The sequence below is a fragment of the Ochotona curzoniae genome, unplaced genomic scaffold (assembly GCF_017591425.1).
Source record: "Ochotona curzoniae isolate NIBS_2020 unplaced genomic scaffold, NIBS_Ocur_1.0 contig_3819, whole genome shotgun sequence".
Taxonomy (NCBI): domain Eukaryota; kingdom Metazoa; phylum Chordata; class Mammalia; order Lagomorpha; family Ochotonidae; genus Ochotona; species Ochotona curzoniae.
The window spans coordinates 33,113,071-33,185,159 of record NW_024466004.1 but is presented as its reverse complement, the minus strand read 5'-3'; the positions used below and the strand labels follow the sequence as shown (position 1 = coordinate 33,185,159).

Here is a 72,089-nt window from a genome sequence, read left to right as displayed (position 1 = left end):
TCTTTATTTCTTCCTTCAGCTAATTAAAAAAAATTCAGTTAAATTCAATTTTAAATTATTTTTAAAGAAATGCTTGTTTGCATTTATTTCTATTTTGAGAGAGAAAGAGAACTTGCATCCACTGAGTCATTTCCACAAATGTCCACAACAGCCAGATCTGGGGCAGGCTGATGCCAAAAGTGAAGAATTCAATCCAGGTCCAGCGTGTGGGTGGTAGGGGTTCATGTACTTGAATCATTGTCTACTGCATCCCAGGATGCATTGCTATAGAAGTGGAGAAGCCAGGACTTGAACAGGCATTCCAATATCGAATGCAGGTATTTCAAGCTGTGGTTCAACCTGATGTACCAGAAAAGCAGCCCCTATTTTATATTCTTGCTTTGCATGAATACTATTTTACAACAAATACTTGTGATATTTACTTAATACACTTTTTTTACAGGAAGCAATTCTTTTTTTAAAAAGATTTATTTATTCTTATTGGAAAGTCAGATATACAGAGAGGAGGAGAGACAGAGAGCAAGACCCTCTGTTCGATGATTCACTTCCCAAGCGGCCGCAACAGCCAGAGCTGAGCCAATCTGAAGACAGGAGCCTCTTCTGAGTTTCCCATGTGGATATAGGGTCCCAAGGCTATGGGCCATCCTTGACTGCCTTTCCAGGCCACAAGCAGGGAGCTAGATGGGATGCAGGACCTCCGGGACATGAACCAACACCCTTTGGGATACCAGTGCTTGCAAGGTGAGGACTTTAGCTGCTAGGCTACTGCATTGGGCCCCACTTAATATACTTTTTATACTACAGGCATAGTGAAAATAGAACATGAAAAACTGTAGAAAAAATTTTATTCATAATTCCTACAAATCCAAATAATCATTAGTAACATTTTAGTGTATCTCCCTAAATTTTCTCTTACTAAATCTATTGATGCATTATAGTAAAACACAGGAAGCCTTTTAAATTATAGAAATGTGTCTTAGTAAGACTCCCCCTTTATCTCCTATCCCATCTCACCCCTTAGAGATGTACATTTTTATCAATAACATGTTGAATTCATATAAGATTCTTATTTGTTTGTGGTGGTTACTGTTTAGCCCAAAACAATATATTAGACTTTCACTTACTCACTAATTTTAAACCATATTTGTCACCTAATTTTTATAAATAATGAAACAGCTAGGTAGGATGTTTACAGAAATTCTCCATTGTGTTCCTTCCTAATTTTACTACATTATTTTGTGTTTTGAGATTTATACTAGTAGTATTGTGTTGGGTCATAGCCATCTGAAACACTTCTGTACTGTGTGTATAGGTGAGTTGGGGAATACAAGCCCAGAGGGTAGAGAAATGTACGAAGGGTCCCACTGGCTCAGCCCTTGTGTAATAAAATGCATGGCTGGTAGCCCCATCCCCAAATGATTTTTGCACCTGTTGCCTCTGGGGTTGGACTTCCTGTGCGTCTCTTCTGGAGACAGGTTCCTCTTGCTTACAGAATTTTGTGTTGTTCATCCCTTGTTCCTCCTTTGTGTGATCCTAGCTATCCTGTATTTACCAAACTTTCCTGGGACTTTAGAATAACTGCCGTCTTCATCGCATGCTCTTCACCCTTACTGCTCTGTTTTTAATCTTTAAAAAGGTGTTTCATGTTGCTAATGGATTTCTAACATTCCAGTGGGACTTTGGGAGGCAGACGGGTTACATGGGCCGCAGCAGCAAAGATTTCTTCCATATGCTCACTGCCTGGTTCCAGCCATCTTGTTAAGTCAGGTATCTGACTAATTGAATCAGTTGATTTAGATCTGAATAAGAATACAGCCATGGATCACATTAATATTTGTTCAGATGGTGGGAACCTAAAATTTCCTCTTGACCTTCAACTCTGTCATTTGCTTCTAGATCCTGCCCCTTTGATTGTTTCTCAGATCAAATACATATTTGCCCCATAATCTACTTTGCCATAGCCACTTTGCAAAAATAAGTAATGGGAGTTGAGAAGTAAAGATGCCTCACTCTGCTTAAAATAACATCCATTTGTTTACTTTGACAAGCATTGACTCAGTGTTTACCCTATGCCGGGCACTGTTGTGGGAGGTAGAGATACAGCAGAGAATGAGTGAGAAAACTGTCCTCGTGCAGGGACATGCTATTTCCTCTTGCAGCCATAAGCTGCACATGGACTGGAAAGCTATGGAAGCATAAAATGTGTGATGCTGCTAGCCTAGTAAGCTAATCATTAAAGCTCTCGGCTTATCAATATTTCAGTTTTCTAAGGTAATGCTAAACAGAATCTCTGTTCAAATATCAGTGACATGTGAAACTGACAGTAATGATACTTGAAGAAATAAATGTAATTTATATCTTTTTGGAAGATGTATTTATTTTTATGAGAAAGGCAGATTTACAGAGAGATCTTCCTTCCTTTCCTTCATTCCCCAAATGACTACAATGGCCAGAGCTGATCTGATCCAAAGCCAAGAGTCAAAGAGTTTCTAGGGTCTCTCACATGGTGCACTGACCCACGGCTTTGGGCTGTCCTCTACTGCTTTCCCAGGCCACAAGCAGGGAGCTATATGGGAAGTGGAGCAGGCAAGACACAAACTGGTGCCTATATGGGATTCCCGGTATGTACAAGGTAAGGATTTAGCCACTGGGCCATTGTGCTGGACTCATTTTTTTGGTTTTTTTAATGGCATATCTATAAAATGGACATATGATACACTGTTATTTATAAAGACTCTTTAAGCTGATGAGGAAGTTGTATAATTACTAATGAAAAATCAGAATTATGCTTATAATTTAATTCTTAATTGAGCAGTCTCAGCTTAGAGGGGTTATTAACATTTTCCCCCAATTACTCCTTACCACTAACTTTTGCTGAATTTCAGATTTCCATTATTATAATAATTTGGACAGAGTTAACAATATTCTGGTTTCTTTCGGTTTTTGTAGTCTAGTTGGAACACTAAGGTGTCATTTATGATTCAATTCTTTTCTTTTAAAAAAAAAGATGTATTTTTTAAATGGAAAGTCAGATATAAAAAGAGGAGGAGAGACAGAATGGAAGATCTTTCATCTGATGATTCACTCCCCAAGTAGCTGCAATGGCCAGAGCTGAACTAATCTGAAGCCAGGAGCCAGGAGCTTCTTCTGGGCCTCCCATGATGGTACAGGGTCCAAGGTCTTGGGCCGTCCTCTACAGCTTTCCCAGGCCGCAGTCAGGGAGCTGGATGGGAAGTGGGGCCACCGGGATTAGAACCGGTGCCCATATGGGATTCAGGCGCGTGCGCAAGGCAAGGACTTTAGCCACTAGGCTATCATGGTGGGCCCTCAATTCCTTTTCTTAATCCTATTTAGTAGAGGCTAGAATCATGAAGATGACCTAAGCTGGGAGCAATAAGTGGCTGTGCAGCTAGCTTTGGTGGAGAGGGCAAAAGTATCTTCTTAAATGAATATCCAGAGGCTAGGGTTGAGGAGCTGGCATTGGCCTAGCTGTGGTTCAGTGTCTCAGCTCTGCAGCCGGTGCCTCCAAGGCTACAGTGGTCTCCAGGCAGATCAACTGTGCCTCCCCTGGCAGTGCTCGGTTTTGCTTAGGTACACTCTGTCACTGAAAAAGTGGCACTTTTCCCTTAGGCCTCCTAGCACCATATCTCTGTAGCTTCCTCCTGGTGGCAAATTTGAGACATAAATTGTAACCCCTTAGAGAACGTCAGTTTTGTGCAGTATCCACAATATCAAGACAGTGGGAAAACTCCTACTCAACATTCTTCCAACAAAAGTAGCAAGAGGAAGACTGGAGACACTTTTCAAGCTTATTATTTTTTAAAGAAGTATATATGTATCTGTAAGGGTGTGAGGGAGAAAAAAGAGAATGAGAAAGGGGGAGAGAGAGACACCTTCTACCTGGTGGTTCATTCCCCAGATGGCCACAAAGGCAAAGGCTGGGTCAGGCTGAACCCAGGCACCAGGATCCTCACCAGGGTTTCCACATGGGGACAGGGGACCCTACACTTGGATCATTCTTTGTTTTTCTCAGGGCATCAGCAGGGAGCAGCTGAATGGGGAATGGAGCAACCTGGATACAAGCTGGTTCCCATAAGAATGTCTGGCTCACTGGCTGTGGCTTAAGCTCTTAAGCCACAACCCCAGCCCTCAAATTGAGTTTTATCCCAAAAACTGTATTGCTAAATTTGTATTATCTGGGAAAGGAAAGGTTTTTAATTCACCCAACTATCATGGTTTCAACAAGAATTTTGAGTAATGTCATAACCACATGGAATTAATGTTTTCTGGACTCTGTCCCCAGTAGTTAATTTGGGTGTTAAGAGTAGAAGGCATACGACACTGTTACCCTGTTCTTCTCACCTTCCTAGCTGGTACAAATGCCTTGACTTCAGTGTCATTGGCTTGTCTTGTATTGTTGATTATATATTTTTTAAATATCAGGAATTTTTACTTCTCTGAAATGCCATTGCTATAAATAGAAGGAGATAATGAAAATTCACAGGGTAAAACAATTTTAGCTGGAAATGATAGTTTTAAAACTCTGTGAGCAAAAGTCCACCCCCTTGTTTTTTCAAAAACAGTGGTTAGCAGGTGTTAGCAAAGTGCTAATGACTACCAAGCTGTGGTATTCGCTTCCTGAAGGTGGAAAGATTTGAAGTTAGAGTATTTAATACTAGATTTAAATACTAATGTAATTAATACAGATCACTAAAATAATTTCAAGTATTACTGGTGTTAAGAGATCCAACTTTTGGGTATCTATTTCACATGTGTTTTATAATTTTTGTCATTTTCTATTGTATTATGTAGGCTATCCATGTTTTACATGGCCTAATGCCATTTCTTATGCTTATTTAGTAAAAGGGATCTTAAAATAATATTTTTTACATTTCTATTTTCTTTTGGACTTCTATTTCCTAAATTATTTTGCTATTCCTCATCCAAACAAATTTTTCAGGTGCTGAGATCAAAGAGCATTTGAATTTTTCATGGCATAAGAACATTTTCATTTTACAAAAACTAAAAGAGAGAAGAGGGAATAGGACAGGGAAAAAGTGAATATGTTAATTACTTTAGTAATCTAAGATTTCAGTCATTTTAAACGACTGAGGGCGGGGATCACCTGAGAAATAAGACACGCATCATTTAAACGGATTAAAGTTCAGATCACTGCAAAGCAGCTTGTTTTTCATCCATCACCATGGATACAAAGGGATGGCTGAAGTGCAGACATCTGACATCACAAGCAAGCCCAAACAGGTCTAGAGCAAAGCCACAACAACCGCCTGCAGCCTCACAAAGGACTCACAGGGAAGCTGTGAAGAAAGGGGAGGAAGGAGAAAAGGGTTGTTAAGATGAGTCAGAAGTCCATCCGCGAGGATTAAATGCTGGGGAGACTGAGAAGCTGGGGACTTCAGCAGCAGTTGGCCCTGACCTTTCAGTAACCTTCTTAGCCAGAAATAGAACCAGAGGGAGACAGATAGAAGGTCTATCAAATCCTCTGCTAGTGAGGCGGCAGTTCCATAGACTTCCCTGGCTTCTACTACTTTATACTCAAGCTTTCATTCTAAGCATTTCTAAAACATTGTTAATATTAAACATATAAAAATAATGTCCTGGGGCTCTTATGTGCTTGTGTTGCCTAACCTTAAAAATCATCCCACAAAGAAGCTGAATACTCTAAAGCAATCAAAGGAATAGCTGTATGCTCAAAGTGACAGCGACTGATCCATGGGCTCTAAGACAGATGGCCGTTTTTGGTGTTTTGTTCCAATTTGTGGATAGTTACAAATTCTACTTTTAATTTTCAACTTTTTATTAACTCAGAGATTTGCATCTACTCTCAGATTACTCTGTGGAATAAAAAGAGACACATAACTAACCCAAGATTCCGAGGTGTACTCAGATTAACAACAGGTTCTTTGGGGAAAGCTTTGATGTACAGTACAGTTTGTGGTGTCGATATTTTTACCATAGCCGACTTCAAGTTATCAGCCTATCAGTGTGATGTCCTTGGCTTGCAGAATCTCTGAGAAGGTGTCAGCCAGCTAGCCAGCGGTAACTCCTTCACATCAGTGACTGTGCCCTGGCTACTGGGTAGCCAAGACACTAACACTGGGTTGGATGTGGAGCATGTCACCTGGCCTCGGGTCCCTCATATGATGATGGGGTTAGAACTGGGCTTCATGCTTGGCTGTTAAAACTGTAGCTCATTTGCTCTAGCGTTGGAGAGAAGAGTTTTGGCAGCCACTTATGATCGGGGTTTTGTGGAGATACTGAGTGGGTAGGTTTCTGCCTTCTCATGTCTTCACATTTTCATGATAGTCCTGAATTGATGATCATAATTTACATCAGGTACTATATGAAGAAAAGCATCCATACATACTACTAAGGAAGAAAAACAGCATCAGAAAATCACTTGAGTAATTAAGCTTTGTGGTACAGGAGGTTAAGCTGCCACCTGACAGACCTAGATCTCATTTCAGAGTGCAGGTTCAAGTTCTGGCTGCTCTGCTTCTGATACACAATCTGTTACTGTTCCTCAAGATCCTGGAAAAACAGAAGATGGCATAAGTAACTGGGTCCTTAACAACCACCTGGGAAACCTGAATGAAGTTCCTAGTTCCTGGCTTCTGGGGAGTGAACTAGGAGATAGGAAATCTTTTCCTCTGTGTGTCTTTCTCCTGCCATTCTGCCTTTGAACTAACTAAATCTTCAAATCCCCCACAAACCTCATGATCCTATTAAAGTAGAAATCTGACTCTAAACTATTTACTAATGTCTGGGCAGTAACTGTACTTAGAATGCACCTTTTTTGATTAGTTTTAAGGCCAAATATCTGTTGAAAGAGGGAGCCATGCCTGAGTGAAAATTTACCTCCAAAATTATAAGCTTTTTTTGTTTATTTGGATGCAGAGGGACAGAGATAAATAGAAAGATAGAAATAGATACAGAGAAATCTTGTATGACGCTCTCCCTAAATGCCAACAACAGCTGGGACTGGATTAGACTGAAGCCTAGAGCGAAGAACTTAACTTGCATCTCTCACGTGAGCAATAAGAACTCAGAAAACTTAATCATCTTCTAGACTTGTCAGAAATGGGAAGGATCTTGAAAATGATTTCTTGGAGGGTTCTTAAATATGCTGAGGGGGTCCCTCAGAAGCCTCAGAAGATGTAGGTTAAGTAGACTGCATCAGTTTTCTTTCTAGCTTTCAAGTGTCCATCGGCAGAGAAACAATTCCTACATTTTTTTCATGGTTTTGAAATTTTGTCCACCTGCATTTTTTTCTGTATTTTTATTGCTATTATTTTGCATGATATGGTTTTGCCAGCTCATCTCCTTTGCTCCTTTCTTCACAGGGTTTTTGAGGTTGTTGTTGCTTTTTGTTTGTTTTGTTTCATTTTACATGATGTTGAGTTTCTGAAGTTCTTTGTTATGCCTGGAGATTAGTCTTCTATCAGTTGTGTAGTGTAGAAAGATTTTCTCCCATTCTGTTGGTTACTTCTTTGCTTTGTTGATCGTTTCCTTTGCTAAACCAAAGCTTATTTGATGTGGTTCCAGTTGTTTATTCTGACTATGAGTTCCTGTGCTTTTGGTGATTTTTCAAAGTTTTTATCAACGCCTGTATCTTGCAGAGTGTGTTTTCCTGTATTACTTTGACGGGTTCTGCATGCAGATTTAGGTCCTTGATCCATTTACAGCTGATTTTTGTATAAGGTGCAGGTGGGGGTCTTGTTTCTTACCTCTAAACAGGCTGTTATCCAGTTATCCCAACAGCTAGTGTTGAAGAGATCAACCTTTTCCCTTTGATTATTTTTAGTTTTCTTGTCAAGGATTAGTTGGCTATACATGTGTGGGCTCCCTTATGAGATCTCCTTTCTGTTTCATTAATGTTCTCCTTTGTTCTCGTACCAGTACCACACTGTTTCGATGACCACTGCCACTGTAGTATCTCTTGAGTTCTGGAATTATGATTCCTCCAGCTTGATTTTTATTCCTCAGCATAGCTTTGGCTATTTGTGGTCTCTTGTGTTTCCAGATGAATTTTTATATCATCTTTTCTATTTTTGAGAACAATGTTGTTGGGATTTTCATTGGGATCACATTGAATCTTGATATTACTTTGGTAATATGAACAATTTGATCCAGGAACATGGTAAGTTTCTCCATCTTTTAATGTCTTCTAGTTCTTTTTAAAAAAATGTTTTATAATTTTAATCACAGAGATTCTCCATGTCTTTGGATAGGTTTATTCTAAGGTATGTAAGATTCTTTTTTGCTATTTTAAAATGGGCTATAGTTACATGTCCTTTCTTAACCATGCAGTTTTGTGTATACTAGGGCCATCTGTGTTCATTAATTTGATATCCTGCTACCCTGCCAAACTCTCTGAGTTCCAATAGTCTCTTGGTTGAATCTTTTGGTTCTCCTATGTATAGAAACATGTCATCTGCAAATAGGGATAATTTTAATTCCTCCTAATTTCCAATTTGAATTCCTTTAATATTCTTTTCTTGCCTAATAGTCTAGCAAGGACTTTCAGTACTATACTGAATAGTAATGGTGAGAATGGACATCCTTGTCTAGTTCCAGATCTTAATGGAGAAGATTCTATTCTCTCTCCATTTAGCATGACACTGGCTTCTGCACTTTTTGTTTGTTTGTTTTGGTTGTGCTGTAGAATGCTCCTTCTGTTTAGAGTTTTCAGCATGAACTGGTGTTGGATTTTATCAAATGCTTTCTCTGCATCTATTTAGATGATGATATGGGTGTTTTTAAAGATTTATTTATTTTTATTGCAAAGTCAGATATACATAAAAGAGGAGAGACAGAGAGAAAGATCTTATTTCTGATGATTCACTCCCCAAATGACCACAATGGCTGGAGCTGAACTGATCCGAAGCCAGGAGTCTGGAACCTCCGCCAGGTCTCCCACGTGGATGTAGAGTTCCAAGGCTTTGGGGCCATCCTCCACTGATTTCCCAGGCCACAAGCAGGGAGCTGGATGGGAAGTGGGGCCGCCAGGATTAGAAATGTATATTTAATTTAAGAAACTACCATCAATATTTTTATTTGCCACTCTCATATGCTTATCTCAAACATGGTCACCTAACCATATATTATTGTGCTTTACTTCATTTTGCACTTCTTTGTTTTTTTTCTTCTTCTTAAGATTTGCTTTTTTAAAAGATTTATTTATTTTGCAAAGTCAGATATACAGAGAGGAATACCTTTCATTCATTGATTTACTCCCCAAGTGGCTGCCAATGGTTACAGGTGCACTGGTACTATGCCAGGAGCCAGGAACCTGGAGCCTGGAGCCCGGAGTCTCCTCTGAGTCTCCCACATGGGCACAGGGTCCCAAGGCTTTGGGCCATCCTTGACTGCTTTCCCACGTCACAAGCAGGGAGCTGGATGGGAAGTAGGGCCACTGGGATTAGAACTAGCATCCATATGGGATTCTGTCACATACAAGGCAAGGACTTTAGCCACTAGGCTACTGTGCTAGTCCCCATCTTGTACTTCTATATTCACTGTTTGGTAAAGAGTGCCACATGACAGAGACAGAATTCACAGTAAATCAAGACTCCCTCTTCTATCATCACCCTCTCATGTACAAGTCACCTTTTCTTGTAACACAGGTGGTGTGTATCTACTATAGCTCTCTTCTCAATTCAACTGCAGTATAGTGCAGTGGGGTCATTTTCAAATGTTTTACTTTGACCCATACTTTTAAAAACACATATTATGTGTGTATAAAAATAGCTGAAAAAGAAGTTTCATAAATGTTATAAATAGTATACTGATATTATCTATTTTACTCTGCAGATGTTCAAAAAATGTGGTCATAAACCATAAACTGGCCTTATTATTTATCAGCAAATTCCAACCTCAGTTTCAAAAGCCAAGTGCTTGGGATGGATTTTTTTTTTAAAAAAATATTTTATTATTTGTTTTTATCTGAGTGGCAGATTTACAGACAGAGAAGGAGAAACTGAGATAGAGAGATACCTTTTACCTGCTGGTCCAGTCCCCAAATGGCTGCAATGGCTGGAGCTGAGCCAACCTGAAGCCAGGAGCCAGGGAGGAGCTTCTTAGTCTCCTTCATGGATGCAGGGGTGCAAAGACTTGAGCCATCTTCCTCTGCTCTCACAGGCCATAAGCAGGGAGCTGGATTGCAAGTAGAGCAGCAGAGACTCAAAACCAGCACCTGTATGGAATGTATCACCAGCCCCTATGGTGGGCTGCTTTAATTTACCATTCACACACTGGTTAAGATGACTCTGTCTCATATTGAAGTGCCAGGGATCCACCTCCAGCTTCCCATCAATGCAGAGCCTTGAGCCAGCAGTGATGGCTCAAGCAATTCAGCTTGTACAGCTACATGGGAGACCTGGATTCAGTTCCTAAGTCCCAGATTTGGCCAATTTGGGGCATCTGGAGAATGAACCAGCAGATTGGAGGTCTATCTGCTGTTTCTTAACAAAAAAAAAAAAAAGAAGAAAAGGAAAGAAAGAAAAAGGGCAGGCAAGGGTTCCTAATTGTAAATTTGAACAAAACACTTAGTTAACATCTTCCATTCTATTTCACTTGTGACTTGGACAAAGATCCTGTATCAAATAAGGATGCAAGGGAATATGTAAGATTCTAATCTCAAGGCCAGGAAGGCCAGAAATGAAGATACTTAATATAAGCTGATCTAGACCTCATTTTCTTGCCTATGTTATTGGTCCCTTTGAAATGTTAAAGGCGTTAGCTGATTTTTTGCTCATAGTTTTGTTTTGCATGATACCACTAAGATACTACTTCTAAAATGAAAACTCAATCATTAATTGATACCTATATCTTTTGTAATTAAATATAAACTTTACAGAAAAGCATTTAGGACATTTAGCCTTGGCTTCCTTTTCAGCCACATATTTGATCACTTGTTGCAGGGTTCCCTCCCTCTGTAGTCCCAGTAGGCCTTCCACCATCATGAATTACTAAATGCTTTGCTCTCCCTTTCAAGTGTCTGAGTGTATACTGATCTGTTTATTTCTACTTTATATATCTTGCCACTTCTGATTAACTGTCAGATAATTTATATAAACTCTAACTCAAGAAGTATATTTTGGGGGATGAATATCTGAAGATGATACAGGCTGAATTAGGGGTCCCTTCCTCAATTCCCCTTGACATCTCATACATGCCTTTGTCTGTTAAATAGCATCTAATTTCTCTGTCTTGTTTATTAGACAATGGTCAGCTGGAGGATCAGACTTCATTTTTCATTTCTGACTTTTCCAAGCATACCAAATAGGTACTAAATATATATTTAGTTAATGAACAAAAATCTCTAAGAGATTTTCCACCCCAAGTCTGATATGCCATTTTCCTGCCTAGACCACAGAAGTGGATACTTCAGCATGGAGTAACAAAGTCATAAGCATTTCTTAGTATATTTATTGAAAACTAAAAATATAGATACAGATCTTAAACAGAATATCCAACAATTAGTTTCAGTAAATATATGATTATTATCAAGAAGATCATTTTGCTATTATGTTTTCCAAAGTAAATGATATGACTACAAATGGAATTTCTATGGTTTTCCTTAATGCTACTCATACCACTTTGGAAACAGAATTTGATCCATAGGCAGATTTACCTTAAGGTAAAATCAGAATAAATTCTGGAATAAAGTCTAAAAAAATACTTAAAACTTTCTTAAATCAACATTTAGTTCTTTTTATAAAAAATAAATGTAGAAGTCTGTCAAATTAAAATAAAATCTGTGAAGTTCACATTTAAAAGATGTACCCCACTAATCATGAAATTGTAAAACTATTACTAAACATCATTGGTTGTATTTGTTCCCAACTAACAAAATAATTTACATGTAATTTCATCAAGTATTCAAAAACTGCATTTTAAAAATATAGTCATAATTAAAGGATGTTAGGTTTTTATACTATAAAGGCAAATAACAGTAAGATTAAACTAGCTTTTATAAGAGCAGTTTATTTTCTAGATGTCCAATTAAACTGTTCTACAAGCCTAAATTAAGTTTTCCTAAGGCATTCATTTCTTTTAAACAACTAATATGTTAGCTACTATTTAGATAATCATTATGTGTTATCAACTTATTATTTATCAGGAACCTACTGACAAAAATTTTCAAGCAATATAGACACCAGGAATTTAGATTAAGACTGCTGGACTGTTATTATATACATATACAAAACATATATAATTATAAAAGGGTTTCCTTTTTTCAAGAATGGCACTAAACAGACAACTGAATTTTGGCTAAGGCTAATCTTGTGTTCTTTCTGAGATATTTATTGCGTGTCCTCCTTTTAAATTTAGTCATGGTAATTTTGGTATTGTCTACAGTTGGAAAAACTGCCTATTACTCCATTAATTTTATGAAAGTTAATCTATCATTCAGGTTTTCCTGACAGAAAAATGTAAAAACTCTTATTTGTAAACATTTTCAGGAATATTTTACTATTATCTATATAATTGCCACATAGCATTTAAACAGGGTAATCAATGTGCTACAGAAAATGAGCATTCGGTTAGCAAGTTAGTAAACCTTTAGCTATTATAATGCTAATGGAAGCCTATGGACATTAAAAATAAAACCCCAGAGCACTTAATGATCACTACTAGAATTAGATCATGAATATTAAATCTAATAGAAATAAGAAGCCTTGTTCCTACTAAATGCTATTTCATGTAACAGGAATACAACAACATAGTTTTGTTTCCTTTTTTTTTCCCTGAAAGGCAGAATCCTATGTAGTATATAGTGAAATGAAGTGGCAAATTGTACATTAGAGAATTCTAGTCCAATTAAAAATTGTTTATATCAAAAAATGTAACATCATTGTAAAAGCTTTTGAAATTGTTATACTTAAGCCTAATCTTAAAATTCAATTCAAGAAATTAGTTTTTATTCTGTGTGTAAGTTCTTTCAATCTTTCTTCAAGGTCTAATAAGGTGACTATTATTTTTGAATACCTGTGAATAAAACTATTATGAAACAATCTTAACGATACATTACACAGTTTTTTTTTCTGAGACTGAATCTTCTAAATATTTTCTTTCTTTATAGTAGAAATAACTTGTAGGTAAGCATGCTCAAGGTTTTACATTCTCAGATGTGAAATCTGGAATTTAGCAGCTCTGATGTTGTATCACGATATTTTCATTTAGTATCCTAGTACAGACTATTTTAACATCTCTGAGTCTGTTGCCTCAAATATAAACAATGGCTAACAATACCTGTCTAGAATCATGAATGAAGACTGAATTAGAGACCCCTTACTGGCACATCCAGGGCTCCGAGTGAGCCCTAACTTATTCATAGCTGTCCTTGAGTGTCATTAATCCCTATTTGATTTGGATGTGAGGCCTTTCTTTGTTCACGGGAATAGAGCATGTTTCTTGCCTCTTCCTAAGAAATCTGTTAAAAAGCCATCAATGGAAATGTTTTTTAAACGACATAGTATTAACTCTGAGTCAATAATAACCAGTATGCTATTTTAACCAAGAGTCTGAGCTGAACTGAAACTGCCGAAAGTATTTCCGTGCAGCTTGAGCATTTCACATTTTATTTTCAGACAACTGCCATTTACCACAGGTTTACTGCACATGCAAAAATTTACATTTAATTACAAAATTGTTTATGTCGGTTAGTCTGCAAAACGAAGTACAATATATTAACAGGATAAAATGAAAGCTTTGAGATGGTGCCAAGTGGAGAGACCAGATCAAGCGGCAAACAGGAGTGGTCCTATCTCCCTCCTTGTTAGGAGACTGGCCAGAACGCATTATCGACTCTGCGAATGGAAGTCAACCAAGCAAGAAATAAACAATGGAGAGGAGAGAGAACGGAAGAGGACAGTGTTAAACTGTTTTGAAAACCAGAAGGCTCAGTGGTTTAAAACCCTTCTGGAAAACAGCATTTAAGAAAAAAGTCTTCTGGAATTCCTGCAACCGTTTAATGTATTGTCCACCCGCCCCCAGCTCCTCCCAAGGAGAAAAATGCTACATAGCGGCCTTACGGCTCGAGATGGGCATACATGTTAGAACGTTTGCTTTTAATAAAGTAATTCATGTGTAAACCTGTTTGACTAGCTTCTCCTCCCCCAAACCCGTTCCGAAATCTGAAAATCACTTTCAGGGCAAACTCACGGCGCGTTCGTGATTCACGAGGGCCAGAGACGTGGAGGCTGGGCACTAAGGCACCAAACCCACATCCTCCTGAAAACGAACAGCACCGAGGAAGACAGGCCACTCGTTTACAATTCCTTTATGAATTATAACCAAGCCATCTCCACAAAGAAGAGTGTTCAGTGTTTTTAATTACGGAGTTCCAAATTTCATAATTCATCTCACAAGGTCCCTTTCCACGCGCAGCCCGCATCCTCTCCCCACCCTGCAGGACTGACGCCACCGCGGCGCGTAGCCGCGCTAAGCCCACCGCCCGGCTCCGGGGAGACTTCCTGATTGGACGGCGCCGCTACAACCGGAGAAGCCGACCAATAGCCGCCCTCGCCCGCGTTCGTTGCCCCGCCTCCCAGTTCCACTGAAGCCAACAGAAAGGGCCATCTGCAGGCCAAAGCCAATGGGAACTCCAGGAGAAGCATGATTGGCTGCGGGCGCCTCGCAATGCAGTCTGGGCCTCCGCCTCCGTTACCCTGGAGTCGAGGTCGCCTCTGCCGTCCCGGAGCCGCGGTCCCCGCCCCTGCCTCATCCCTGTGTTCAAACTTCCCGCATCCCGGCAACTCAGCGGCCGCCCCGCAGCCTCCGCAGGAGCCAGGCACCCGTTCGGGGCGGCCGGACGCCGAGCCCCCGGCGGGGATTTCGGTGCGGGGAGGGAAGGCAAGGAGGCGGGACGCCGCGTCGGCTCTCCTGCGGAGCGGGGGTGGGTTTTAGGGTGGGCGTGGAGACTGCGGGGATGCTGAGGTTGGCTGAGGTTCGCTGGGGTGTGCTGGCCGTGGGGCCTTCGCGGGTGGGAAAGCTGCGAGTTCTGAGAGGGATTAAGGATGGGGAGGATTTGCGCGCGAGGCGGCGTGAGAAAGAAGGTCCTGGAAAATTGGGGAGCTCGGCAGCTGGGAGGGGCTTCGGGGAGGAGGGCAGGTTGATAGGCTGAAAGGAATCTGGGGAGTTAGAGCGAGTTGGCAAAGGGTGTTGCTAACTTGGGACTGGAAAGACAGCCCAGTGCACGGGGATCAGCCCAGTGCACGGGGATCCAAAGGGTTAAGAATAATTCCAAACCAATATGCAACACTGCAGGTCTGGGTGGAAAAGGAGGGTCTCACTCGGCCAAGGTGGGGACGACAGGATTTTTGTAGCTCGGAGGTACTAGGCTTAATTTGTTAGGCTGTATTGTGCTTTACGTGGAAAGACACATTTGGCACATTTCACACATGTCCCAGGTGTGACACAAAGCGGGTAAAGATAGTAAAAAAAGGGGGTGGGGTGGGGAGCATCTTGGCTTGACTGAGTTGCAGTGGATACCCAGATTCTTGATGGTTTCTCATTTGCCCACCTGGGCGGAGTGTTTAATTTCGAGGTAGATTCCTGACCTAGTTCACCGGAGCTGAAGCCCTTCTGTGTCTGTTCGCTTTGTGACCTTGCACAGCTTAATATCAGTAGCACTGGCATCATTTTAAAATAGTGGAACTAGGCATAGATTTGTTGTGAGAATTTTGAGAAGATGTTTGAGTTTGTGCTTAGGTGAATGAAAATGATTGGATGGTTTTAGATAAAGTGTGTTCCTGGTCAGGATTTGGTTTGTGAGAATTCTTCACTGGGTGGTGTACATTGGAGATTTTGTTAATATTTTCTATCATGACCTATCCGCAAAGCCTAAAAAAGGCTTTAGCTCCTTTCCATAGCAAAGCGGACTTGCATATCTGCTCATTTGAATGACTTTTTTCAGGCAGCATGATGGAGGGACTTTCTCCTTGTCCTTGTTTCTCTTTCTTTTCCATGGTTGTTATTTATTTATTTTTTCCCAGCAGTAGTTCTGTATTTGAGTTTTGCTTTACTGTTTTAAGTATTTCACTTTGTGATTTTTTTTTTTTTAGTACGTTGGTTAGTAGGCTTATCCAAACACAATAGAAGTAGTAGTTTAAATTCACTAAGTTGACAGTACATCATTTCAAGTAAAAACATTAACTGATGATGAAGGGTAAGAGACTTCTTTTGTCGAAGTCACTTTATTCTGTGAAAAGCATCATGGGGTTATAACAGAGGCCCATTACAAGAAAGGTACTGTCCCCTTTCCTGGTTCTTGTCCTGTCAGTCTCCTGCTCCTCTGTGGGATCCTTTTCCTCTGCCCAACATTGAATTAGTGTCAATTCTCATATTTTAGTCATGTGAGTTTTCACTCCATATCCTTTTTTTAAAAAATATTCATTTTTTTTTATTGCAAAGTCAGATATACAGAGAGAAGAAGAGACAGAGAGGAAGATCTTCTATCCAATAATTCACTCCCCAAGTGACAGCTTGAGCTGATCTGAACCCAGGAGCCAGGAACTTCCTCTAGGTCTCCCACATGGTGTAGGGTCCCAAGGTTTTGGGCCATCCTTGACTGCTTTCCCAAGTCACAAACAGGGAGCTGGATGGCAAGAGGGGCTGCTGGAATTAGAACCAGCGCCTAGATGGGATCCTTCACCAGGCCCTACCATATTGTTTTACTGGCCGAATATACCTTCACCTTTGACTTCTGCTATCTATTATTAAGATAGTCCCAATTTTTAATCTCTGTTGTAGAATTAACACCAAGATTGTCATTTTTTTAAAATTTGTTAATTTTTGTTGGAAAGTCAGGTATATAGAAAGGAGGAGAGACAGACAGGAAGATTTTCCATCCAGTGATTCACTCCTCAAATGGCCACAATGATTGGCTGAGCTGATCTGAAGCCAAGAGGCAGGAGCTTCTTCCTGGTCTCCCACGTGGGTCACAAAACTTTGGGCCATCCTTGACTGCTTTCCCAGGCCACAAGCAGGGAGCTGGATGGGAAATGGGGCTGCCAGGATTAGAACTGTTGCCCATATGGAATCCCAGTAAATTCAAGGCGAGAACTTTAGCCAGTAGGCTTCCGTGCCGAGCCCCAAGATGGTCATTTTTGGGGTAATTTCATGTAATCTCCCCTACACATCCAAATTAAGTATGTCTGATGTTATTGCCTTTCCCTTTCAAACCTGTCTGAATTAAATGGTACTCTATCAACCAATATTGCAAGCTCCAATATTTAGAAATCAATACATTTTTCTAGCTTTTAGCAGTCTATGTTTAATTTGTTTCCACGTCTGGTTTATCCTACTTAGTGAAGATTGTGGGAATGAGTTCTGTAACTCTGGTTATGTTATCTTAGCTCAAACCACTAGCAGAAGCCGCCAGACCAACTCTTGTTGTTCCTCTAGTTTTATTGTCCTCCAATTCTTATTGTATGTGGATCTCCATGATTGTCCATTCTGATCACCTTAACCTTTTTTTAATGTGACATGAAGATTCTTAATGTGATTGTCCCTTGCATCTGAACCAGTCACACTATTACCTTATCACAAGTCCCCAGCCAATGCAGTCATTGTAAACCAGCATTGTCAGGAGAAATACGTGTGTGCCATGTATGCATTTTTTCCTGTAGCCATATGAGAAAATAGAAACAGATGAAGTAGTCTTAATAATTTGTTTGATTTAACCTATGTATCTAGAATAGTGTTTCAATGTGTATCTAATATAGAATATTATTAAATATAGTTTATTTTTTATGTGCTAAATTTAAAAAATCACACACACATATATATGTATGTATGTATATATATTCTGCAGAAAATCTGTGGAACATACATACTGTAAGAAATTCCATGGGATCCAAACTTTTTGCATTAAAATAAACCTTTTAATTTATTTTTTTTCCCACCGAAATTTCAAAGTCCCCTTGTATTTTACACTGAGAACATAACTCAGTCTGAGGAGTCACATTTCAGGTGCTTGGTGGCCAATGTGCAGGTGGCACCTTGGCAGCTCTTTGCAGTGTGGTGGTGTACCACATGTGTGCTGCTGCTGCTCACTCACATTTGTTCCTTTATCAGCTACTTTCTTTTACAGTCCCATTTACCACTTCTGTGAAACCTACAGGCACACACATACAAACATGTTCCTGCCGAATGGCTGCTAAACTTCCATGCTCAGTTTAGGCATGGTTCTCCCTGGGAACCCTCAGGAACTCCCCAGTGCCCTCTCATCTAGTTCTGCGTTTACTTAGCCTCCTGGATCGTTCTCAGTGCTTCACTGGGTTGTATTCCTTTCTGCTCAGTTGTACCTTAACTTATTTTTGTATGTCCAGCTCCATCCATAGTTCAGAACCTGGTTGTTAGCAGGTATAGAATAATTGTTGAAAGAACGAACAATTGAATGTCATGTTTTCTTCTGACAGGCGAATATACTGTGTTTAAGATGCTTTCACTTGACCCATTCTTTTAAAATGTATTTTTAAAGCTAGTTATGCATTTTTATAATCTGATGGGACTTAAAATCATATTTAATATCCAAAAATGGTTTAAAAAGTTTTATTTTTAACCGCATTAAAATTGACTTATTTAAAAAGCACAGTGGCAGGGAGAGAGAAGGAGAAGCAGCAAGAACTTCATCTTCTTGTTCGTTCCCCAAGTGGCTGAAGTGGCCAGTATTCAAAAGCTCCATCAGGGTCTCCCACGTGGGTAGCAGAATTCTAAATACTTGGGCCGTCCTCCACTGCCCTTGCAAGCACATTAGCAGGAAAGAGGAAGGAGGATTGGAAGCAGAGCACTTGGGCTCTTACAGGTGCCTTGATATGGGATACCACTGTCCCAAGTGAGACTTAAATTACTGCACAAGATGACAGCTCCCTATAGTTTCACTTTGACAGGTACTGAGCAAATACATATAATAAAAGACAAAAGTCTTTATAAGTACTCAGGAGCATTTAAATACAGGAGTGGAAAAATATAGTTTTTGTTTCTTAATCTGACCTTTGCAATAAAGAGGCAGTTGAAGTTTTGCTATATCAATGTAATTTTTTATAATCACATCTATAATATTTGTTTTCCTTTTTGGGGAGAGCAAACTCATTGTTTATGTTTTAGTTTATTTCATTTCAATTGCCTACTTACCTATTGTAGGGCCTCTGTTATTGGTATTTGAGATAATCTGGCAGCTGCTTCTGTATGAAGAAGCTAAGCACAGGGATGTGTGAGGAAGTTGACATGTCTTTTATTTTATGCAGTTTTCCTTTTAACAGACTTCTTTAGAGTCACATCAATCAGATGATGGTTATATTAAGTACAGTGGCCTCTACAGAGTGCACTTGCTGACCCAACTGTAACTGCACATTAAGGCCATATTCTAGCCCCAAAAGGTCTCGGGGTAATCTTTCTTTGTGCTCTCTTATTGGTAACCTATATTGTTTGACACATTGTATTTAAGGAGTTTATTTTTGGAAGAAAAATGACAGTTATTTCCATCTGATAGTTTCTCACATTGCCATAGTAGCATTCTTGGCCATTTGAAGAAAATAAACAATTCTTAGCAGCTGAAATTGGGTAGGACTTAAAATTTTCTTTTTTTGCTTTTATCTTTTTCTCTTTTAAAAATTCTATTATTTAGAAAAGGCAGTGAGAGACAGAGAGAGAAAGAGACAGAGATTGGCAGATCCCATCTGCTGGTTCACTCCCTAAATACTGAGCTGGAGTTGTGCCATGACAAAGCCAGGCACTGGAAACTGATCCCTAGCTGTCCAGATGGGTGGCAAAGACTTAATTACTTGAATCACTGCTGTTGCTGCCTGGTGTGCACATATTAGCAGGGAGGTGGAGTTGGGAGCAGAACCAGGACTCGGATTCACACACTCCAATATGGGAAATAGAATATCCCAAGCACCTGCCTTAACCTTTTCCAGATGCCTACCCCTTGTTATTTTTTGATTATTGTTGAGAGAATGCTAGCAGAATCTATACTCCACCTCGACATACAGATAGGGGAAATAGATGTGCGATTGTTAATGTGTTCATTATTGGTCATAGTGAATCAAATTAATCAAAAATTAATTTAAGCCATTGAATTTATACATGGAATAAAAATTGTGTCTTTCTAAATGTTGGTGTAGCTCAGAGAATGAACAATTGTGTTTACGTAATCTTATGATTAACTTGTATTAGTCAAGTGGAACGCACTTGTATGGCATTAGGTGAAATTTATTTTCTCTGAAGCTTTATTCATTCGATTTATTGTTAGTTCAGGAAAAGTATTCCAATTTTATGATGGCAGTGACTCTGAGTGAAACTTTTTCGCTTGCTGATTTTTCCCTTTTGGAATTTTAGAGATTTAACTGTGCCTCATGCGATTATTTTGAAAAAACAGAGAGGCAAATTTTCATCAGAATAATCATTTATTCCTTGACTCATTCATGAATAATGTGGTAATGTTGCATTAGGTAAACAAGATTTCGATTCTCATGGGTCTTACATTTAGTAGGAATAATAAAACATTAAATATAAGAATGCTTCTGAGGTCCATGAAAATAAAATGTGACCATATAGCGACTGAGCTCATTTTTAAGTATTGTTGGAGCATTTTTGAGATGATGTCTATGTTGAGAGTGGGCAGAAGGGACGGAGTCATCTTTGTGAAGTTCTAGGTAGGGGGGCAGCAAATACAAAAGCTGTACTTTCGGGGACACGGATACCCTAGCTTTCCTGAAGAGTGGCATAAGAATAAGGATAGAGAAGTAGAGTGAAGGGTTAGGTTAGGTCTTGAACACTTCTGCAGGTCATAAGGAATCTGAACACCATTTGTAGTGTGTTATGCAGGGAAGTAATGCTATCTGATCTTTCTTTTGAGTTGTCTTTTTTTATGTCTGGGTGAAGCAAGCAAGAATGAAAGCAGGGTACCCATTAGGAGGCTGTTAGGGATGTCTGAATGAAAACAGGTAGTGGCTTGGCTTAGGGCAGTAGCAATGGAGATGGTGTTAAATGGTTAGATTTAGGATATATTTTGAAGATTAAACTAGTTAGGTTTTACAGATGATTTGACTTTGGGATGTGAAGGAATAAGAAAGTTAGGATCATCCTTAAGTTTGTGACCTGAGACATGTAGCAGATGGAGGCACATTTAATGAAATTAGAAAGATAAGAAGCAATGGCCGTGGATAGGGAACAGCTGATAATTTGGTTTTGGACATGTAAGTCTGAAATGATTTCTAGGTATATGAATGGACTTTGAATAGGGAGGAGGAGGTGGATCTGGAGAGCAGAATATGAGAGGCATGTATCAAATCACCTAAGGAGATAGTGCAGGTCAGGACAGAAAGGACCAGCATCACTTGCCTTCTGTGTCCTGACATGCAGAACCCAGGAAGAGGAAGTAGGTTTCTGAAAGGAGACTGGGACTTGAGAGCCAGGAAGTTAGTAAGAAAACCAAAAAAGCACATAGCTGTGGCAATGAAGAAAGAATGCTTAGGTCTTGAGCACTGCTGTGAGGTCAAACAGGAATGGGATAGGAAATTGATGACCAGATTTAGGAAGATACACATCTTCGGTGATCTTGAAAAAAGCTTTCAGTGGTGTGCTCTGAATGAACAGGTAAAGAGTGCTGGTTCACATGAAAAGGGTGGAACAGATGTGGCAGTAACATTGCAGGTGCCAGATTATTCATTTTTTTTTAAATTGAAAAATCTGTGTAGAGAAATTGTGTTGTGGGTACAGTATGCATGGAATCAAGTGTCAGTCTCATGAGAGACTCTTTATTGAAAGGAATGATCTGGTAGCAAGCGGGGTGACAATTGTAGGAGCACCCTCTCTGACTTACAGAGCAGAGTATGGGAAAGAAAGCAGGGGAAAGGCTTTGCTTTAAAAAGGATTGGAAATGCTTTTTGAGTCTTAGTAAGGCTCCGGTGCAAAGTTATGGAATAGAGACAGGTGTAAGTAATGGCTTGAGACAAGGCAGTTCTCATCTGTTGTTATTGATATAGAATAGGCCACTCAAAGAGTTTGAAGCAGTAATAAGGGTTTAAAGTATTACTAAGGGTCAGAAGTAGAACAGCCAGGGTATGAACCAGTGCAGATATGACATGCCAGCATTGCAATTGAGAGCTTTGACAGTCTGCTAAGCCACAACTCTGGCCCCTAGAACTAGTTTCTTTTTTAAAAAAGGTTTTATTTATTTTTTATTTGAAAGACAGATTTACACAAAGGAGAGACAAAGGAAAAGATCTTGCATCTGCAGTTTAGTCCCCAAATGAATGCAACACAGATTTGAAACCAGGAGTCAGGAGTTTCTTCTGGGTCTCCCACGTGGGTCCAAGGTACCAAGGTTTTGGATCATCATCTGCTGCTGTTTCAGGCTATAAGCAGGGAGCTGGTTTGGGAGTGGAGCAGCTGGGGCAAAAACCAATGCCCTATTGTGATGCCAGTGCTTGTAGGTGGATTAGCCATTCCACTGGCTCCATGCTTAGCAGGGTTTTTCTTTATCACCACTACCACTTGTCCCCTCCCCCCCCCACTCCCTCCAGGGGGGGAAAAAAAACTAAAAAAAAAAACTGACAATTTTGTGACAGTTTTATCATTATTGCTCTGTTAAAATCAGCATTGAGTTTTGCTTTCAGACAGTTAAATAAAAACAATTGCATTTCAGGTAGTTTGCATGTTATCTAGGCTATGTATCTTTTTTTTCTCCATATACCATAAATAATTTATGTGTGAAATAAATTGAGTTTAACCTCTTTCTAATATTGCAAGCTAGCCACAAGCATTTGGCACAGTGGTTAAGATTTTCCTGGGTATAATCTATCAGAGCTGGGTTTAAGTCTTGGATACGATTTTGATTTTAGCTTCCTGCTAAGGCATACCATGGAAGGCCCTGGTCATCATTGTGGGAGACCTTCACTGACTTCGGCTCCTGGCTCAGCCTGGTCCAGCCTCAGCTTTGGAGGCATTTAGGGAGTGATATAGCGGAAGGCGGGTCTCTGTCTCTGTCTCCCTTACTTCCAGAAAAATGAAAGTAAAAAGATAAATCTTTTTTTTTTTTTTTAAAGCTGTGTGTTTTTTTACTCTTGGTATTTTTAATTATAAATGATACAGAGCTAATTCCATACTACATGCTGACTCTCCTTTCCCCTTCTTTAGTTATAAGGAATAAAGCTTGTCTTTTGGTTGTTAGTGGAATTGCAGACTATTAGTATATCCTAGAGACGACTATGAAAATGCCCTTTATTATTTTCAGGAAACTGTGATATGTGAATAGAGACCATTTTTGAAAAGAATGGAGGAAAAAGCAGAAAGTCCTGATACTGATCAAGAAACAAAGGCAGGCAAACCCCATTACTCTTATTATTCATCTGAATTTGGAGCTACACCACAGTCTTCTGGCAGGTCATCATCAGTTAGTGTTTCTTCGCCGGCAAGTATTAGGGAGGAAAGTCTTAAAAAGCAAATTTCGAATAGCCAAGTGCATCAGCAAGGTAAGTGTTCTTTCCACAAGTTCAGTAGACAGAACTGCTTTGAATGTTTAATGAAAAGTGCTTAAATAAAAATACACTGCTTATGATAGTTGCTGCATTCAATCATACAATATATAGAAAAGGCAACAGTTAAGGCTTCATTTTCTTTCTCTTCTTCCTAAATGCTTGCGTTAATGTGTGTAAGGTACTGTAAACGTAAAATTCATGGAAAACATTTGTACTTTTCTGTACCTTTGTTTTTTTAAAACAGTACTAAAAGTCATTGATATAAAGTGCTTTAGGGGAGTTTTTAAAAATACATTAAGTAAAATTATTTATCCTAGGTAAGAAAATGCACACAGCAAAGTTAGGATTGAACGCAGCAATGGAAATTATTGCTTGGAACCACCACTCCAATTTGTTTTTATTAAAGATTTGTTGCAGCAATTAAACTGGGTTAATCATTAGAAATACTTCTTGTTATCAAAGTGTTGTCATCTGGAACTAGGTGTTGATCTGTATTTGACTATGTGGTACTCTGCAAATCTTTTCTTCCCTCAGTGAATCTATGGTTAAGAAAATCCCATTGTACCTTGTAGTAAAATGTGAAGAATAGTACACAAAAATAGGATAAATGAGGTAATTAGAGTATGTGTTAGTAAATACAGCACAGTTATAATATCACTCACGTAAAGCAGTCAGAGACTGCTTAGATTGCAATGACATTATAAAACTGGAAGCTGAAAAGAAAACAGGACCTGCATCATGATTGATTCTGTATAATAAAACTTCGCATCCTCTGTTAATACAGTCTACTGAGTTTGGGGAATTGTCAGTCATTGAAACTACGATTTTTATTTGAAAGACATATTTACAGAGAGGAGAGGCAGAGAGATAAGGTCTTCTATCTGCTGGTTCACTCCCTAAATGGCTGCAATGGTCAGAGCTGAGAAACTGGGAGCCTCTTCGGGGTCTCTCACATGGATGCAGTGCCATCTTCTGCTGCCTTCCCAGTCCATAGGCAGAGAGTGGTGTTGGAAATGAACCAGCTGGGACACAAACTGGTGCACATATGGGATGCCAGCACCACAGGACAGAGGATTGGCCTTTTGAACCACAATGCCAGTCCCTGTCATTAATCTTGCTGAATAATTAAGGACAGGTGAATATATTTTTGTATTAAATCCTAGAAAATGCATATTGGTTCTAAGAAATCATTGAATATTATTGATGAGGAACACTTTTAAGTTTTTCCTTTCTTGGCTGGAAGCAATTTAAGAGGCCACTCAGTTAAAGTGTGAGACTTTTAAACCTTACCTTATTTGAGAAGATCATTGGGAAATTGTGAAAAATATGTTCATCACCAACCTGAAAATTCTGTTGTCTCTACACTAGCTAGCACTGTTTCCAGCCTAATACTGTCTTTTAAATTAAAATCTGTGATAATTTGTCTACGTTTTTTAGACCAAAGAACAGGAAAGAATGGATACCTCTCTCTAGGTATAACTTGCACTATAGCCTAAAGCAAAGAAAAAGCAATATGAGTAAAGTAACTTCTTAAACACTCAAATTTGTGAATTTGTGTGTTTGATGGCATATTCTTATCCTGTATTGAATTTTCAGCTTTTTAAAAAATAAGTATTCTGTCAGAACGTACATAAATAATGATAAATTTAATGACAATTTTGGTTGCATGTGTTTGACTCTTACTCCATTTCTTATTTTACCAGTAACCTAACTGTACCTTGATTTTCATGTTAAATACAGTTTATTTTATATAGTTTCATATTTTAGGTGTTACAGAGATTAAAAATATTATCCATAGTGCCTAATAAGCTTAAATCTTCTTATACAGTTAACATTATCTTTATCTAAATAGTTTAAAAAAACTATTTAAAAACAAAATATAACAAGGTTGGGAAATATTTTTCAGTTCAGTTACTGATTTGTTTTATAGTCAAACTAAGAATATGCTAAAAATAAATCTGAAGATTTTAATATGTGAAAAATTTGGATACAAAAGCCCATTTATATCTCATGCAATAATTGAAATAAAGTATTAGCAAAAATTTTATCCTGATTCTTATTTAGGCTTTGAGTTTCAAAAACAATTGAGAATTTGCATGGAGCCTTATTTTTACACATAAAAATTAGAGATTTGGAACAATTGAGACCTTTATATGTTATTTTTATATGTAAAGTTTCTTTCATTTTAAGAACAGTATATATTCTAAAGTAGATTTAGATAACAAAATTGTATTAATTCAATATTGAGGAACAAAAGTTCAGATAATAAACATTCCAAATTTAAAATTACATCTCAAAGAAATTGTGGGCAGTGGAAATATAATGCAAGTCACATATGTAAGCTACAAATGTGATTTTATCTTTTCCAATCATATTACAAAACAGGTGAAACTGGTTATAATAATATATTTTATTTAACCTTTTTAATCCAACATATTCAAATATAAGTCTATTGCAGATTTTATGGAAAGAGTCAAAAATTAAATATTTTGATGCAAAAATTTTTGAAATCTGTTTCCAAATCTATTCCCATGAATTTTTTGAAGACCATGTGTATTATTTGTACATACATTTGATAAAATAATTTGCAGATTTTTTTAAAGATTTATTTATTTTTATTGAAAAGTCAGATAATACAGAGAGGAAGATCTTCTGCCTGTTGATTCATTCCCCAAGTGACTGCAGCAGCCGGAGCCAGGAGCTTCTTCCTGGTCTCCTTCATGGGTGAAAGGTCCCCAGACCTTGGGCTGTCCTTTACTGCTTTTCTAGGCCACTAGCAGGGAGCTGGTTGGGAAATGGGGCTGCCAGGACCAGAACTGGCATCCATATGGGATCCTGTAAGGCGAGGACTTTAAACACTAAGCTATTGCAGAAGGCCCAATATTTTGCAGTTTTAAAAATTTTTATTTGAGTGGGAGAGAAAAAGAACTAGATAGTTGGTGGTTCACTTCTCAGATGCCTGCAGTGGTCCCAGGCAGAGACCAAGTTGGGAGCTGGTATTTAATTTAGGCCTCCTATTTGGGATAGAGGATCCCCATTACTTGAGCCATCACTTCTGCTTCCCAAGGTCTGTTATTAGCAGGATGTTCCAGTCAGGAGCCAGGATCACCTATGTGAATATCTTAACTGGTGTCTTAAGCACTGGACTAAATAGCTTAATGTATCCTTCCATACACTTTATTTTAAACTGGATGTTCAAAATCTAGTTTGTATTTCCCTAGTTACAAAACCTATCTAGGGCCCTGCGGTGTGGCCTACCGGCTAAAGTCCTCCCCTTGAACATGCCAGGATCCCATATGGGCACCGGTTCTAATCCCGGCAGCTCCACTTCTCATCCAGCTTCCTGCTTGTGGCCTGGGAAAGCAGTCAAGGACGGCTCAAAGCCCTGGGACCTTGCACCTGCGTGGGAGACCTGGAAGTGGTTCCTGGTTCCCAGCTTCTGATCGGCGCAGCACCAGCCGTTGCGGCTCACTTGGGGAGTGAATCATCGATGGAAGATCTTTCTGTCTGTCTCTCCTCCTCTCTGTATATCTGACTTTGTAATAAAATGAATAAATCTTTAAAAAAAAAAAGAAATCTTAAAAAAAAACCTACCTAAATTTAGACTATGCACATTCCAAATTTTACGTAGCCCTATGTGGTCAGTATAACTTTAAAGAGCCAATTAGATATTCCCTTGTTTCCTTTTATTGCTATTTTTTCATGCATTCAAACATTTATAGAGGTAGAATTCTAAATCTTTTCTCCTTCAAAATCGCTTTCTAGGAAATAATCCCTTTTATAAAGCTTTATTAGATTAAGGTGTAAAAAAATATACGTACTTTCCATGAAGAAATCAGTAAAGAATGTTGTAGGCCCTCTTGATTGGCATAAATAAACAATACCATATTTTGTACAGCTTTTACACTACTGCTGTTTCTTTTTTTAGCCCCTAAAAAACCAAGCCCTAAGGGTCTACCAAACAGAAAGGGAGCCCGAGTCGGATTTCGCTCCCAAAGCCTCAACAGAGAGCCAGTTCGGAAGGATCCTGACCTTGTTACAAAACGGGTGCTTTCTGCCAGACTGCTAAAAATCAATGAGTTACAGAATGAAGTAACTGAACTTCAGGTCAAGTTGGCCGATCTGCTGAAAGAAAATAAGACTTTGAAAAGGCTTCAGTATAGACAAGAGAAAGCCCTGAATAAGTTTGAAGATACAGAAAATCAAATCTCACAGCTTATTATTCGTCATAACAATGAGATTACATCATTGAAAGAACGCTTAAGAAAGTCTCAGGAGAAAGAGCGGGCCACTGAGAAAAGAGTGAAAGATACAGAAGGTGAGCTAGTTAGGACAAAATTTTCGTTAGAGAAACTGAAAAAGATCTCTGAAGCTAGACACCTACCTGAACGAGATGATTTGGCAAAGAAACTAGTTTCGGCAGAGTTAAAGTTAGATGACACTGAGAGAAGAATTAAGGTAAGATTTCTACAGTTTCTGCTTGTGCTGTAGGGTTGTTTCTTGCTGGAAATGTGGTATACTTTGTTTAAGTTGCTGGATGAAGTTTGGCATTTGCTTAGAAATGAAAATTAGTGTTATCTTTCTAAGAGATTAAGGAAAATTTCAGAGTATGTTTTTAAGAGCAAGATGGGAAAGAATGTTTTGAAGTTACAAGTTGATGGATTAGTAATTAATTTAGTCGATCTTAGTCATTTGGGGAAAGTATTCTATTTTTTAAAAATATTTATTTTGATTAGAAAAATTTACAAAGAAAAAGACAGGCAGAGAAAAATCTTCCAGCCACTGGTTCACTCCCCAAATGGCTACAGGAGCCAGAACTGAGTGGAACTTCTTCCTGGTCTCCCGTGTGGGTGTAGGAGCCCAAGGCTTTGGGCCATCCTTAACTGCTTTCCCTGGCCACAAGCAGGGAGCTAGATGGAAAATGGAGCAGCCGGGATATGAACTGGTGCCCATATGGGATGCTGCACTTGGAGGTGGAGGATTAGCCAATTGAGCCATCATGCTGGCCTCAATATTCTTATTTTTTAATGTTCATTTCTCTAAAGTTGAAAATGATGCTGTGATAGTCCTAGTTTATAAAAGTAAAGTTTTCAGGCCATTGTGTAAGAAAGGCCACACAAGCAAGGCTTTCAAGTTTTATTTCTTTGTACAATGTGTGAAAGACTAATTATCATACCTCTTTGGAGGCAGGGTATGCCCGTATTCCTCAGATAAAATCTTATATGAGGCTGGATGGGATAATATTGAGTAACTGACTGAGAATAGAGTAGACATTTTAAAAATATTTCTTTTCTAAATAGGAAAAGTAAACATAAGGAACTTGTGTTAGATGCCATCATCTGCTGGTGTCCAGGGTGTCCCTTAGCAAGAAATGACAGACGAGGCAGGACTTGGCTCTGCCAGTTTATAGATATGGTATATGACTCTCTCTGTGTTTGTGTGTGTATGTAAAAGAGAGAACACGAAATCACCGTGCAGATGCACACATCCATATACCTAGATACTGCATTTCACTATCTTTTTTATTGTATCTATTTTTTATTAGAAAGTTGGATTTACAGAGAGAAGGAGAGACAGAGAGAAAGATCCTCCATCCACTGGTTCACTCCCAAGTAGCCATAATGGCCAGAGTCGAGCTGATTATTAGCCAGGAACCAGGAGCTTCTTCTGGGTCTCCCACATGGGTTGCGGGGTCTCAAGGATTTAGTCTGTCCTCAACTTACTTTCCCATGCCACAAGCAGGGAGCTGGAAGGGAAGTGGAGCAGCTGGGATACAAACTGGTGCCCATATGGAATCCAGGTGCATGCAAGACTAGGACTTTAGCCACTAGGCTATTACATCAGGCTCTATTTTACCATCTTATAGACATTTTGTCTATTTGAAAGGCAGAGTGACACAGAGAGGGTGGTAGAAATCTTCCATTCCCTGGTTCGCTCTGCAAATGGCCACAAAGGCTAAGGCTGGCTAGGCTGAAACCATGAACCTGTAATTACACAGTAATTCCATCTGAGTTGTCCACATGGGTATTAAGAGCCCAAGCTCTCGTGTCATCTTGTGCTGTTCTTTAAGGCATATTAGCAGGGAGCTGGATTGGAAGCATAGAAGCTGCGACTGTAACCAACAGTGTGATATGGGAACCTGGCATTGCAAGTGATTTAACCCTCTGTCCCACAACACTGAGCATGGCATGAAAGGATTTGGCAGGTTTGGGGGGGCAGGGGGTGTGGAATAAAAGAAATAAAAGTTGCAATAAATGTGTGAGCTCAGAATTGTAGCTTTTTGCTGTGTTTTGGTTTTAGCCTACTTAGTGAGCTTTAACATTGTATAGAATGATTCCTGTAAGGTAATGCAGGTGTTAGCATTTTAGCTACTCTAGGTCCTTTGCCTTTCCATATAAATTTTGAAATAAGATGGTTTATAAATGCCTTTCTTCCAATTGATGAGAATTTCATGCACGTAGGTCAATTGTAGAGAACTGATGTATTTATCATATTATTTTCCAATTCTTGAATGTAATACGTCTTTCTATTTACTAGGTTATCTTGGATTTCTAAAGCGTATCAATTCTTTTTGAATTAGAAAGTTGCTTTTGATCGCTCCTCCTACAAATGTTTCAGGGCTTATCTTTGTTGTAAAAATTACTTTCAAAAGGAATTATGAACTATTGTTACATGTTTACTGCCATGCTTTAGGAATTTATAAACTGCACTTTGTTCAATTGCATTGATTTCATTGCATTTGTGATTGAAACTGTTGGAATCAGTTTAATATTATGAACCCTCATCTCTTTAACCCTACTTTCACGTGAGTTGTCAAGCCATACTTGCTCTTTTTCAGTGTGGAAGATACTGCAAACTGTTGGTGGATAATTATGATCAATTCCTTAGCTTACCTTTTTACACTTCCTAAAACCTTTAGTTTTTACCCAATTAAAATATTCTCTGTCATAATCTCAGTAATCAGTCTAATCTTTTTGAAAAAAAATATTTTATTTGAAAGGCAGGCTAGTGGTAGAGATCAGGATACAGTGACAGTTCTCCCGTCTGCTGCTTAGCTCCCTAACTGCTGAGAACAGCCAGGGTGGGCACATAGTGGAGCCATTGTATGCTGCCTCCAAGGGTGTGTATTCAAAACTGGGTAGGATGCAGGCATTTGAAAGATGCCTTAGCTTATGAAATTTAGCTTTTGTTTTTGTACCTTGTTCAGTTTTTAAAAATCTATATATATATTTTATATATAAAAGGTATATATATCTTATATATTATTTATATATTATATATAAAGATTATCTATCTATCTATATATATATGAGAAGAAGAGACAGATCTTCCATCTGCTGGTTCACTCCCCAAATAGCTTCTTTTTTTTTGAAGATTTATTTATTTATTGGAAAGTCAGATATACAGAGAGGAAGAGAGACAGAGAGGAATATCTTCCGTCCGATGATTCACTCCCCAAGTGAGCCGCAACGGCAGATGCTATGCCAATCTGAAGCCAGGAGCCGGGAACTTCTTCCGGGTCTCCCACGCAGGTGCAGGGTCCCAAAGCTTTGGGCTGTCCTCGACTGCTTTCCCAGGTCACAAGCAGGGAGCTGGATGGGAAGTGGAGCTGCCGGGATTAGAACTGGCGCCCATATGGGATCCTGGCGCGTTCAAGGGGAGGACTTTAGCCGGTAGGCCACGCTGCCGGGCCCCCAAATAGCTTCAATGAGCAGAGCTGGACAGGTCCAAAACTGGGAACCAGGAACTTCTTCATGGTCTTCTGTGTGACTATAGAGGCCAAAGGTCTTGGGCCACCTCCCACTGCTTTCCCAGGCTGTAAGTGGAGCAGTTGTGACAAGAACCAACATAGCAGACAGAGGGATAGTGTGTTATGCCACCACATGTCCCATCTTAAGACACTTTTACACCCATAAAAAAATAGGACTCTTCTCTCCTAAAGCTTTTATTTTATGTGGATTTGTCTGTTGATGTCTACTACATTAGAAATTAAATTTGAGGAGATTTTAAAAGTATTTTTTGGCTCATTTAAATAATAATCCTAATTATGTGTTATAGACTTAATGAAAAATATCTCTAATTTTCAAACTGAAAGTCGGGGCATCATTTTGCACATTTGCAATTTTCTTTAATATATAGCTTAATATGGGACATCTGGGTCCTAATAGCTACTTCTACATTCCTTTTTTAAATCCTTGTTTTGTAGTTAATAAATATAAAGAAAATAGAGCCTAACACATTGGCTTACACTGGTTACAAATTGGAGAAGTATTTTATTAGCCTTGCAGATAGTTTTTGATGGTACACTAAAACTTAACAAGTAATGTTTCTTAAAGATCAGGTACAAAATGGAACACAAAACTTATCAGTCAACTTTCTGTAATGAGTTACATTAAAACCCATTATTCTTTCTTCTAATTTGAACAGACGCATTGGTCAGTTGGAAAGTATAGGTTAATTGAGCTGTGCTTGTTTTCCAAATATTGGCACGACTCAAGATAGGAGTTGAAGGCACAGGTAGTAAGCCTTTCCTAACCCTTACTGGAGAAGACTAAGAATTGGTGCTGTATTTCTAAGACTATAGTGGATTAATCATAGCTATACCTGTGTTGTAAAGCAATTATCATGGACCGCCACTATCATAAGAACCTGTAATCATTAGATGAGAAATTATCTTCAAAGATTTATTAAAAGATCATAAATCTAATAGCACACACGTAACCAGAAAGACTTGAGGATGCAGTTTTAATCCATAAAAAAAACCCATTTCTTCCATATCAGATTGGTATAGAGTGAATCGCTTTGTCAGTAAAACAGTGGAAACTTTCAGAAATTACTTTCTTTTAGACAAGAAATTTTAAGAATCATTTAAGAATGGTTTAAATGAAACGGAGCTAGTTTGAGGAGACTTGTCGTTTGATAGATTTTGCTATAAGAAACTGGTATCACATTTTCATGACTCTAGCACTGTCCTGAAGTATTTGTAAGTGCTGCTTCTTGGAAACATTGTTCTCAAGTAACATTATTCTCACTGTAAACTACCTTCAAAAGCAAGAACTTAGCAGTACCTTCCTTTTTCCCTTCCTAGTTTATTCAGAATTGAAATTGATGTCTGGGTCAGATAAATTGATATTTCCCTACCATTCCTTGCTATCCTTTACTCCAGCAGCTAGGTGTCTGTCCCCAAAGTTTCTCTGTCCTTTCATCCTTGAGAAACTCAGATTCAGAAACCTCATCCTTACCTCATCAACTGGTTCTGTTTTTTCCAATAAAGCTAAGTAGAATAGCTAAAGGGTGTTATAGCTCCAATCCTGTTCTACTCTGACTTGGTACCTCTCTCTCTCTCTCTCTCTCTCTTTCTCTCTCTGTCGCTCTCTCTTAAGATTTATTTATTTTTTATTGGAAAGGCAGATACACAGAGAAAAGGAGATGCAAAGATCTTCCGTTCTCTGATACACTTATCAAGTGACCACAGCGGCTGCACCTGAGCCAATTCAAAGCCAGGAGCCAGGGGCTTCTTCCAGGTCTCTCGCGGGGGGAGGGGGGTGCAGGGTTCCAAGTGTTTGGGCTGTCCTCTACTGTTTTCCCAGGCCACAATCAGGGAGCTGGATGGGAAGTGGAGCAGTTGGGACTTAAACCAGCGCCCATATGGGATCCCAGCACAGGCAAGGCAAGGATATAACCACAAGGCTATTGCGCTGGGCAGCAATTTTAACCCCCACATTTCAGTTGCTTCATCTGAGGAACTGGATGTGATAACTTTTGAGATGCCTTTCAGTTTTGAAACCTGTTGAGTCCAGATGCATGCTTCTGAGCCTTTTGCATTCATCCTTTTGCACCCTTACATTAATTTCTTGTTATGTCTATTTTTATCTCTAATTTTTAATGATAGGTGAAAATTTCGCAATGTTGAAAAAGTAATTGGCTGTAAAATAACATGTAATTCATCTTGACTCTTCTTATTTTCAATTGTGTAGTCAAAGATTAACTAGATTTATTTATAGACATTTTATTATTTCTCGAAGGAAAAGATTTACAATAAATCAATGAGATCTGTGATTGAAAGCTAAAGTTTAAAACCATTGAGAGAATGAATTTTGTAGAGTTTTTAGAAATTGTGCTTTTAAAAGTAATTTGTGTTAATGTTTCAAGTAACAATTTTATGTTCAAACAGTAGTAGGAAATAAAAATGGTTTAAAGTTTCAAATAACATAGCAAGGTTTGCAGTGCTATGCTTGTAGATACTTTACCAAGAAATGATCCTTGTTAAGAGATTGCAACCTTAAGCCTATTTATTAATTTCCTTTTTTCCATCCTCCTCACACAGATGGGAGTACCATACATATTTCTTAATGTTACTTTTTCACTGAAAACTATATTTGGTACTCCTTACATATTGTGTATATGTATCGTGTTCATATACACACAAGTACACACGAATGTATGTTCACTTGCACTCCAAGTCAGTCCTATGATTTTTAAAGTCCGCATACTATTATTTTGTGTTTCTATGTCAGAATTTTATGAAATCCTTCCTTTCTATCTCTACATATTTTTTGATTTGGAGCAGTATAAGAGATGCATGACATTAAGCTTAGGTGTGTGTACATATTAAGTGCTCACATACAATGTTCATCTCCTAATGCCCTAATGGAAAATACCTGGAAGAGAAAGTGTTTGTGTTAATAAAACGTTTGAAACCATTTTTGAGTATTTGTTAAGATAACATTTGTAGAGAGTGTACTGGGTAATAGTTGTTTTTGGAGTAGTTAACACTTTATATTTGGGGGAAAGCAAATTATCTTTAGTATAGACACATTGGGCTTTGTCAGCTGAGTTAATCAGAAATTATTGGCTTAGAATTCACAGCCAAATAAAAATGTATTTAATTTATAGTTCAGTTAATAACCAATATGTTTATCCCAGTAAGTTCTTAATGAATTTTATATGTACACACATTATATTAACAAAAAAAGATTCAAATTCTGCTTCTGTACCTTGCTAGTGTTATAATGTGATATACTGGCAAGATTAATTGAGCCTTAGTTTCTAGTCTATAAGACTTTGCAGCAGCTGATAAACTCTTTGAGAGATAAAACTCATAATGAGTCTGGCTCTGTGCCTGGGACTTATCAGGCACTAATAGGAATATATGAATTTTTTTAAAAGGCAGTAAGAGAAAGAGGCACATTAATTGAAAGTAAATACATCACATTGTGATAGCATTTTAGAGTTTGAAAAGGCTCTAGAAGTAGTTTGTTGTGTTGGTTTTCAAATTGAGCTCAAGGTTCTTTTTTGTTTTCTTTTTTTTTTTTTTTCCTAAGATGTGAAACTAGCCATTTGGTTCATTTGCTTTTTAGATGTTGACAATGGTTCACAGGCAGCCAGATAAAGAATGAAGTGTTCTGTGGTGGTGATTGATGAGTTGAGCCATTAACACACCTGCCTGGCAACCTGACACAGCCTATAAACCAACCCCCCACCCCCTTAGAGGACCTTTCTAGTTTAGTCTAACTGAAACCTTTAACCCATTGAGTAAACTGACAAAAAGGGTTTTGCCTTCTTGTAGGTCACATAAACTCATACAGATCAATAGAACCAGATGCCCAGCAGGAGAATGGCAGTTTTTGTCTTCCATTCTGTTGCGCTTTCTGTTAGTCTATTAATGTTTTAGTAAAATACGTACAAATTTATCAACTATTTTAAAAGTTGAGTAGCAGATTCCTCTAACAGTATACTTTCTGGTTTTTTTCTTTCAGAATTTTAATTATTAGTATCTTCTGACAAGTTGATCTATAGATTGTAAAATTTGCAAATCCTTTTTTTTAAAAAAATTATCATGGTAATTATGTATATGTGATTTGTTGAGCAAGAACTGCTTGAAAACCTGTTTTATTTTTATTGCAAACTGTATTAAATACTATGGAATAAAATCTAGCTACATTAGACAACAAAAGCTCCAGAGTAAGGAAAGGCTTGCAGGCCTCAGGAAAACCTTTTTTGAAATGTATTTATTTGAGAGAGACAGAGAAAGAGAAGACATTCGTCCTCTGGCTCAGTCTGCAAATGCCCGCCACACCCGGGCTTGGTTGAGTCTGAAACTGAAAGCCAAAAAAGTAGTTCTGATCCCTCACGTGGGTAGCAGGAACTCCATTACATGAGCCACCCCTCCTGTCTGCCAGGGTCTACACTGGCACAGAGCTGGGACCAGGAGACAATCATTGATTCTCCAGTTTGGGACTAAACACCTACCCTGTCAGGAAAAAACAGAAAGCATACTGATGGACAACAGATTTGTTTCCCTGTTGTCCAGCCCAAAGCAGATGAGAAAATGAGTTAAATAGTTTATTTCAATGAGCTCAGTTTCCATATTCAGATGAGTCGTACCCTAGACAACTGAAGAATCTTGCAAATGTGACTCCAGAGCCTCTGCCAGTGTGTGTCAATCTGCTTTATGAAATTAGGAGTTGGAGAACAAAGTGAGAAGACAAGATATGCAGAGATAACTACAGAAATATCAGTAAGCTGGATACCAGTCTCTTCCAAAGTTTTTAAATATGTTGTGGAAAAATTTTCTCATTTATAACTATGCTTTTTCTTTACTAAAATGTGTTTATTTTGTTTATCTGAAATATGAGATACGGGGGAGAATGTTTCCATCTGCTGGTTCATTTCCCAACTGCCTGCAACTTCTGAGATTTGCCAGACCCAGGATGGATTTCCAAAACTCATTTTGGTCTCCCATGTGAATGACAGCTACTTGAACCATTCTCTTCTGCTTTTCAGGGTGCACATTTGCAGGCAAGTAGAATAGGAAATGGGGTAAAGTCTCAAACCCAGACACTCCCAAATGGCAACTTAACTCCTAGGCCAGGTAGTTATCTCTAGTCCTTACTTTTCATCCCATTATTATTGTTACATTGGTGTTATCTACTGTATTCTCCTGTTTACATATATTGTACACATCTATATACTTTGTTACCATAACAGATTAGTAAATATGCGATATACATCTGTATTCTGTAACTATGTACTGAATTCTAGTAGATATTGTTTGTAGATATAGGATAGTATGTAGTAATAAATACATTAACTCATTTGTTTCTTAATGGAGAAATGTGGACTAACTGAAAATAATATTAGCAAGCTTAAACATTAGATTCACACCTTTACCCAATGTGTATAGATAAGCAGCTGTCAATTTGGAGAAACAATCCCTGGGAAAGTGCTTTGAGATGCCATCATAGGTGCTGACCATGCCACTGGATATGATAGTCTCTATTACACAATAACTCTACATCCCCTTAAATGAAAAGCCACGAACAAAATCAACAACAGGAATAAAAGAAAGAAATTTACAGTGCCAAGGAGTTTAATGACATGCTACTGAATGATTAATGTGTTGCTGAAGAAATGAAAAAGAAAATCAAGAAAATTATGCTATTGCATGACCTATGAGTCAGTGAAGAATTTAATGAGAAAAAAGTGTTTTGAATGAAATGAAACTAAAAAACCCAAAAAATATCAAAATCCATGACATATAATTTTATGTGCAAGCTTTGTATAGTTAGCTTTCATTTGTTGTCAGGAAAGACTTAAGTGTAATAATGGCTGTGTTGTATATAAGACTACTTCAAAAAGCTCTTGAAAATGTATGTTGTGGAGTTGGGTATCACACGTAGTGGCTATGACATTGCTTGGGATGCTCACGTCTCACATCACGGTACCCAACTTCAAGTCTCTGCTCCACTCGACCTTTCTTGCTGTTTTGTGTACCATAGCTTAACAGGGAATGCTTGCACCCACGGGAGAGACCTAGATGGGCTCTTGGCTTCAGCTAGGTTCAGCACCAGCAGTTACAGGCATTTGGAGAGTGAGCCAGCAGCTGCAAAATTTGTTTTACTCTCAATGTCTTTTTTTTTAATTTTATATTTTATTTTATGATACAGTTCCTTTGGCTCTGAAAATTTCAAACCCATTAAGGAATTAAAAATGTGCATTATGAAAAAATTATAGGTTTCAGGATTTTTGGCACCAAAATAAACTTATCCTTATTCTATTTTTCATAAGCTTTTTAAAGTACCCTCTTATAATAAATGTGTATTGTTCAGCTGTTTGCCAAATTGCGCCATTTTCATCCCCATTGAAAGTATGTGTGAGTAATGCTTTTTTTGTTATCTTTGCCAACATTTGTATGCTCAGTTTTCTAGCTATAGATATTCTAACAACTACATGGCATTGTTTCCCGTGGCATTAGTTTTCTTTTATGACTAATAATAATGAAGTATGACCCATTATACTCATTTGTCTTTGTATCTCTTCTTTGCTGAACTGTTTGATCATGTATTTCCTCTGTCGTTTACTGAACTGTTTGATTTATCACTGATTTAAAGGAGAAATGTGTATGGGTGTGTATATATGCATGTATTTTTTTAAACATTTGTTTATTTTTACTGCAAAGTCAGATATACAGAGAGGAGGAGAGACAGAGAGGAAGATCTTCCGTCCAATGAGTCATTCCCCAAGTGAGCACAACAAATATAAGTTCTTTAGCAAATGGATGATTGGTGCAGTTTCTCCAAGCTGTAGCCAACTTTTTCATTGTAACAGTTTCAGAGAACAGGAATTTTTAATTCTGATAAAGCCCAACAAACTTTATTCCTTAGTATTTACCATAGGATAATAATAAAGTTATGCTCAAGGTTGCATGTCAGGATGTTCACCATAGGAAAAATTAAAATAGTCTAATGTGTAACAGCAAAGTTTGGTTTAGTAATTTATGATAATAGTATATAATTTTTTTTACTGTAAAAGGTTGTGACATTAAAGTATGCTGATTGGGTCTTCATTATGGGTCTTCATTGTAGGTTAAGGCACTGCCCTTCCTGGACATCCCACAGTGAAGCATCAGTTCAAGTCCTAGTGTTCTGTTCCAGCTACATGCTATGTGTCTAGGAAAGCAGTGCAAGATGGTCCAAGTGATTTGATCCCTGCCACCCATGTGGAAGACCCACATGGAATTTCTGGCTCTTGACTAATCCAGCCATGGCTGGTTCTGACCATCTGAGAGGTGAACCAGTGGGCAAATGATCTCTATTTCTGTCTTCTCTCTAACTCTGCATTTATTATTCTTTTAAAAAAAGTATATTGATTTAGAAAAACATATGTGATATTATTTAATGGGAAAATTATATAATCTCATTTTATTTCCCAAAACATTATAGTGATTATGTTAAACACTTATTATATTTATAATAATTTTTTAAAGCATAAAACATTTTTCATCCAGATTTAGGAATAATATCTTGATGATAACTTGCTACTTTAAATTAAAATATTTTATCTTATTTTTAAATTTATGTATATGAAAGGCAGAATGATAGAGAGAGGGGGAAGAGAGAGATAAAGTGTGTGTGTCTGTGTGTGTAAAAGCGGGACAGAGAAATCTTGTATCTGCTGGTTTATGTCCCCAAATGTCTGCAACAGCCAGAGCTGGCCATGCCGAAGTCAGGTGCCAGGAACTCCATCCTGGTCTCCCACAAACATGACAGAGACCTAAGTATTTTCCTCATCACCTGCTGCATCTTAGAAGGGTAACAGTAGCTGGGTCAGAAACTGGGAATCAGGCTCACATCATGTACTCTGTTACAGTATGGACGTGCCACAAAACTCTCCCTGAAGGAAAGCATCTCAATTTAAACGTTCATACATTCCATTGAACACATTTGAAGACTATAGAAATGGCTGCTTTTTTTTTTCTTTTTTGCTAGAATGTGCTTTAGGAGGCACCCTGTACACCTTAATCAATGCAGTGTTATTTTACCTGCCTGGATATCAGATTATATATCCTAGCAGTGATTGCCAAAAGCCTGTTGTTTCCCGTAATATCCTTTGGCTGTCTTTTGCTTCCAGCTTAAATGACTGTATGTGCTTCTGACAGATGCTAAAGAATTTGTTTACAGTCATTATGAAAAAAGAATGATAAATTAGGTGCCTTATTAAATTGTTGGTAACTTTATTTCATAGCCTGATTTGTATGTCCTATACAATACCATCAAAAATAACATTTCATCACTGCCAAGTGCCGTGTTTTGGTATTCGATTTTTCAAAAATGCTCTTTCTTTTGAATATGTTTGAACACATAGGAACTATCAAAAAACCTTGAGCTAAGTACTAACAGTTTCCAGCGACAGTTGCTTGCTGAAAGGAAAAGGGCATATGAAGCTCATGATGAAAATAAAGTTCTTCAAAAGGAAGTACAACGACTCTATCATAAATTGAAGGTAAGCGCTTTCTTTAAATTTTGTTGTCTTTCCTTTTATACATATATATATAAAGAGTAAAAATATATATGAATATGAAGATTTCTTTCTTTCACAGATGCTTACAGAGAGTGCTGTTCCATCTGGTGGTTCATTTCTCAAATAGCCACAACAGGCAACATTAGTCTAGGCATAAACCAGAAGTCAGGAACTCCATTGACTTCTTCCATGTGGGTGGTAGAGTCTCAAGCACTTGGGCCATCTTCCAGTGCTTTCTCAGGCACGTTAGCAGGGAGCTGGGTCAACAGTGGAGCAGCCGGACCTTAACTGGCACCCATGTGCGATGCCAATGTTACAGGCTGTGGTTTAATCCCCTGTGTCACAATGTCAGCTCTGAAAACTAAATATTTTAAAAGATTAACTTTTATTCATATTTTAAGTATTATATGGTCAACTAATCCCATGTCCTTCCACAGGTTTTCCCTTTGTATATTTTTAAAGTTGTTTCAAATGATACCCTTCATTTTCACAGTGTGTAGAGAATGTGCTCAATTCAAAGCATTTAATTTTGTTAATGCAGGTGTTCATTTTTATAGTAGTCTTTGCTGGATTTAAATTTTGTGTAAAATAGTGCCAAACTATGCATTGTCTCACATAGTTTTTTCATTGTGGTTAATCAAATTCTCAGAAAGAAAAGAAAAAAGAGAGAAAAAGAAGGAAATCCATATCCACCTAAAAAACAAAAGCAAAAACAAAAAACCAAGAAAAGCTATGTTTAAAAAGAATAATCTCAGTTTTTACTCATCTCATTTTTACTGCCTAGATATCCATGATGGTTCACTTTCCAAATGTCTGCAACAGCCCCCACTGGGCAGGGTTGTAGTTGGGAGCCAATAATTTAATCCAGTTCTCTTACATGCATAGGTGGCAGGAACCCAACTTCTCGACCTGGGAGTTGAACTCAGACACTCAGATGTAGGATATGGGTATTTCAACTGGTATATTATCTACTAAGCTAACACTCACCCTGTTTGGATGTTGGGAAAATTGTTCTCCCCTAACCTAAAGGTACTAAAGATATTTCCCTTCTCTAATTTGCTATTTAAAAGGGATGCTGAACCAAGTGTATTCCAGCTTGGTAAGAAAAATACTAGATGATAAATTAAGGTTTTAAATATTAGTTCATTATTTACATAAAATGAACAAATGCGTGTATTTTATATACATAATTTTAAAAAATTATTTAAATTTTATAAACAAATTTCCTAAATTTCACAACATAGACTAATGAGCACAATGATAATTCCCATGCTACTCACCCACCAATCCATGTTCCCCACCTATCCTCCTCCTCCTTTGTCATTTAATTTTTGCAATGACATATTTAGCTCGTTTCACAGTCACAGGCTTAGCACTCCATTCTATATAAAGTTTTAAGAACATAATAATGGTACTTCTCACCCCTCTTCACTCATTCCCTCCTACTCTTCCACCACCTTCTTAATTTTCTTTGAAGTTTTGCAATGACATGCTTTCAATTTTTTTATAATCACAATCTTAACCTTCCACTAAATAATTCAACAATAAATAGAAAGATCAAAGTTCCTCAGTAATATAGAGAACGGTTATAAATAATAATCAAATCTCAAGATACCAATTTCAGTCATGAACATCATATGAATATTTTTGCACTCTCTGTATTAATTATGGCAAATCAGAGAAAACTAAGACTCTGCTTCCCTAATTGTTTTGGGTTTGCTTTTAGGAAAAAGAGAGAGAACTGGATATTAAAAACATATATTCTAATCGTCTGCCAAAGTCCTCTCCAAAGAAGGAAAAAGAACTTGCATCAAGAAAAAATGGTAGGGTTGTTACGGCTATTAAGACATGGATAGAGTAGCTATTACTTGTTAATAATAAAACAATTTTCAGTTCAAAGAAGGGAAAGAACTTCATTGAAATATATTGAAATTAAGTATATGGTTGCATCATTTAGTCTCTTTATAGTTAAATTTTAGAAATCTGTTCAAATCTCTTAGTTCTTCCCTTGCCAAGAAGAGAGAATTCATTAAATTGTGCTTTACTTTTTTGAAGTTTTCTAATTGAAAATTTCAAAATTTCTATACAGATGTGCAAGCATACCCTAAAATAGAGAATAGTATAAGGAACTTTTCTTGTGTATCACCTAGCTTTAACAGTTACAGTCTTTATCATTTTTATTTCATCTATTTTTCTGGGTTTTTTTCTAGAATATTTTAAGACAACCCATTTGTTATTTCATTTCACTCATAAATATGTAATGTTATGAATAGTTTTTTGCTGTCTTAGAAAAGATAAATTTCTTCTGTATTTTGCAAACATTTTAAAATATATACTTTCTAAAATCTTATGAGCATTTATTGTCAAAATTGGCCCCAGATTAAACAACCCTAGAAGCAGCAATAGTAATCATTGAGCTCAGTAAAAATGAACATCATGTCAGTTAGTGAGTAGATATGAGTTGAATTGTAATTAGCATTGGTCATTGGAAGTAGGAAAAATCTTTTGTGCTTTTCATTATAGCTGCCTGCCAGAGTGATTTTGCAGATCTGTGCACAAAAGGAGTACAAACCATTGAGGACTTTGAGCTGGAAGACTTTTCTATAACCCCACAAACAATTATGTGTTATGAAAATAAATGGGAGGATCCTGAACATCTTCCTTTGGTGAGTTTAGTCATTTGATTGTATGTAATCCGTTTGCAGCTATCCCTAAAAACATTTTAAATTCTCAACAATCCAGCTACTGCTTTTCCTGTTAAATGTTAACTAGCTTTCAAAGAGAGATAGAGAACATCTCTGTTTTGTTAAATTCTTTGGCTTAACTCTGTTTACACTGCATTTTAAAAAAGATTTACTTATTTTTTTAACAGAAACAGATCTTTTTTTTCTCTGATTGATTCACTTAGAAAAGAGACAGTAAGGACAAAAGTGTATTTTGTCCACTAATTCACTTCCCAAATACCCACAACACCTAGGGCTAGGGCAGGCTGAACCAGTGAGCTAGGAGCTGAGGATGCCGATTGGTTCTCCCATGTTTGTGGCAGGAATCCATCCCAGTGCCTGGTCATCATGTAAGCAGGAAGCTGTTGGATGTGGAGCAGCTGGGACTTGATCCCAGTCACTCCAGTGTGTCACTCCAGCTGTCTCACACTCTGGCTTAACATGCTGTGCCACAGTACCTGCTACAGTTCATGCTACATTCCTCAGATGCTTTGAAAAGATTGAATGCCTTAAAGAGAAAAGTTTGCTTTCTGCTTTTCTTACCTTTTATCTATAAACTTGGATAGTCTTAGAAAACCCAGAAGTTATTTCCAACCCTGTGGCACAGGGTGTTAAGCTATCACTTGCAACACTAGCATCTCAAATGGACAGTGGTTTAAGTCCTGGTAGTTCTGCTTCTGTTTCAGCGCCCTATTAATGTGCCCAGAAAAAAACAGGGGAAGATGGCCATAATCCTTGGGCCCCTGTCACCTACCTGGGCGACCTGGGAGAAGCTCCTGAGTTGTGGCTCTGGTTTGACCCAGCCTTGGCCATTGTTACTGTTTGGGGAGTGAACCAGTGAATGAAAGCCCATGTGCTTGCTCTCTTTCTCCCTTTCTCTCCTGTAGCTCTGCCTTTCAAATAAATAATAATTAAAACAAAAGTAAAAATAAACCCTGAGAGCTTTTATGTTTAAAAACAACTTATAGTAGTTTCTTAATGATTTGAATAATTTAACTACATTTAATATTTTTGAAGACTATTTTCTGGGAACTGAATAGAATTAAATTTTTTTGAAAAGTTTTACACTGTAACTGAACACTAAACAGAGTAAATTAACAGTTGAATTCAGGAAGCCTGTGTTGACTGTTCATTCTTTAAAGAGATATCCATGCTGAGTCATCAGAAAGTCCTTTTTTCTAAAAAGATACTCTTGTTTCTTCAGCTTAAGTTCCAAAGGAAGCAAAGTATCAGGCATCCAGCATTTTGTCATACAATGTTGTATTTTTGTACCTTATAAACCTCACAGTGACCTGGAGACAACTTCACAGTATTGTTGACACTAGGTCATGTGACTCATTTCTTTGAAATGATGAAATGTGGATTAGCCAATATTTCCTTAAAAGGACAAAAAACTTCTGGTTTATATTTGAATTTTTTAACAGGAGTAGCAACAGCAGTCTGGTATAGTGGGCAGAGCTTTGCATTTTCGTTAAATTCTGGTTCATTGTTAGTTGTAGTGTGACTTCTTGGGAGTCTCCATTGCTTTATCTATAAAATGGATGTGGCTTACTTTTCAAGTTTGTAGTAATGACTAATCAGAAACTTTATAAAGCTCTAAAGACTGAATTGGCCAGTGTAAAGGACCCCAGCATGTTGTTGCTTCTTTAGACACAGGCTAAATTGATGTTGGAAAAAGCCTCAGTACAGTGGATTCATGAGATACAGCTTTCTTTCTGGTAGGATAGTCTGGGAGTTAATGGGTGGTTCAGGAATGGGGAATAAGGATTGGTAAACAGCTTCGTTTCACTGTAGATCTTACTGATCTTCCATTTTAAAATGCAGTTCTCTTTTGTGTTTTCAAAACTGGTTCACCACCGTTGTGGAACAGAAGAGCAAGGAATAGAGAGCAAGCAACTTTCATTTTGATGTGATCAGATTTGTACACATAATTCACACACTGTTATTCCTATTTGTAGCTGCAAAAGAGGCTAACAAATTTAGTCTCTAGCTGAGTAGCCCAATGCCCTGCTAAGACCCCAGGGTATTCTGTCGCTAAAAGGAATGATGTAGAAAGGGATACTAGGGCACAGTTCACTACCATTCAGTATTTAATAGTAGTGACTGTACATTTATTAAAAGTTATATGCACACTTATTTAAAAGAGTCCATAGGTAACAATGAATTTTAAGTTTGTAACAGTTTATTTGATTTAAATATTTTTTAATATTATTGATTGGAGGCTTTGGGAATAGTATAAACTTGGAAGATTCAATGTAACTGTCATTATCTATGTTATGTAGTTTGGCACCTCAGTTGGCCACCATAGTTGGTTAATAGCCATTAAAATGAACTAAGTAAGTTAGATTTTGTTGTGAAAGTATGTAAAGGAAGAATACTTCTGGACCACAACTCTTCAGAAAATTATTTGAGGTATTATTTTATATTGGTTTTGATATTATTGTAGATGCTTCTTTAAAATTTTAATTATGAAATAGTATGTTTTTGAAACATCTTTAAAAGGATGGTTGTGTTGTACCTCACTGATTTCTTATTTGAAAATTTGCTTTATTTTTAACTGAGTTGGCAGTCATGCCTAGTGAAAGGATGAACGTATGGTGATTTAAGTCCCGTTCCTTTTATATATATATAAATTTGCATTTAAAAAATATATACATAATAGGACCTTGCATCTCAAAAGGAAGATGAGCATGAAGAAGTAGCACTTCTAAGCCCAACTGTGGAAAAAGAAGAAAAATTCCTTAAAGATCAAGGATCCCTTATTGTAAAACAGGAGGCTGAGAAGCTGAAGAATGGTAAGAAAAATTTATTTAAACAACTGATAAGTCGGCATTCCTTAAGAAAGAGACGATTAGTGTGCCTAATTATCTTCCAGTTGAACTGTGAACTGATTCTGCAGAACAAGAAAAGGTTAGTGCAGTGGCAGGGTATGGCATACAAGGAGTCACAAAGAGTTGTATGGAGTTATTAAGAAGAGAAAGAAAAAACAAAGGCTTTAAGTTGTCATTATTTTCAGTTAGGTAAAATAGGCAGGTAATCTTAAAGTTTGGGTGAAGTATAATTCAGCTCAAGGGCGAAAGGATTCTCTGGTGTTACTTGAAGTTTGATGAATAGATAACTGAGAGTATCTCTATTGGTTCTGCCTTGAGGCTCTAGTCCACAGGTTAGCTTACATGTAAAAATCAATGAATGGTGAAATCCTGAATGTATTCGTATAACTTCTTTAGTTTTAATGTGTAAAGTAAATCTTTAATCTGTTCAACCATTAGTATGGAAGATAAGTGATCTCAGAAACTGGAAATGAAATGTAGTAATATTGCATTGCTGACTGGATGTTCTGAAGGTGGGACAACAGGGATTCCAGTCTAATCTTTTCTGAATGCATGCGCTAGTTTGTGTTTAGTAGCTGCTCAGAAGGAATCCTTTTTTTCCTCTCTCTTAAGATGAAGATAATGGGCATAAGCTCACCACTTAGTTATTTCTTAAATTAGTGTATATGTGTGCATGTATGAGTGTGTTTATGCACACGTGTATGTGTTCTCTGTAAGCAGTGTTACTGTCAAGATAGAAGCTGTCTTCGCATCATTGTTAACTAATGTGTGGAATAGGATACTCTCACAGACTAAGTTACAGAATAGAAAATTAGGCATTATGGATAACTGTCTAGATAAAACAGAAATAAAGTAGCAAAAGACTGTCACTTTCTTATCCATTTAACTGATTTTTTTCCCCTAGACGAATTGGAAAGATCTCTGTTATCAGTTAGGATATATGGTAATTATTAAAGTTAACAGTCTTAAATTAGTCATATTTTTAATAAATTTTAATTTGGATATATTTTCAAAATTGCCAAAACTGTAACGAGTATACTGAAATAATTGTTTCAGGGTGAGTTGTAAACCTCATGCTTGTATCCTTAAATATTTCAATGTATATCTCCCCAAAGCAAGGACATTCTCTTATATATTATTTCAGTGTAGGTTTTTAGCTTTTAGAAGTTATATTCAACATGTTTACCTAAGCTGTTGTCTATATTACAATGTTGTTAGTTGACACAATATCGTTTTTTATTTCACTTTCTTTAAGATAATTGTCTTGAATTGCAGTTATTTTCTTATCTCTTTAGTCTCCTTTAATCAGGAGCAATTTCTTGGTTTTTGTTAAGATTTTTAAATTTTTATTTGAAAGGCAGAGTAGTTACAGAGAGAAGGCGAGACAGAGAGAGAGGTCTTCCATCTGCTGATTTACTCCTCAAGTGGCCATAATGACCAGAACTTAGCCGATCTGAAACTAGGAGCCCAGACTCTTCCCTCCAGGACTTTCAAATGGGTGCAGGGGCCAGGGAGTAAAACCATCTTCTGCTGCTTTCCCAGTCCATAAGCAGGAGCTAACTGGAAGTGGAGCAGCCAGGATATGAACCAGTGTCCGCATAACATTTAGGCACCAGTCTTAGACCACTACACCACACCACCAGCCCCAGTTTCTTGGGTGTGTGTGTGTGTGTGTGTGTGTGTGTGAGAGAGAGCGAGAGAGAGAGAGAGAGAGATGGAAAGAAAGAGGGACAGATTTGATGTAGACAGATTACACGCCCATTTTAAAAATAAAATGTTCCTCATTTATAGTTTGGCTGAAATTTTAACTTGATTTAGATTAATTCATCTTTTGTTGGAATATCACATTAGGTGATGTTTTTTCCTCAGGGTATGACATCCAAAGTTTTCGTTTATTTTTAAGATTAAAGTTTTTGCTTCACATTCATTTAGTATATAGCACTATATTATACATCTATATATAGGCATCCATTTTTATAGTTACTATATCTATATTATATATTTATAGATAGCTAGATCTGCAAGAATCTTCTTCGCTATCCCTACCTTGAAGAGTATTTTTGTTCTATAAATATGAATGTTAAATGCAATACACGCCAAAAATGTTATTTTCTAATCCCAGAAAAATAAGTTAGAAATAAAATTGATGATGTACACCCTTACTGTGCTTAAAATGCTCACATTAGATTAAGATGGCTGTTTTGTAAAAGGTGGTAGCTGAATTTTTATGTTTAAAAATATGGACTGCTATAAAATCCTGTTCTAAAAATTTGATTTCATACAGAATGGGACAGAGAAGAACTTGATAAAAGGCAAAAAGCAATGACATCTCTATTGGAGAGGAAAGAAGCACCAGAGTTGGAACCCAGAAGGTACCAAATGGAAATGTACCAGGTTCAGAATATTGATACTCTGGAAGAAGAGGAAGAAGAAAGATTGAAGAGAGAAATGCTACTGGCTAAACTGAATGAAATCAACAGAGAACTCCAAGATTCTAGGAATATGAAAAGTCCTTCTCTTCCATTGCTACCTGACTTAAAATCAAAACTGTACTCTCCAGAGAGAGGCTCCAGACCATCCATGTTCTCTGAATCCTCAGAGAAATTTTTTAATGGACATCGTTTGCAAGATAATAGTTTTTTGACTCCAAAGGAAGAGGGTCAGAATCCAGGAAATGCTAGAAGCCCAGTCTCTCCACAAGGGTTTGCATTTGGTAGCTATGTGCCTTCATTTGCCAAAACACCAGGGAAGTCAAATCCATTTATCCCAAAGAGTAACCTTTTGGATTTCCAAAGAAACAGTATGGAAACCTCTAGTAAAGACAATATAGATTTCATTACAAGAAAGGAGAAGAAAGCTAGTCTGATGGAACAGCTCTTTGGTGCAAGTGGCAGCAGCACCCTTTCCTCTAAAAGCAGTGACCTGAATTCTCTAGCCGCAAGCAAAGGAGACTTTGACCCTTCGAGTTTTCTCCCTGGAGAGAAAAGCAGCAGAGTGAGAGACTATGATGAAGATGAAGACTTTTTCTTCAGTGAAGGGAAAAATTTGAATCCAAATAGACACCGATTAAAACATGCAAACAAACCAGCAGTAAAAGCAGTTGATTCTATAGAAGATGAAATTGAAGAAGTGGCACTGAGATGACTGACTAGAGTATACATTTTTAATTGTAAATATCAAAGTATTTTTTTACTGTATTTATTATAAGCATTTAAGATTTTAGAGAGTCGTACTTAAGAAATTATTTTTGATAGCTAAATGCAGTGCAGTTAGAAAGAAGTAAATGACATCTCTATGCCACAGAGTTTGCCAAGAATTAAGGAGACTAATTTGAATGAAATCAAAACTAGATATACATCTTACTTCTATTTGACCTTAAATGCAGCTTTAACTTCCTAAACCAATTCTATGGGGAATCTTACTTCACTGGAAGTTATATTCATTTCCTACTTTTATCCTTACTTATTTATTTGTTAGTTTTTGAGCATATCCTCACTGAGCTAACTGCAGGAATAATATTAAGGATGAGAAACTTTGAATTCGAAAGTATAAATCCCACATGGTGGAGAACCAGTGCTACTTGGGAAACCTACCCTTTGAGTAAGTCAAGGGTCCCTGTCTGCCGTGGCAAAGCTGAGTTACTCTTCAGAGACAGCAGTGATGATAGCGAAATTTCACACACTCTGGAAGTACCCACAATTAAACATGACTCATTTTCCGATCACCATATATGGAAATCACTTAGGTACAACTCTATTAGCATGTCGGTTTAATTTCAGAAAACATTTCTCTACATGAGTAGTTCTCCTCTGTCTCCCCCTTAAATTTCCTTCCTGTGTAATCCCTCTTCTTTGTTCTTCTACACTCTTTGTAGCTCACTGACTGCATGTAAGATTTCATACCACATACAAGGAGTAGAAGAAATTTTTGTCCTTATAAAAAATGTTTTGACTCAAATTATGTTTACAGAATGATATTCACGTAAAACTTTTAGTGTGTACTTAACAAAAAGACTTGAACTTGGCCACAAACCAAGAAGACAGCAATAGTATATCACTACTTGGCTTGTAAGATTAATTTTAAAGCAAACTGTGTAACGTTGTTTTAGAGATGGAGCTTCTGCCTTGCTGTGTAGGGTACGTAGTTTTCTGTTGAAATGCATTGGTCTTCTTATGGCTGTTTGTACTTCACTTCAGCTGCAAAGAAATTGATGACCTTGGATTGTGCTGAGTGTGACTGACCTTTAAGAAGCAGTAATACACCATCAACCAAGGAGAAAACACTTTTAAAATGAAGAGTGGCGAAAATAGTCTGTGGGAAGAATAAAATTCTTAGATTGGCACTTATCCTACAGTGAACTGTTTTTTTCAAGAGTTTACTATGTAATTGTTCATTGTGTGATTTCTGATGCCAAGCATGCATGCTCATGAGGAAAAGGGTTACTGTTTATTGAATTCTTATGAATGCTTATTGTTGAGTATCATTATATGGCTATTTGATAAGACTCACCTGGTAGGGTCTCTAATTGAAAAATGCACACTTTGTCATCCTTCAAATTGTGTTCCTGTCATTTATTGGGAACATATTCTTTATAAAGTACTAAACTATTGAAATAATTTTTTCCTAAAGAGAGTTTTATATGTGAAATTAAGCACTTACTATGCTATAAATCATTCTAATATATATGAAACACTGTTATTTGTAATGCAGTCCTTGATAAACTATTATGTATTGTTACTTTTGTTTATAGCTGCTAATTTTTCTGCCAAATGTATTCTAGCTTTTGTTTTATTTAAAAGTTTAAACAAATTTTTTAGTAAAGTTTTATATATTCAGGTAATTTAAATCAGTTTCTTGCTGCTTTTTAACCAAAACGGTCTTTTAACCAAATGCGCCAAGATGGAGTTATTAAAACTAAAATTAAGTTGTAGACTTAAATGTATTATGGTGTTAAGCATTACACTTGGAAATTGAAATGAATAGAACAGATTTTTCTTTACAAGCAAAGCTTAGAGGATGGATTTTTTTTTAAATATCAAGTTTCTTTGTACTTAAAACTCTTAATTAATAAAAGTTTAAAAAATCAGTGTGACTATTTGAATGATACCTTAGCTTGCTTAGTAATTACATGACAGAAATGTTGGAACCTACAAGGTTCATTTTTATTCCATTATTCACCTTTGTTTTTTGTTGTCCAGTATTTTTAGTTGAAGTACATGAATTTGCCTTAAATCAGGTTACACAGCATTTTATTCCTCTTAAATAATCAGTTTTAATTAACCCTTTCACCCTTAGCAACTATGGTAATGGCACATGTTGCTTATATTTTTAAAAAGGCAAGAGCAGGCAGAATTCATTTGAATTGTAAAATAAACACAAACTTGTTTCATGACTGACTTCCTGTCTTCCTGATCGTCCTCTCCATCTCATTTTCAGATACACAAAACTAAGTTTTGGGATCATTGATTGGATGTGGCACACAATTCTGCTTGGTGAAAAGGGGAAGGGAAATTTGTATCACAGTGATCATATGGATTTTTTAGGAGTAAAATTATTATAGATTTGCAAAAAACTGCCTTTAAAAATTTTCTCCCAAGCCCAGCGTGGTGGCCTAGTGGCTAAAGTCCTCATCTTGAAAGTGCCAGGATCCCATATGGGCATAGTTCATGTCCTGGTGGCCCCATTTCCCATCCAGCTTCCTGCTTGTGGCCTATGAAAACAGTCAAGCACGGCCCAAAGCCTGGGTACCCTGCACCCACGTGGGAGGCCCGGAAGAAGCTCCGGGCTCTTGGCTTCAATGGATCCACTCAGCTCTAGTCATTGCGCCACTTGGGGAGTTAATCAGCAGATTCAAGATCTTCCTCTCTGTCTCTCCTCTTTTGTATATCTGACTTTCCAATAAAAAAATAAATCTTAAAAGAAAAATTTTCCCTCCTTCTATACAATATAAGGCTTTCTTATTTTAAAGTCCCTTTTTATATCATTAAAAGTACTCTATTTAAGAACATATACACATATGTTGTAAACAGTAAGTACTTTGGCGTTCTGCCCCCATGTGTAGTGCCAGGAGTACAGTGGATGGAGAATCATTTGCATAGAGAGCTCAATGAGCCACCATGTGAGGTTCCGTCTCTTGCCCACCACTCCCAGTGTGTGAGCTCCTTCAGCCTCACTGGTCTTTTACAATACTCCTCACAATGGCTGTGAGTAAATGTGATGCTTGGCAGGGTGCCTGATATATTGTAAGCACTCAGTAAATATTAGCTGCCATTATGTCTAATACCAGTTTTCTTTTAGGAAATCTTTGAAAGAAATGAAGCATGGGTATAAACAGCTAATATGAAATCACTTCAAAAAGGTTTTGGAAAATTGGGTTTAAAAATATGCTTACTTTGGTGCAAAATATTGAAATCTCATGCTTTTTAATAAGCATTTTCCCTGACCTTTATTGAAGAATTCTTTAAATATGTGCATTTTAAATGTTTTTGTGCCAAAATAAGGCTATGTTTTAATTCAATGTTGAATGAACTGTAAAAGAAGATTGTTTGGAGGGACTCAGAGACAGACAGAGATCTCCCGTGAGCTGATTCCCTCACCAAGTGCCTGCAACGTGGGGACTGGACTAGATGGAAGTCAAGAATAGGAACTCAGTTCAGGTTTCCTCCACAGTTACTGGCAGGACCCAAGTAGCTGAGGTTCCCAGGGTGCCAAATAGCAGGTGTCCTGTGAGAATTGAGAATTAGCGTCACAGCAACAGGGACAACATCCCCAAATGGGACTGTATGGTTGCACAAAAAGATTATTCATGTCTCAGTTCTCTCAAGCTACCTGTGTATTCCTGAGTAAGTTACACGTCCTTTCTGCTGTGAGAGAGAGCTAATGAGGATCCCTATGTCATGATGGTTGCATCTATTAAGTTAATACATGAGAATTACATTGATCATGTTGCAGTCAGTGGACTTAAACCCACATCATCTGTCAGCTGGCACTCCCTCCAGAAAAGAGGGGTTGTTCCTACAGCATTGTTAGAAGTCCGACTGTCCCAGTTTATGCTCCACACCTGTTTTTAGGGCTGGAAGCCTTGTGCAGGGACAAAGTGGACTCCTCTACTCTTATCTCTGCTCATAGAATGGACAAATTTCAGTGGAATGGGGAGTCATATTTCCCTGATAAAGGCATTTTGGATATACCAAAATATATTTTCCAATTTAAAATGTAAAAGCTCTTAATGAAAAAAAAACATCAAAAAGCTTTGAATAGAATAAGCATTAGTTACTTATTCAACATTCCTTATTCCTAGGACAAGGCATTTCTGTAATAAAATATAGGTATGGAGAAATATAACCAAATTCGTTAGTTTTTAAATGGTGAACTATCACAGTAGTAGGTCAGACGAGTAAGATATTAACGTCTTCGAGTTCATAGAAAATGTTTGAATATAAATTCCCCCACACTAAATGCTACATTTAAGAAATATATATTCATAAGTGAACATAGCCTGTTTCTTTTTATATGTTTCTGTATTTAATGAAAAAAAAAAAGATGGGCTGCCATGATGGAATAGAAAGAATGATTTTGGGATCAGCAGTTGAGTTTGAGAATGCCACTCAGCAACTACATTTTTATTCAAACACTAACTATCCTTGAGATTCCTCAGATGTGCAACACAGTGGATCATATTTTGCAAGGTTATTGTGATTGGGAGAATCAAGCAAGGTCATGAATTCTGGAAAGAAAGAGAAGTGTTATAATGAGGCATTGTCAGAGGGCATTACTCAACATTAAAAAGTCAAAATTTTGCTTTTTTTTTAAAACAATAGAAGCCTGTCAGCATGGAATTTTAAGTGGTAAATGTGTGTTTTCCTTCCCCATGCTCTGCCACTTGAGATTGAGGTTGCTCTCATGTGTACAGACGAACGCAGAGTTTAGAGATTTTCATAGAAGGCACTTTGCTGCTTCAGTCAGCAAGCAGTCTGTGGGAGAAGCAGTTTGACACACATGGTTTTACTTCACTGACTGTTTCCATGGAGGAATAATAGATACAAATCAGGAGGTCACACTGGTCTGAAGGCAGGGCATTAGAATTCAGCATGAAGCGTTCCAGCCTGCCAGTAGCGCCAGGGGGATGCCCTGAAGAGCATGGCCAAAGGTCACCGTCTTTCTTCTCTCTTTAACTGACCTGAATATCAAACTTCAGATTTCCTGTTCCAGTTGATATTGACCCTGGTTAAACATGCTTTTCATACAATCTGTAAAGGACATCATTGGTATTTTTTTTTAATCCTAATATAACAAATGTGGGAATTAACACACATAGGCTGTTGTGGATACTGACAGCCTGCGGGTCCACCTAGAAACTAAGAAGTATTGAAGTATTTCCTTCCTTCTACAAAAACTTCTCCCGAGAACTTAAATCTAGCTTCAGTGCTTGTTTCTGATATCTGTCATATTGTAATTTCTACACTGCTAAGCTCTTAGAGATTTTCCAAATAAGTATAAATCTGTATATTCTTCATCTGAAACAATTTTCAGTAGAAAAAAATAGAAACAATAAAACCAAGTAACATAGGGAAATGTGTTAAATGTTATTGCTTCCCACATTATGACTAGAGCTGAGAAGGTGGAACAAGGCAGCCCATATCTGAAGTCTGTTTCTATAATAATAGTATGCAGTCTCATCGTAGCCAGGAGATACAGCTGTTACCTTGCATGCTCTTGAACAGACCAGTCTCATTTAAATAGCAAATGCACTGTAAACTTTAAATAGTAGTTCTTTTTTAAATTTTGTTTTTTAATTAATTTAGGTAGTGGTTTTTAGTAGGTCTCCCAGAGTTCCAGGAGTGTTCTCTGGGAACTTTTTAGAATTGCCAATCCTTGAGCTCCATTCCAGACCTATTAAATCAGAGCTCAGTCATCAGTGTTTGAACAAGCCCTTTACAGGTCCTTCATGAGTCTCAAGTTTGAGAAACACCATTTCAAGATAAATCTAGTAGGAATGAGGGGTGTTCTTTTACATACAGAAATAGCAACCTGCAGGGGTTTGTATATTCAAATGTGGCACTTGGGGCTTTGGGTCACAATTAGCAGGTGCAGTATGCCTGCTCATACAGTACACAGTCTGAAATATCAAGAACCATTGTCTTTATCCTGGTTAAAACAGTTGTCTGAAGCTGTCTCATTTTTGAGATTAGTACATCAGAACTTATAAACTGATCAGGAAAGAACCACCTTTTTGAAATAATCAGCACCAAAAAGATTGGTCAGTTTATACAGCACTCCTTCATTGTAACCTAAAATTCTCACACATTCAAAGGAATCTACAAAATGCTTTTTAGCATTCTTTCAGAAAAAACTATTCAGTATGGTTTAGGAGTGTGGTGTTCTTTGTGAGCCTGTATTTCATTATAGCAATATGTTTCTTAAAAGTTTTTAAACATTCGAGAAGAAAGAGAGTGTGTGTGTGTGTGTGTGTGTGTGTGTGTACTTGTCTAGACAAGTCGACTCTGTTTGCAATTTAATAATTTTATAAAATTGATGCCAGTATATATATTGAGGTGTTTTTAAAGATAGAATCATTTATTTATTTATACATCTTTTTTATTATCATTTTTATTATCATTTTATGATACAGTTCCATAGGCCCTGGGATTTTCCCTTATTCCTTTCCCAATTCCTTCTCCCCTCACTGAGTTCCCCTATATTATTACTATAGTATAATTCTTCATACACAGTCATATGTCCATCATTGTGGGCATGGACAATGCCAGAGTCCAGCATCCTATTCTCAAGATATAGCAGGCAGTTTCATTGGGAGTCTGTCTTTGTTTGGAAGTAGAGATGCATACTACATTATATCTTCCCATCTGGATATGATAGTCTCCATTACAGTTACTGTACATCCCCTTAAATGAAAAGCCACAAAACAAAATCAACAACAGGAAGAAAAAAAAGAAATCAACAATGCCATGAAGTTAAATAACATGCTACTGAATGACTAATGTGTCGCTGAAGAAATGAAAAAAAAATCAAGAATCTTCTTGAAGAAAATGATGCTACTGTATGATCATTGAAGAATTAGAAGAAAGCATTTTCAACAGGTGAAACTAACAAAAAAATAAAAATCCATGAGATATAGTTTCTGCTGCTCTTTGTTGGTGAAATTTATCTTAAGGCAACAGATAGATGAATTTTGTTTTTAATTCAGTCTACTAATCTATGACACTTGATTGATGAGTTTAATCCATTTACATTCAGGGCTAATATCAGTGGGTGGCAATTTGGTCCTCTCTGTTTAGCAATGAATCGTTCATTGTTTTAATCTTCTGTTATTTTACTGGGATGTTCTTCACATTTGCCTTTGGTTTTTGTGGGCACCATTCCTTTTCTCTGTCAAGAGAACATCTTTCAGTATCATTTGTAGGGCAGGTTTGGAAGAGGCATATTCTTTTAACTTTTTTTGACTGTGGAAGAATTTTATTTCATTTTCAAAGACAAAGGACAGTTTTGCTGGATATGTTATCCTGGGCCGACAATTTTTTGCTTTTAGAATCTGGAATATGTCACTCTACTGGACTGTTTCCTGTGAGTGTTTCCTGTGAGTTTAATTGGCATTTCATTATATGTCAATTGATTTTTTCACGTGCACATTAAAGGATTTTTTCTTTATATTTGATTGAAGAGAGCTTGATTATCATGTATCTTGGTAAATTTTGCTTCTGATCAAGCCTGTTGGGAGTTCTGTGCCCCTCCTGGATCTTGTTTCCCAATTCTTTCTCTAGATTAGGGAAATTTTCCTTGATTATTTCATTAAATACATTTGCAAACTCAGCTTCTCTTTGTGCACCTTCTGGGACTCCCATAACTCTTATATTTGGCCTTTTAATAGTGTCTGTCAATTCTTGAATACTCTTTTTGGTCTGATCCAGCTCTGCTTCCAGCTTTTTGTTTGTTTCCCCCTGGTGACAGGCAATCCCTTCTAATTCTGAGATTCTTTCATCTGCTTCCTTCATTCTATTTTGGAGACTCTCCACTGTACTTTTAGTATGCTCCACTGCATTCTTCATTTGTGATAAGTCAGCTTTCATTTTATTCATTTTCAGTGTGACAAATTCCTTAACTTCCTATAATGCCTGGTTTATGCTCTTGTTGTTGATAAGAACTTTTATAACAAGTGTTTTGAGTTCTGTATCCCCCATTTTCTTGATGTATTCCTCAGTTAACTCTGAAGTTGACAAAACAGTTTGTTCCTTTGCAGGGAAGTCTTCAGTAATATTCCTTGTGCCTCTGTCTCTTTTTTTGCTCTTGGTCATTGTACTTCTGGTTATCAGATTCTTCTCCTTGGGGCAGGTTTCTAAGCTCTGTCACCCACAGGTCTACAGTTCGATTGTACTTATTGCAGTTAGCACACGGCTCTTTGTTTGCAGTCACTTGCGACACTCCCTTCTGCGATTTCCAGGTCTGGGCTCTTTTGTTAGATTTCCACCATTCTCTCTAGCTCCAGCTCCTGGCTCACCAGTCTCCACCTCCTGTGATACCATGCTGAGGCTGCACCATTGTCTGTATATCATTTCCCCACTTCCAGTTGGAGCAGGCCCCAAGATTAGGGGGACACCGGGTGTCTTGTATATTGCTAGGTTGTTGGTGGTGCTGATCTTGCCAGAACTTGTTCGATTTTAGGTCTGAGGGCCACCTGGACCTATTTTGATTCGGACGATGCATTAGTTGGTATTATTTTCCTCTGGGACCAGTGCAATGCACTGAGCTTAGAGAGTTTTCGCTGAGCTCAGCACATGTGCAGTTTGCTGTTGTCCCTGCAGTCTTAAATTCTTTGCCACACTGAAAGAAATGGCTCCCGATGTGCCACTACTAGAGTTCTTGATCTGCTGGCCATCAGGTTTGAGGGATACCTGGACCTGTCTTGGGTGGAACCTGTAGGATGCCATGTTGTTGCAGTTCACTGAGCCAGAAATGAGTTCACTCCCAGCTCAGTGCATGAGCAGTCCTGCCACATAGCCCTTGCCTCCTTAAACAAAATGATGCCCAGTATGGCTCTAGGAGGCTGATTGGGTTGTGAAATCCATCCTTTTCGTGCACTGCCTATCTTGGATCTGCTGTTCTGTCTCTGTTTCTGGTCAAATCAAACAGACCAGCAGGATGGGCAGTTCTCTTTCTGGGTTCACCTCTGGAGCTCTGAGTAAATGGCTCTTCCCACCTTGTTGCTGGTGTAGTTCCGGCTGCCAGTGCAATTCAGATCATCATTTGCTGAATGCTGCCGGGGTATCAGTCACTGCAACACCTCACCGTTGTGTCTGTTGCTTTCCTGTGTCTGTGAGTCTCCAGGTACCCCTCTCCAGTTGTTCTGTCCTCTTCTATTTTCTGGGATGTGCCCTGTCTGATTCTCACTGGCTAATATTTCTCCGTCTGCTTAACCATGTCCTTGCCCTATTCTGCCATCTTGATTCTCTGGAATGTTTTAATAATACAAAAACAAGGCAGAACTACATATTCAGATTTCTCATTTGTCATAACTTAGCATCTGTGAAGACAGTTGGGCATAAGCATGAAGGTCAAGAGAGGGAATGTTTGTATTTTTTAGTTGTTCAAGAGCAGGCAAAGTCCTGTGTGCTGGTTTACTTCCAAAAAACAAGTACCCAGGCCACAGTCAGGAAACAAGATTTCCATCTGCGTCTCCAGTGTAAGCAGTTAGCAGCGTCTTCGATCATCACCACTGTCCACTAATGTCTGCATAGGGAGGAGGCTGGAATACGGAGCAGGAGCCAGTAATCAAATGTGGGTTTTCGAAAAACCTCCAATAAATAACAGAAAAGGAAATAAATGTAGAAGTGAAGAAACAGATACCTTTCCTCACTAGGTCACTTTGCGATCATCCACAACAGCCAGAAAATGTAGAAGCAGGGAGCAGTGACGTTATTCAAGTCTCCCACTTAGGTAGCACGGACCTAAGTACCTGAGTCATCATCTGCTGTCTTCCAGGTGCACATTGGCAATAACCTTGGAATTAATAGGCATGATTTGGTCCTGGAAACTCTGCTATAGTATGCCAGGAACCCGAACAATGGCTTAAATGGCTATGCCACAATGCTTGACCTGGCCATGACCATTTCAGTTGTTAGGCTAAATGCACCCAGAAGTGTTTAGTACAAAGTGGATCTTGTTCTTATGAATTTGGATTTTGACTACCGTACAAAGTATTCATAAAGTTTTCTTTGCCTTCCTTGACTTGTGTCCATATCAAATCAAACAAAAAACAACCAAAAGCTACCTCATTAATAGAAACAGATCTGTTTCTGGGAAATGTAGTTATGAAGTGATAAGCATCAGGCCATGTAAAAAGCCTGGTATTGATGTTGGTTTGCTGGTAGCGGTAAGAAAAATATCTGTGTTTCCAAGGTGTACTCAGAGGAATTTATTTCCATGGAGTTCTGGTCCCACAAGATGTACCACCACAGGAAATGTATATTTGGACAGGCTACTGAAAATGTAGCTGAGGGGCTGGTGTTTGGTGAAGCAGTTAAAGCTTAGGTCCTGTTTCAGTGCCTAGGTTGAAGTCTCAGCTCTGCTGTCCACTTCTGCTCCTTATCATTGAGCATCCTGGGAGGTGGCAGGTCATCTCTCAAATAACTGGGTCTCTGCCATCCACACAGGACACCTAGATTGAATTCCTGGTTCCTGGCTTGGATGTTGAGAACACTTAAGGAGTGAACAGCAAATCAAAGATTTTCCTCTGTCTGTGTGTGTCTGTGTCTCTACATTTAAAAGAAAATGAAAAAAGAAAATCCAATACAGTTGCAAATTTTTAATGTTTCTATAAAACTGTGATTACCCCAATATAATTCTATCCCAGGGTCTAACAGTCTTGTAGAATAATTAATATATTAGTTCTGACACTCCCACTAGAGTCATCATTTTGTCAATTTCTTTGTGACTCTGCTTATTCACAAATATGCTCCACATTAAAGAGTCTCTATTTAGTGATGAAATTCTTCCTTTTCTCCCCTTTAGCAGCAGTTCTCATTTTTAGCTGCGGCTTAATTTCTGTTTCTGTTAAGTATCTTTTTGATTAACTGTGAAGTTTGATGGAGTCCAACGGCATAATTAAATCGGCACACATCATCGGTGGATTTTTCCTTAGCTGCTGGGACGTTGCTAGGATACTCTTAAAGATACAATTCTCATGATTAGCTGCAAAATCCAGATATCCCAAATAACATTTGTATTCATTCATAGAAATACAGGTCAGGATTTCATATAAATGTATAGCAAGAGAGTGGTATATGTCACTGGATGCTGTTAGTATTACATAAATGTTTAGGCATACTGACAAAAATGTGTTTTGAATAATAATTTAATGGATGAGAATTAGTCATCTTTATTTCTGGGGAACATGACTGTGGATGGGCCAATGTAAGTGTATTTGAAGCTGAAAGAATTCTGAATTTCTGATCACCACTGCTAAATATATTTCCATTGTTTCTAAATCTGCAGAAATCTTATCATGGTTATTTTGATTATTACTTATGTGTATATTCATCAGTTTCCTTAATTACACTCATTGTCCCCGTTTAACTCAATAAAATAAAAAGGCTTATGGAGGGAAACATCTCTATAATAGTTTTATCTGATTTGAATAGTTGTTTCAGAGTTAAGGACTAGCAAACGGCTTTGACTGGATGACATTTCTTCTAGTGATTGTTCCGTGGCTAATAAGTATAAAATAACTGTGCCTGACTCTACTCACCGCCCATCCTGGAGATGTCCATTTATTAATTCATCTAGCAAATGTTCATTGACTTTCTATTACAGATAGTGCAATTTACTAAAAGTCATGGCAATATAACATAAGATTTTCATTTCAGAACAGCCTTTTTTCAAAACTGATACAGAAGATGACTGAACGATTTAGAAATTACAAGTAAAACATAAAGGTGAGAGTCAGTTGCTTCCCACATAAATAACTACAAGATTCACAGTGCTTGCCAGTCACTTGGATGTGGAAAAGAGCTAGGGGGAAAAAGCCCTCAGTAGCCTAGGAGATGACAATGACACTGTTTGAGAAGGGGGCTATGAGAAAAGCAGAAGGGTTAGGATGTGCTGGGTAGCTCCCTTTGAAAACGTGCAAGTTTATTTTGGAATGTTCTTAGAGGCTCCACCAGCAAATAAAAGGAAGCTCTACACTAGATAAACCAATCTGCTGACTCCTTCACACACCAACAGAATGTAGCCATGGTCAGCACAAGGTTACCCCGTGTGTAAAACGTAGGAATACAACAAGTCCATAATGACAAAGAAATTGTCAGTTTCCACTGTGGAAACGGTTTCCCTAGGGTCATTTTTCATATTTAGTTGTGAATTTCATAAACACTTGAAAATTAATGAAGTTACTAACCTTTCTCTTCAGATTTTTCATAGCAGAAAAAATTACCTCTTTCTAATGGAAGAGATTAAAGTTTTTTAAAGAAAATTTTAGAACAGAAACTCTGATTCTTAAATTACTTTGATGTTTAATTGTTTTCTGCTAAGCATTCTGAACAAAATTAAAGACCTTTCAAATTGTTTTTGTATTGTACAGAATAAGCCAAAGAAAGTAAATTAACCTAAAGCATTACCAAGTCATTTTGAATGCCATTTTTGAATCACAGGAGTACGTGTGTGTGTGTGTGTGTGTGTGTGTGTGTGTGTGTGTGTGTGTAAGCGTGCACGCACATGTTTGGACTTTACATCTTGTTCTAATCATCTTCCTTTTCCTGCATCAGTATCGCAGATTTTATTCTTGTTTTAAAAATGCTGTAATGCTTTCTGTGATCCTCAAATTCAAAGTGATATGAAAAGGTCTATACATTCGTTTTCCTTGTCCCTAATGTAAGACATGCACATATTGAATCGTTTATTTCATTGATTTCTTAAGGACTCTTCCAGACTTTATGCAAATAAAGTCAATGTACATTTTCATTATTCCCCTTTGGTAAATAAAACGTAGTACATTTGACACATTGTTGTACTTGATTTATTTCTCACTTAATATATTTCTTGTTGTGATGGTTATTTTTATGAATAACTTTGCCACCTGCAATGCACAGTTATTTGATCATTTGCTAGTCCAGAAGAGAATGTCATGTGAAGGTGAAGATAGAGAATCAAGTCATGTTTTGACCCACACAGTGACAAGAATTTCTAGCAACTGCAGGTGCGAGGAGAGGAGCATGGAACAGATCCTTCCTGGGGCCGACAGGGCAGTGGTTGTGCCAGCATCTTGACTGAAACTTCACTCTCCAGAAGTGTGAGGAGAAGTTTCTGTTCGTTAAAAGGCACCCAGATTGCAGTAATTTGTTATGGCAGCCTGGAAAACTCATGCGGTCATCTGCCAATAGCCATGTGGGTTCCAGGGTAACCCGCCTGAGATATGAACACCTGCTGATGTTAAGTCCTTTGTGCAACATGAAACAGTATTTGCTAATAACCCGTGTCATCCTATGTACTTTAGAGCGTTGTTAGTTTACTTATAATATCTGATAATGTATGAATGTTAAATTCTTACTACACTTTATTTCTTACGGAACAATAACTAAGGAAAACTCCGTGTATGTTTTATGTCAGATATGTTATTTTTAAGATATGTTTCATTTATTTGAAAATCAGAGTTAAAGAGAGAGACAGAGAGACAGAGAGAGATATTCCATTTGCTGATTCACTCCCTAGATGGCCGCAATAGCCAGGGCTAGGCCAGACAGAAGACAGGAGCTAAATCCCAGTTCCCCATGTGGATAGTTGGGGTCCAAACACCTGCAGCATCTTCCACTGTTGTTCACAGGCTATTAACAGAGAGCAGGTTGGAAGTGGAGTAGCTGGGACACGACATCACAGGTGGCAGCTTCACCCGCTATGACACAATGTTGGCCCCTGAAAATATTATTTATATGCTTTTGGTTGATACAGAGCCTGCAGACACAGATACTCTGTTACAATGATAATTTCATTTCATTGCCAGAAGGCATACTCATTTTAAATGAAAAATGGTGTTCCACTTTTATGGATATGCCAGAGTTAATTCGCCAGTCTCCTGTTGATACATATTTGGCTGCTTTTAGCTTCGGGTTGAATCTCTGGCTCCTGAGATTGGCCTGGCCCAGCCTCAGCCACTGCAGGCATTTGGGAGGTGAGCCAGAGAATCAGAGCTTTATCTCCAACTCTACCTTTCAATAGATCAAAGCTTACTATTATTTTTAAAATTTGATCATTTCTAATTCACTTTAAATTTTAAATTTTGTGTTTTATAAATACTAATGTTTATTTTTATTTTTCCAGTAAGAAAACATTATAGGTGGAATTGTTACTTTTTTGGAATTTAGGATTCTGTTTATATCTTAATTTATGGTCAAGTTTTTCAAATTTTTATATGATACATAAACGGAATGAGTATCCTTTGTAACAAACAAGTTTCATGTTTTTTCATTCAAATTCTGGGTAATTGCTCCAATCCCCTCTCTCTTGTTTTACTCTATGTCTTTTTGCCCGATTAAGGTTTGAAAGAGTGTTTATTCTCCTTTTTCCAATATGATTTTGACAATTTCTTCTTATATATTTCTTTAATGTACTTTCATTAAAGTTAATGGCTCCCATTTTGGAAATTTGGAGGATGATAATTGCCCATAGCTCCCTTCTCTCCAGTACATAAACTAATTGAGAAGAATATTCAGAATTCAGAAAAGGATGAAATATGAGCTTTGTTGCATGCTAAATGGAACCAGAGGATTTGGCTTGAGTTTCTAGTTAAAGTAGGCGTTCGGCAAGTCACACACTTGACCTGTTTGGAAAAGCCTAAAGGAAAAAGGCAGCAGCCCCATTGTTATTATTATTATTTTTAGCCCCAATATTTTTGTGTGAAGACATAGGAGCAGCCCTGTGGTTAGAAATATGCTCTAGACACTGTGTGCAGGACAGGCTCACCCTTCGCCTGCTCATTGTTGGGTGGCTTGGTGGGAGGGGCTAATTTTCTCCAAGACCAGATGTTAAGTTTACTATTCTGTCATTCAGACAGGTTTCCACATGGAGAACAAGCTGTCCTCACATGGGAGGCTGTAAGAAAAGATGTCAGAGAGGAAATCCCCAAAAGCACAATGATCATTCTGATTTCACTGATCAAATAAATCATCCCTGCAGAGGGAGCCAATAAGAGGTTAGGGGAAACACTTGTCAGGGTGGTCCCCAAGAAAGAAAAAATGGTACCCAGTACTTTTTGGTAACATAAAAATCTGCACATCATTTCTTTTGCCTAGAGTTATATTTTGATGTCGGTATCAAGACCCTCCGTTTCTCCTTAGCTGACATTTCTCTCTCTCTCTCTTTTTTTTTTTTTGTCCATCTCTGTTTTATGCTTTCTCTTTGGTTTTGTTTTTACAGGTTGCTTAAGAAGAGCACAGGATGGAATTTGTATCAAAGCCGGGATAATTGCTTTTCTCCTTTACACGTCTAGCTGTCACTAGAGCTGTTCAATATTAAGCATCCAGTACTAGGATTTCTTGATTTGTTTTCTTCCATTAGATTTTTTTTTCCCTCTCTAGTGAATGGAAAGATTGAAAGATCCTACTACTTTTTTACTACCTTAGCATTAAATACTTAATTCTTTATTCCTTCATTAACTTCCTATATTTCTCTGTCATTATGGATATATTTGATCTGTCAACCTCTTTGATGTAGCATATTTTCTTCAATCTCTCATATTTCTCAGTTTGTGTTGGAATATTTTAAGATTTTAAAGTCGTGAATTATTGACCTTTTCTTTCAAGACTTTTGCTTAAATTCATGTTAAGTTTAATAACCATATCAGTGTTTAGACTTTCAGTATGTTGTATTGGTCTTTACTGCTTACCGACTTTTCTGTATAGTGTCTTCACCTTTTAAAGTGTGAACCTTTTGTTTTTGATGCCAACTTGTTCCTTAATGGGTTATGTTTGGCATTATCTTGTCCCTCAAACTTAACACACCAACATTTTTCAAATGGTGGTTGTCATTCTCAAGTGAATTTGGAAAACACTAGAGTAAACAAAGCAAAACTCAAAGTTTATATTGCACAAATACAAATTATGAATCTCAGAGACTTGTATCATTTCCCAAGTTTGACAACATTCCAGTGTTCTTGGTGCTTAGAGTTATGGAGAACTATTACTCTAACTGAAATTTTCTTTCCTTATTAACTTTTTTGTTTGCTTAGATTGTTTTCTTAATAACCCAAATAAAAATATCAACAGGATGTATTTAGATGGGTCTCTTTTATTTTTCCTGGTACTCTGTGCACAGCCAGTGCGTATTGTTTGAAGCGGATGCTGCTGTAGATATTTAAAAGAAAGGATTTACTACAGGGTGCAAAGTGTTTGCAATTAGAAGAACCAGAGAAGCATACTATGTAAGGGCTCAAGCAACGCTTCCCACAGCACTGACTGTACTATGAAGGAAGCCACTTCCTCTGCTGCTATCAGCAGGCAGCACAGCTGTAATTCAGGGAACCAAAAACCAGAATTAGAAATCCACCATCCCTACAACTGCTGAATATTGAAGCCCCCAAGTCAGCCTCTAGCAGCTTCTGCAGCAGCTAGTAATTGTGTCTGAGATTTCCACAGGCCTGGTTGCCAGCAGAATGCCCCATGCAGGAGGAACATAACCCCCAGAGCCCAGAACGCTAGGTCTAAACAAATCGACAAATTGTCGTTTTTAACTTTTCAATCTTTGATTTTCAGAAAAAAATGATCATTTCCTGAATAGTAGAATCTTTTAAACAATTATTTTTTGTTTTATTTGAAAAGCAGATTTTACAGAGTGAGGGAGAGAATAGAAGAGACATAGAGGTCTTCCATCTGCTGGTTAACTCCAAATGGCCACAGTGGGAGTGAGCTGATCTGACGCCAGAGTCAGGAGCCGTTTCACGGTCTTCTATGGGGGTACAGTAGCCCAGGGGCTTGGGTTACCCTCCACTGCTTTCACAGGCCAAAAGCAGAATTCAAAGTGAAGCAGCTGGGACATATATCAGTGCCCATGTGGGATGTTGATAATGTAGACAAAAGATTTAGCCTGCTGCGCTACAACATCAGCCCTCTTTACCAGTACAGACTTATGCTTTGAGGATGAACTCATCAGTGAAGGTCAAATGCCGTGTCCACACTTCTGGATATCTCTTTGAGACAGCGATGCCTCACTTTCTATGAAGGAATCAACACTATCTCCTTCTCAGGAACTTTCTGCAGAGTGATGGATATGGTTTGCTTTAAGTAAAGGCAACGAGTAGGGCTCAAGTTTTCTATCCTTCCTCAGGATTTTATTTCTTCTTGTCATCAGATCCATCACAGTATGCCTCATGCCGTGAATGGTCTGGATGAGTGTCATGCCTCCTGACTCTTATTGCCTCATCTGATCTCCCAGAGTTTCTGTGCTGGTCACTGAAGCTGCTCAGATATAGTAAAATAGATCTATGAGAATGATTGATCCATTGTTCACTAAAAACATCCTGACTGACCCGATAACTGGATAACTGATGACCGGCAGAAGGTCTTCCATATATTGGGTATACATTACTTTATGGTACTGGTGTAGTACCCAAGAGCTGGCTGCCTTCACTCTGTCTTCCCATGAAGCAGAAACCTATCATCTTGTATAGTTTTCTCAAACAGCCGAAAGATCACACGGATGTGTTCCTAAACATCTCGTAAGGAAACACTTTAAAAGATGCACGTTTACTTACTGCTTTTTACTCTCCCTAAAGTCCACAACAAAATCTTACATTGATTTAACAGGGAGAAGCCAGGATTGATAGCTAAAAGGGTGTTCTCAGGTTCAGCTATTTAACTTTTCCTTCAATTTCTTCACAAGCAGCAAGATGGGGAGGAAAATTTTTGTCCTACCTATCTGTGAAGTTGTCCATTCCATATGTGTCCATGTTGTAACAATCACACAGTGTCACGTTACAATAGTAGCTAACAGAACCAGTGGACCTGGGTGGTGACAAGGCTGAACCTCATTCTGGACATAAGCTGAAGTGTAACGTTTTCCTGAGGCTTCCAGGCTGTGACTGATGACCATGGCACTGAATGCAAACAGTTTCTTTGACACTCAGTTTGCATCTAAGCTGTGTCCATCAAGGGCGATTTTCCCTAAAGTAGAGCTATGGTTCTGGAAGAGAATTCTGAAAATGCTTAGAAAAGAATGCACAGTGGCAAAGGAGCAGTTAGACCTAAGGGAATCTATGATTCCTGCCCAGCCAACCATGATACCGTGCTGTGATGCTGATAACCTCCTTAAGGTACATGCTTGGCCTCTACTTGAAAGTAGCTAGAAAGAACAAAGCATAGCAGGAGGGATTTTTGTGTTATTCCAGACCTGGGGGTTTAAAGGAATGTTCTTGAATCTGTCTTTCTGTGAGCCATTTGGAAGGAAATTTTTTTTTTTAAAGATTTATTTTTATTATTTTTTCATTGGAAAGGCGGATATACAGAGAGGAGAGACAGAGAGGAAGGTCTTCCGTCCGATGATTCACTCCCCAAGTGAGCGCAACGGGCCGATACTATGCCGGTCCGAAGCCAGGAGCCTCTTCCGGGTCTCCCACGCGGGTGCAGGTTCCCAAAGCTTTGGGCTGTCCTCGACTGCTTTCCCAGGCCACAGGCAGGGAGCTGGAAGGGAAGCGGGGCTGCCGGGATTAGAACCGGCGCCCATATGGGATCCCGGGCGTGCAAGGTGAGGACCTTTAACCACTTGCGCCACCGCGCCGGGCCCGGAAGGAAATTTTTAATGAACATTTAAATCTCCTTTAAACTCTAGCCTGTGAAGTTCAAATTGCATCAAGGAGGCCCAGGAAGGCCTGTGATGTAGTGGTATGAGGAGCCAACTGCTTCCAACAGTTTCTGCACCTTGCTGCCCTACAGACACACCTTTTGATGCTGGTCTTACTCTGAGGAACCTGCTAAACATTTCTCTAATTTGCCTTACTTCTTCGACCAATGAGTCACATCTAGTTAAGTCCGTGCTGTATTATCACCTTACTTAACTCCTCTCAGCTGGCTCGGTTGAAATGTGACCTCCAGCCTGCATTGTCCTAAAGTGTGGGGATAGTTTGTAAACTGTTGTGGATGGCATAGTATTTTCCTAGAAGGTCCTAATTTTCCATTTGAATTTAACCCAATATATTTTCAAGTGTTTGAATATTCTAACCAATCAGTAGAAAAGTATGATTGGAAGTGAATACTCTCTCACCACCCTACTCATGCCCCATAATTTTTTTTTCTTGTTCCACTATCATAATAGTTGCTCTGCTAATCCCACAACGTTACTATGTGGTATAGGCACAGTGACATATTGGAGCATATTCGCAGCTTTTAATGTTCAAGGCTTACTCTGCTCTTAATCAATATAAAATGTAAGATTTTACCCTATGTATCTTGTAACATTATCAAGAAATTGGTGCATATTTTTTGTGTGTGCCACGCAAACCAAACAAAAAGGAATATGTAAGAATAAACCAGAAAGTGTTGCACGTCACTTTTTTCCTGTCAATTCTCATTTCCTTGAGCCAGATGACACCGCCTGTCCTCTTCTGATTCAGCTGAGTTGGCTATCTTCCCAATATACAAATTCTCAGTGTTTGCTCTGGGCAAACTCTGACACCGCTTCCATTCTACACATTTTTCCTCCAGTATAACACATTTTCCCAAGACATTTACTTAGACCCACTCCTGAGTTTCCTGTCTCCCAGAACCACAATAGTGATGTCAATAGTTTGATCTGAGCAGAAGCAACGAGCACAAAAGTAGTTCTGCCTTCCAGTGCAGAATGAGACACTGCCTTCTGATACTTAAAATTAGATCAGGCCTATATTTTTGTTTGTAATTTTGAATCCATATTATGAATAAAAGTACCATTTTGGCAAAATAACGGCTGAATTAAGCCTAGATGTTGAAGGTTCCTCCTATGGCCATCCTTTAGAGGGCACTATTGATTTTCTGAAACCCTTTTGCACTTCCTTGGTAAGTTGGCCGACCCTGAAATTTTGCTTGGTTTTAAATCTACTCATGTACAGAAAAATTCTGTACTCATTACTAATTCTATACTTTGAAGATATTGTCCACATACATGATAATTCAGAAACTAAACCAGAATGTAAGTTATCAGGATAAGTCATCAACACAACAAGGACTTTGTAGTTGGATACTTCAGTTGGCTTACTCATTTTGGAAAATTCTCCAATTGGAAATTTCCTTTTTTTGATGCATACTTTGAATTAAACAATTCAATCTTTTTGGTTTTTGTTAGAAAGACAAGTTACTACTTTGGAAACTGTTTCATTGTAAAAATAGCTAGCTATTAATGTATATTTGGTGGAAATTATATGATATCTTTCATCTTACTTCAGTTTTGTGAATCATTTTTAGCATTTTGCCATATTTGTTTACATGTAAACATATATACATACTATTTGTATTAGATATATAATCCATAATTTTACTACAGATATTACAAATATATATTTAGCTTTTCACATGAGGAAAAACATGTAATATTTGTCATTCTGTGTTTGACTTAATACACTTGGCATAATTATCTCCAAATCATGTATTTATGGAATACATCAGTGCTTCATTCTTTTTGATGACTCGGTAATAATCCACATGGATATATGTGTGTGTGTGTGTGTGTGTGTGCATATGTATATAGACTTTAAAAATATATATGTATATGCATATATATTTTTAAAGTCCATTCATGCATTGATGGACATCAGGGTTGATTGCATGTCTTTGCTATTATGAATTGTGGTGCAATTAACACGGGGTACTGTCATTTTTTAATATGCTGATTTCATTTCCTTTGATCACATTCTTGGCCAAAAGATAGCTGGATCATTTAATAGATTTGTCTTTAGTTTTTGAAGGAATCTCCACACTGTTTTCCATAATAATTGTACCAATTTGCATACCCATGACCAATGTGTTAAACTTCCTGTACCTCAACAAACTTGTTTGATAATAGCTAGTCCAAATGCAGTGAGATGAGATCTCCTTGTTTTTATTTGCATTTTTCTGAAGGCTAGTGATCCTGAACATGTTTTTGCTTTTGACTATTTGTGTTTTCTCTCCTGTCCATTTCTTAACTCAATTATTTTGTTTTTATTGACTCTCCTGAGCTCTTCATGAGTTTTGGATGTTAATCCTTTGTCAAATACATAGTTTGCAAATATTTTCTCCCATTCGGTTGGTTGTCTCTTCACTTAGTTGACTGTTTCTTTTTGCTTGATATTTTGCTATAATTCTACTTGTCTATTTTATTTTATTGCTTGTGTGTTTGAGGTCTTATCTAAAAAACTGTTTCCCATTCCAGTGTTCTCTCTCGAGTTTCTCCTGATACCTCCATAATTTCAGATCTTGTATTTAGACACTGAATTCACTTTGGGTTGATTTTTTGATAAAGGATGTAAGTAGGAGTTTTACTTCAAACTCCTGCACGTGGAAATCCAGTTTTTCTACACCATTTGCTAAAGAGACAGTCTTTTCTCCTTATTTTTGCAGCACCTTTGTTAGTGATACATTGATTGTAGGCATGTGGATTTATATTCTATTTAACTGATCTCTGTATTTACTTGTGTGCCCATACCATACTGTTTTAGTTATAATAGCCCTGTAGCATATTTTGTAATCTGGTAGTGTAATGCCTCCAGCCTTGTTTTTATTGTTCAAGATTGTTTTGGATAATTGCTGTCTTTTGTGATTCCTTATGAAAATTCAGATTGGTTTGTCTTAATTGTGATGAATTCGATTGGTGTTTTTATGGGGATTCCAATTGATCTGAAAATTGCCTTGGGTATGATGAACATTTTGATAATAAGTATTAATTCTGCTAATCCATAAACATGAGAGGTATTCCCTATTTATGATATTTTATTCAGATATTAGCTAATGTCTAGGGATAATTCATAAAAGTTTTGAATTCAAATATATTGTGCTTCATGAACTGTCAAATCATAAAATTTTGAAGCATACAAAGGGAACATTTCTTTTGTTCCTTATCTAAAGTTAACAGAAATAGAAATTTGCAAGTTTGCACAGTGAAGTCTTAAATTTAAAAAAAATGATAAACTCCAAATATTAAAAAACTTTGGAAGTTTAAGTTTGCACCTGTTAATATATACCACTATCTATCTTGCATGACATAAGGTACTGTCCCTATATATTTGCCTTGCATATTGGCTTTTTATTAAATTGCCAATTTTAACTAAGTATATTAATAAATAAAATTTTAAGGTAGAAAGCACCATACATTATTATCGACTTTTTCTTCCCCCTCAAAATTCCCTGTTCATTCATCTACTGTAATGTATTTGTTCCATGTAAATAAACACAGAATCTTAATGCATACTTCAGGCAGCAGTGTGAATACCACTCACTCGACTGAATTTCGTTCAGCTCTCCTGTCTTGAGAATTTCCATGGCTGATTGAACATATTGGAGCTAATCACCTTGTTTTGTATCTAAGTGTTCATTCTAAGATGAACACTAAGATGTTCGTTTCCTCACTCTCACCAGATTGCAAATGATCATGGTTCTTTTTTGGAGTCAGTGCCCAGCATACAGTAAGAACTCAATTTATTTTATTCCAAATAAATTTTGTTCAACCGGAGCATAATTGCCACTTGTCGTCTGAGGAGCAGTGAGAGCAGAACCTGGACAATGAGGGAATTGAGCAGTAGAGCTAAATGCTAGAGACTTGAAAAAAAAGGGAAAGATCTGAACAAATAACTAAAAGTAGAAAGCAAATCACTCTTGTTTTCTGTATCCTGTTTTATTTAAGATAAATATGTTTATCTGATATTATACACTTTATAGCCTCTCCTGAATAAAGCTATGTATGGAAGAGCTTTGCTTTGGTCACCACCTTATCCTGAGCATCTAGAACTCAATCAGTTTAAGTGCCCATTATTAGGTGGTTGAATGAAATAATAGGAAGACAAATGGGAGAGTAAATAGTGCAATAATAAAGACAACAGTTTCTCCAACACATTAGAAACTACAATAAGGATTAAATTGAGGGCTAGGATAATGATTTTTAAAAAAGATTTTTTTTTTTTAAATTGGAAAGTCAGATATACAGAGAGGAGGAGGAGAGAGAAAAAGACCTTCTGTCTGCTGGTTCACTCCCCAAGTAGTTGCTGTAGTCAGAGCTGCACCAATTCGAAGCCAGGAGTCAGGAGCTTCTTCCTGGTTTCCCACGCAGGTGCAGGGTTCCAAGACTTTGGGCTGTCCTTGACTGCTTTTCCAGGCCACAAGCAGGGAGTTGGATGAGAAGCGGACTAGCTGGTCCCCATATGGGATCTCAGCGCATGCAAGGCGAGGACATTAGCTGCTAAATTACTGCTCCAGGCCCAGAATCGTGATTTTGATCTCATTAAAGATTCATGTTTGGACACCCAGTAGAGATGGTGAGGAAATTACTGAAAATTGGCATTGGATTTAGTGAGAAAGTTAGACTGAAATATGCAGTTTTGAGGCTAAAGGCACAGCTGTGATTTCAGAAGCCTTGAGATGAGAAGGATGGCCTTAGTAACTGGGAAACATGCCTGCCAAGCAGCATGGCTAAGAGACTCCGAATGAAAGAGAACTGGTCGTAAAAAATTGGACTTAAGTACAGGTAGTCTGTGTTATTTTCTTAGCTCACTTCTCTCTTGTGTT

At 37.7% G+C, this 72,089-nt stretch overlaps 1 protein-coding gene across 1 annotated transcript; it reads left to right on the top strand.

Moving 5' to 3' along the window:
• Nucleotides 1-23,270: 23,270 nt before the first annotated feature.
• On the top strand, nucleotides 23,271-50,758 carry LCA5 (lebercilin LCA5). The gene is made up of 7 exons (XM_040983672.1): nucleotides 23,271-23,507; nucleotides 27,442-27,971; nucleotides 39,660-39,797; nucleotides 41,542-41,638; nucleotides 42,339-42,481; nucleotides 45,201-45,333; nucleotides 47,654-50,758. Exons 1-7 carry the CDS (start codon nucleotides 23,309-23,311, stop codon nucleotides 48,511-48,513), a joined length of 2,100 nt encoding a protein of 699 aa, XP_040839606.1. The 5' UTR covers nucleotides 23,271-23,308; the 3' UTR covers nucleotides 48,514-50,758.
• The last annotated feature ends 21,331 nt before the right edge of the window (nucleotides 50,759-72,089 follow it).

What these genes read in the sequence shown, in the direction of transcription:
- LCA5 (XM_040983672.1), top strand. Translation starts at nt 23,309, where the DNA reads ATGGAGGAAAAAGCAGAAAGTCCTGATACTGATCAAGAAACAAAGGCA. An exon ending in GACTCTATCATAAATTGAAG is followed by an intron (nt 39,798 to 41,541) that starts GTAAGCGCTTTC and finishes GTTTGCTTTTAG; the next exon opens with GAAAAAGAGAGAGAACTGGA. An exon ending in ACTTGCATCAAGAAAAAATG is followed by an intron (nt 41,639 to 42,338) that starts GTAGGGTTGTTA and finishes TTTTCATTATAG; the next exon opens with CTGCCTGCCAGAGTGATTTT.